At 51.3% G+C, this 63,812-nt stretch overlaps 2 protein-coding genes across 9 annotated transcripts; one reads left to right on the top strand and one right to left on the bottom strand.

The window, feature by feature from the left end:
• Window positions 1-3,081: 3,081 nt before the first annotated feature.
• On the bottom strand, window positions 3,082-43,165 carry PML (promyelocytic leukemia). Of its 5 annotated transcripts, none has more exons than XM_032865026.1 (9): window positions 42,929-43,165; window positions 40,481-40,947; window positions 23,170-23,750; window positions 21,574-21,644; window positions 16,281-16,415; window positions 15,628-15,886; window positions 14,477-14,529; window positions 6,518-6,668; window positions 3,082-5,441 (listed from the first exon to the last, which is right to left on the bottom strand). In XM_032865026.1, exons 1-9 carry the CDS (start codon window positions 43,055-43,057, stop codon window positions 4,654-4,656), a joined length of 2,634 nt encoding a protein of 877 aa, XP_032720917.1. In that variant the 5' UTR covers window positions 43,058-43,165; the 3' UTR covers window positions 3,082-4,653. The 5 variants fall into 5 exon arrangements, with proteins under 5 accessions (XP_032720917.1, XP_032720920.1, XP_032720919.1 ...); XM_032865028.1 differs by having other exon boundaries at window positions 5,326-5,436; window positions 42,929-43,162; XM_032865029.1 differs by lacking the exon at window positions 6,518-6,668 and having other exon boundaries at window positions 5,291-5,441; window positions 42,929-43,162.
• Window positions 43,166-45,110: 1,945 nt separating this feature from the next.
• STOML1 (stomatin like 1) lies at window positions 45,111-54,994 on the top strand. Of its 4 annotated transcripts, none has more exons than XM_032865023.1 (7): window positions 45,111-45,323; window positions 47,006-47,112; window positions 48,216-48,365; window positions 48,675-48,878; window positions 52,782-52,977; window positions 53,364-53,573; window positions 54,079-54,994. In XM_032865023.1, exons 1-7 carry the CDS (start codon window positions 45,191-45,193, stop codon window positions 54,270-54,272), a joined length of 1,194 nt encoding a protein of 397 aa, XP_032720914.1. In that variant the 5' UTR covers window positions 45,111-45,190; the 3' UTR covers window positions 54,273-54,994. The 4 variants fall into 4 exon arrangements, with proteins under 4 accessions (XP_032720914.1, XP_032720913.1, XP_032720915.1 ...); XM_032865022.1 differs by having other exon boundaries at window positions 53,361-53,573; XM_032865024.1 differs by lacking the exon at window positions 45,111-45,323 and adding an exon at window positions 46,769-46,918 and having other exon boundaries at window positions 53,361-53,573.
• The last annotated feature ends 8,818 nt before the right edge of the window (window positions 54,995-63,812 follow it).

Below are 63,812 nucleotides of genomic sequence, written 5' to 3'. Positions count from 1 at the left end.
GCCCCTTCCTTTTGATTCTTAACTCTGTTGCTAAACTTCATCACCAAATGTGCCCCTAAATTTGATATAGCCCCAAATCCTAACCCGAGGCTTTACTCCAGTTGCTGCTTCTTCGTCTTCTTCTTCTTCTTCTTCTTCTTTTTCTTTTAAAGATTTTGTTTATTTATTTGAGAGAGAGCAAGCATGAGGGGAGTAGGGTCAGAGGGAGAAGCAGACTCCACCAAGCAGGGAGCCTGATGCGGGGCTCCATTCCAGGACTCCAGGATCACAACCTGAGCCGAAGGCAGTCCCTTAACCAATTGAGCCACCCAGGCACCCTTTACCCCAACCTCTAACCCCACCCCATCCTTACCCTAGTTCTGACCTGGGCCCTGACCTTAGCTCCAAGCCTCATCCTAATTCCACTTGTAGGTAACCCAGGATTTCCCCACATGAAGCCACAAGTTTTGCTATACCTGTGACCCTCCTCAGTTTGTGGTTACCTAATTTTTTTTAAAGATTTTATTTATTTATTTGACAGACAGAGATCACAAGCAGGCAGAGAGGCAGTCAGAGGGCGGGGGATGGGGGTAGGAGCAGTCTCACCTCTGAGCAGAGATGCAGGGTTTGATCCCAGGCCCTGGTATCATGACCTGAGCTGAAGGCAGAGGCTTTAACCCACTGAGCCACCCAGGCGCACCCCTAATATTTATCCTTAAATTAGACCTTTAAATAATTTCACTTTAGCCTCATTCTGAGCAACTATATTCCAGAGATCACCGTTTTGATAAGCTGGCTATATTTTTTTCTGATAGACGTTAAAATAAACAAAACAGGGTTAATGTTTTTGAACTGCTTCTCCACGCACCATCTACCTGAGGCTACTTCCCATACCACCCGCAGCGTGCGAGGTTCTTGGGAAAAGATGGAGCGCTATGGGAGCCTAAGCCTCATGCACCTCCACACTTCATCTAAGCGGAGCAGCCGCCCTAAGGCCCGGCCACGCGGGGCTGCAGCGCCCCCTGCTGGCCGAGTCTGAGAGCAGCTCCAGCTTGGCTCCCTTCCCTCTGGGGTGGATAGGCACAGGGGCTGGGGATACGTGCGGTGTAGGGTGGGCATAAACCTGAAGTCAGAGGATCCAGGATCAGGGGCTGGGCCTGCTGGGAGCTGTAGGGTGCAGGGTAAACCCTGAGAGAGGGAGAATTATCTGGGTTGCGACTAGCGGTCAGGGCGGGTATGGGTAGGAATAAGGATGAAATGGGGCGCGTGGGGACTGGAGGAGAAGGAAGGATGGGGGAGGGGGTGCCAGGTAGCAGCTGGGTGTTGTACAGGTAGAAGGAAGAGCAAGGTTGGAGTTAAAGCAGATTTCTGAGCAACGTTCCTGGGGCTGTGAGCCCTTGGGCCTCAGAAGGAGGCACCAGAGCAAGCAGGAATGGCCAGGGCTGAGCTGAGCTGTCACTAGAAGGCTCTCTGCTTCAGGTCTGCATGGCTGAAGCCCCCCCATTTGGGTGCGTTGGGGACACAGAACCACCCACTTCTCAGCCACTCCAAGGTCAACTCCCCTGCTCTCTTCCCTGACTCCCTTGGACTCCCACAATTGTCTGCTCTGCTACAGATCTTGCTTTTTATTCCCTGAAGCCAAGCCCATGTATATTTCTTGCCAAAAGCTAAGCTCTATTAATTTCTTGTGACTTATGAAGAAATAAAATTGTCATCTTGGTTGTTTGTGAAATAAGATCCTATATTTGTGTGGTTCTTCACATATTAAAAACCTATTTCCACATTATTTCATTGGTTCATGCAAGAGCCTGTGAGGGAAAAATGATTGACGTGATCCCATTTGACAGAGTCAGAGCCTGTGCATCAGTGAACTTAACACACCAGACCAGTCAGAGGCTGTATCGTGAGGACTGAAACTCAGTGTCCTGACTTTGAGCCCAGCAAGTTCATGGTTAGCTGGTATGGGTGAATCTGGGATAGCATTCTGAGGCACAGAGGACACATTTGGATTTGGCTCTTAGAGACGAAAACTCCCCAAAGAATTTGGGTATCTGCGGCATGTAGGTGGAGTTGGGGTGGTGGCTCCAATCTAACGACATCACCGGGTGCTCACTCAGGCCAGGTGAAGGCCACTTCCCCCACACTGCCTGTGCCATGGGAATCCCCAGGCATACTAACGTGGATTCCATCGGTGACACCCTGGACAGCGGCACATTAATTATAGTTAATTACACATGGCTAATGCCCTGGGCTCCCCTCCCCCTTGCTGGGGGTTTTACTGTCTCTGACTCTGGGGACACACACAGAGATGCAAGATTACCCAGCACGGGGCAGAGGTGAGGTTCTTAGGGACATCCCTCTCTGGCTCCAGACGCCCTCTAGGGGGTGATTCGTGAAACTAGTGCTTCTTTCCCTCCATATGGCTCTCATTTGGGGAGATGATCCTTGACAGGCCCACCCTGGGTCTCCCCCTTTGGAACGGGGGAATTCACATCTGTGAGGCTCTCAGCACTGACCAACTAGGGGCTCTCAGCTCTGCTGAGTCCTGAAAGGATGAGACAAAGGGCAGCTCTCCTATGTCCAGGAGTGTACCCTCTTCCCCAGGCAAGAGGCTGCTCGGTGGCTCCTGGGGTGGGCTGAGCAGCACTGGATTGGAGCATCAGACTTCAAACATTCACATCTTTATTAGAGGCTGTGTAAATGGAGAGAGGGCAGAACAGCCCTTTGTTATAAAACTTGTGGTCAAGAACTCTGCAGGTAGCAAGCACGGTAAGGGCTGAAAGCCAGTGGGTGCTGCCCAGGTCAGGGCAAGGTTGAAGGCTGAGGATCTTAGCAGTGGCCCAGGTGCTGCCTTGCAGGTGCCGAGATGGTCACCACAGCCAGGCTGTGGCCCCACCAGCCTGCTCCCACAGGAGCTTCTGGGCCAGCACTTGCTTGGAACGCGAATCCTAGTTTGTTTGTTTATTTATTTATTTATTTATTTATTTATTTTTAAAGGGTTTATTTATTTATTTGACAGAGATCACAAGTAGGCAGAGAGGCAGGCAGAGAGAGAGGGAGAGGGAAGCAGGCTCCCTGTTGAGCAGAGAGCCCGATGCGGGACTCGATCCAGGACCCTGAGACCATGACCTGAGCCGAAGGCAGCAGCTTAACCCACTGAGCCACCCAGGAGCCCCCGAATCCTAGTTTAAATGCATCAGAGCTCACTGGTCGACCGGCATTCCCACTGTGGTAGCCAGTTCCCATGCAATCCCTTGGGGTATCTCCAGGGCACCTGCTGGATGGGGGCTGAGCTGTGGGCACGCAGACCTCATCCCTGTGAAAGCTCAGGCAATGGATGTTGGAGGCCTGGGCTGTGTCCCAGTGGCAGGAGCCAAGGAAGAGGGGAGAGGGGAGCAGTGTGGGGACAGTGGTTCTGCTGGTTAGAGGGCAGGCCCTGACCTGCCTCTGTTCTGCTCCTGACCTCTGATGTGACCACAGGCTGGGGGCCTTGGCTTAGGAACTGAGAGCTAGGGTTTAAGTTGAGAACCGTCCTGCCCACTGTCTTGGTGGCTGCGGTCCTTGTCTAAAATACCAGAATGGCAGAGCTAGATGGGAGCCCATTTAGCAGGTGGGGGGATGCCGGAGCGCAGAATGGGGTCTTTTCCTAGGTCACCCTCCATTTGCCCAGTCAGGACCAGGACTGGTTCTGCCATTCCAGCCTGCTGCGTATTCGGGCAGCAGTCTATCAGAGCACTGGTTCTAAGTATTAGTGGGCTTCAGAATCATCTGGAAGACATGATAAGACAGCCCGCAGGGCCCACCTCAGAGAAGCTGATTCCAGAGGTCTGGGCTAGAGGCTCTCAGGGGACACCAACGCTGTGCGCCCCTATGTAGCAGGCAGCGCTCGGTTAGAGGACAGTCATCGGTGGGGCTGAGGTGGGCAGTGCAGAGAAAGTGAAAGCCATGCTGAGCGGGGCTGGTGGCTGGAGGACGGAAGAGTGAAACCTGACTGTGAGGAGGTAGGTCTGCGTGGCTAGAAGGAACATGGCAAGCCTGGAAGAGGGACAGGTGTGGGGCAGAAGCTTCTGTCTCTGCAGACATGAGAGGTGAAAATGCATTTGTGTCCCCAAAGAAGTGACCAGAGAGCTGGCCTTCAGATGGGTAAAGGGTGGGAGAACCCAAACTCATGACAGCAGCTTGGTTTGAAAGGCACTTGGGTACCCGTGGGGTGTTTTGGGCAGTATCTATGGGGCCTGTCAGCGGGCCCCCTAGGACAGTGACCAGGGGTCAGGGAGGGGCTGCAGGGACACTCACAGAAGTAGCAGGTTGGGTGGCTGGGGGCTACTCATCCCAGAGGCTGGGCCTTCTTTACTCCCTCGTTTTGGCTCCTGGAGAAGAGGGGCCAGGTCTTGAGGGAACCAACCCACGGTGCTCTCAAGGCCTGAAAGGGGATCTGGTGCTCCCCAGGGGGTTAGGACTTGGGACTTGCTTGGATTCGGAACCTTCTCTGTGGGGTTTTTAGAGAAGGGTAATTTGGTCCCAGAGAACTGATTCCGGAGCAAAGGACAGCTGGGTGCTGGGGAAGAGGACCCACCAATGCACTGATGGGCAGTGGGGCAGGGGGAAGGGGGCTGGTTCAGGGACCCCATGCCCCTCTAACCCCAGAGATCCCAAGCCAGTCTGGGCCTCCTCTCAGCTCTGCTGGCACACACCCCCCGCCAAGCTGCGGCCAGCGACAGGGGCGGTGAGGCCTTCTGCCCGGGCCGGGCCGGGCTCCTTGGACAGCCTTCTGAAGTAGGTGCCCAGGGCCTGCAGGGGGCCGGTGCCCTGGGTGGGGGGCGACGAGGCAGCAGACGGGCTCAGGTAGCAGCTGTACCGGCGCAGGCCCCGCTGGGGGTCACGGCGGTGCGCAGCCAGCAGCTCAGTGAAGCTCACGTTGTGCAGGGCCAGGAGGCGGGCCTGGGCGCGGGACAGGACAGCCCCCTGCACCAGTGGCTGCAGGGACCCGAAGCACTGCAGGCTGCTGAAGCTGTAGACGTGCTGAGCTAGCTGGGGGCTCGGGAAGATGTCAAGGAGCCGGAACAGGTCCCTCAGGGCCAGCACGGCGGCCAGGGCGCTGCGCTCGCTCATGCTTCTTGCCAGGTAGGTCTCAGCCAGGCTCTTGAGCTTGAAGCTGCTGGCCCCGGGCACCAGCTCCTGGAGGAGGGGCCGTGCGGCCAGGAAACCCGAGATAACCTCCTCAAACTCCCATAGCCTGTTCATGTCCTCCAGGACCCGGAAGAGGTTGGGGAGGCCGGGTCCCCACAGCTTGTAGCAGGCCAGGATGGGGCGGTGCAGGGTGCCCAGAAAACCAAGGAAGTGCTGCAGCCCCACCTCCAGGGAGACGGCCTTGGAGTTGGTGCCGAAGAAGGCCTCAGGCCGGATGAGCACGCGGAACTCACTCTCCTGGTTCACTGCTGCCAGCTGGCTAATCTTCTGGGCTGGGCAGGAGAGAAGGGCAGGGTGAGGCCCCAGAGGCATGGGGGACACAGGGCGGGAGCAGGGGGACCTCTGGGGCTGCTGTCCCGCCGCACAGAGACCCCACCGTGGGACCTGCCGGTGGGAACCAGACATCAGCCTCTGAACGGCTCTGCCCTGGCTCTCATGGGGACAAGGGTCAGAAGGGGAGGGCTGGCTGCTCTCCAAACACCCCCCAGCACCTGCTGGGAGACCAGCGGTCCCCTGCCCCTGCCACCTGCCCCAGACATTGCCAAACAGTTTAGCTCCAGGTCCCTCCTGCCTGCCTTCGGTTACCCTCACCCACCAACATCAGGGCCTCTCTTTGTCTCCACTGTATCCTCCGCTCCCTGCCCCAGCCTCCAATCCCATTGGTCACTGAGCCGAGACTCCTGGCCGGTCAGAGCCCCAGGATACACGGCCCACTGGCTCAATCTACTCCATTGAGAACGGCCCCGTGAGGTCTGCCAATGACTTCCCTGTCCTAGGGCAATACGCTACTTCTGCCTGGCTAGGCTGGCCCCACACTGGGGCTGTGCCACAGAGCGGGCTGGCCCCATGGGGTCAGCAAAGGGCACTGCAGGGAAGCACCGTGGGGAGCTGATGGGCTTCCGGGAGAAGGGGTCATCTTTCCCCGTGAGCTTGGCTGTCAGCCTCCCGGTGCGGCCCACCTGTGGACCGGGCTCTGTACTCAGAATTCTGCAGCCATGGCCCAAGGCCTTGCGTGGATTGCTGGCCTCATCATGGTACTTCCCACATGGTGTTGTTTCTGTTTAGAGGGGCGTTGCCAGGGTTCTCTAAGAGAAGCGCTGGTCAGCGAGCTCACGGAGGCACCTGCCTCAGGCTTTCAGGCGTTGGTCGAGACAGAGGTCTTTATTCCATCAGCCAAGTGGGACAGCCAGAGTCCCGGGGAAATGCAGCGCCCTGCCTGCTCTCGGGCCATGGTCACTGGCCAGAGCTCTGGGCTCTCCCGGGCCCAGGACATAGCTCTGCCTGCACTTATCTAGAGGACTTGGAGACTAAGCTAGAAAAGGGTGCGAGGGGCCAATGGAGAACCCACTTTCACTGTCAATCTTGAGGTCAAAGAAAACCAGGGGCCTGTCTTCTGCTCGGGGGTCGGCGAGGCTCTCGTTCAGGACCCTGAGAGAGCTGGAGCCCTCCAGCTGGAGGTCACTGGACCTGCTGCTGCTGTCATCCAGCTCTCGGGAGGACTGCAACACAGAAAAACCAACAGGTTAGGGGGCCGGAGGGCGAGGGCGCATGTTGGCCGCATGAGCACATGCCTGTGAGCAAGTGTGTGTGTGTGTGTGTGTGCGCGCGCGTGCATGTGCACGCGCAGTGTGAGTGTGGGGACATGAGCTAGCTGGTATGGCTGGGGGCATCTGTGCGCACATGGGAACAGCAGGATATTGGGAAGGGGAAGGCATGTGTCTGAGTGTGTGTGCAGGGGGACGTGTGCACATGAACGGATGCGTGTGTGTGTGCGTGTGAGGGCCACGGGTGAACCATGCAGTAGTGAGTAGGAGTGAGAGGTTGAGATCACACAGGCGAGTGTGTGTGTATGCATGTGTGTGTGTGTGAGAGCATGAGTATGGGAAGAAATGCAAATGTCAAATGTGTGTATCACGTGTGAATTTGTGAACCAGCGCTGACAAGTGTGTGGGAACGTGAGCATATGTGAGTGAGTGTGCCCATGGGTGCATGGTGCTGGGCATCGAAGCTCAGAGAAGGGACCGCTGCTGTGGTGGTTGGGGCTGGAGGGGTCTGCTGCTCCCTTCTCTCTGAACACTCAGAAGAAACACCATGAACTTGGGACAGGAGGAAGGGGGCTCGTCTCAAACCTCAGAAGTTTCTCTGGAAGGAGCCAGGAGCCTGGCTCTCATCCCCATGGCCAGCCTGGGCCCTAGCATCCTGCACAAAGTGGGAGAGGAGGGCTGCTCAGCCTCAGGAATGACACGCAGAGCCGGGAAGCGAGAGCCATGGAGAGAGAAGTCTCAGGGCCTGAAGGCCCTTTGTCATTTAGTATCCAGGAGTCAGCTGCTCCGGGAAGTCTCAGGCCCAGGGCTCCTCTAGCCTGAGCACCCAAGGCCCTGTTCTCTCCAGCACCCAGGCCAACAAGGTTCGAAAGGCCTCGGGTGGGAGAAGGGCTCCAAGTCTGTGGGGCTCCCAAGGGGCTGCGGCTGGAGGGTGGGAGAGCCTCTCCCTAAAGTGGACAGCTCATCGCCTGCCGGCTGCCTCACCCAGAAGGTGTCTTTGCCCGCTCAGAACTTCCTGGGAATGCCACTTGGGGATGTTAGCCAGAGCCCAGGAGGAAAGGACACGGCCGATGCCAGGTGTCACAGGGCTGGGGTACTACTGGGACAGAGTCTAGAGCAGACCTCAGGTCCTTCCTACTTCTGGACCACCTCTGGCAGGGTGATGATGTTGGCCTCCTCTGGGGCTACCTGAAGCCTCCAAGAACAAACTCCGGCTTCCGGCTAATGCCCCTGGCTCGGGAGAGAATAAGCACGGGTTTAGGCCCTCTTCCTCTCCAGGTGAAACGTTTTAACAAAACTTCAGCCAAGAGCAAAGTCATTACTAAACACGGGTACGATGTGTGGGATTTTCCTAGGAGTGCCTGATTCTTACTCTTTTTGCTTTTCATAGCCCTACCCCCAGGCTCACCAACTACCTCCCGGTCACTGATTGAAAGAGATCTTTACTATGCATCTGTCTAGAGCCGGGCTTGCTTACAGAAGCCTGGCAGTGAGGGGATTCTACACATAAGGTCCTGATTAAAGTCTTCGTCAAACGCCTGGCACACCCATATCCCTGATTCCACCATGCAGCAAAGGTTTCTTCTGCAAGCCTTGCCTCGCCTCTGAGTCTTCTGACTCCTGGTCCCAGCTCCCTTTCTTCCCTATAAGGAGCCCTCTATAGGTGTCCTCCTCCAAGTTGCTGGCTGGTGAGCCTTGCTCCCCCGAGGGAAAAATCCAGGTGTTTTTTTAATCTTCAGCCTTCCAGACCTTGCTCTTGCCCTTGGGCTGGTGGAAAGAGCTGGACTCCTCTTGCTGTGTCCTCCCCAGTGCTGAAGAGCTGTCTCTTTTCCTGAGTCGTCTCTGCCACCCACCGACATGGCACACCAAGCTTTCTCTTCTTCCTTCCTCTTTTTGCTCCCAACGTAATTGCAAAAGCCTGCACAGTGGCCCTGAGTGCCTCCACCTGTCTCCTTCTTTCTGGAATGACTTCTCAGGTCTTAGAGCCATAGTCACCTTTTCGGATAATCCTCTTCCAAGATTTGAGCTCCCCTGGAGAGCAGCAGAGCTGTCTTTGGGCTAAATCCAACTTCATACCAGAGTTATTTATGATGGCCATTAGAATCTCATTCTTAAGGCCTCCCATTGTCCTGGGGTCATTTTTTCTCTTACAGTGGTGCAATATCTTTCGTCTGGCTCCCTTAAAGAAGGGACGCTCCCCTTCTGCTGAGCCGGTCAACGGCGGGAAGGCTGGAACTTCCAGCCCAGCCTCTTCTTCAAGTTCTTCCTCACCCTTGGGGACTCTTGCCAAGTGCAGCTGGGACACAGGAATGATCTCACCAGAATGCCTTCTACTGAACTCCAGCCGGCCCATTCACTCAAGCCCTTTCCCTGCCTTAAATCCCAGCAACATGGCCAGGAGGTACCGGCGCGCTTGCAAAAGGCGTTTCTAGAAACCCAGGTTTAACAGAAGGACAATCAGCAAGAGAGGCTCTGGTGTAGACGTCCTCCTGCCCCCCTCCTGCTCACTAGGGGAGCACCACTGCTGGGCTTCCGTCCACAGTCCGGGTAACTGAGTTGTGCGGGTGGGGAGCATAGAGGGAGAGAGAGATCATAGTAGCAGAGAGCCAGACACAATCCAGAAGAGGCTTTGTTGGAAAAGGCTTGAGATCTGCCGGGAAGGGAAAAGGAATGGTGGAATGGGAAACGGAGCAGGGAAGATGAGAGCTCACGTGCACAGCCTGGAAAGCGAGAAGGAAGAAGTTCCAAGGAACTAGGGAGTGGGCAAGAGGGGAGCCGAAGAAAAGAGGAAGAGGGCTTGAGGATGCGCTGCTGGGCTGGGAATCAAAGCCCCTTGCAGTGCAAGGACATGCTAGGTTTTATTTCTTCATTATACTCGGTTAATGGACTGTGTTTCTTTGACTGCAGAATGGCGCTCAGACGGAGCCATGGGGAGCCCACGAGGTTTTCAGGATACACCTGGAACTAGGAGACACAAGCAGTCTGGCTCATGAGCTACAGTTCACTGGTCTCCACCACATATCAACTCAGCGTGACAACTGCATTCCAAATCCACACAGCAGGCCTCCCAGCTGCACCAAGCATACCCGCAGGAAACGCCGGCTTGACATTTTCATCACTTTCCACCAGTGTAGGAGGTTTCTCTGGGGAAGACCCCGCGTCCCCCTCTCCCCTGCCGCATCATATCCCAGGATGTACGGGTCACTTCGGTTCAAGGCTAACACATACGTGAATCACAGATGTGCGATCGAATCCCCAATTCTGGGGTTCTCCCCTTTCTGGCCGTGCATTAGTGATCTCGGGTTGCTAGACCAGTTCAGTTACAGTCCATGGGGGTGGGACCCAGGAATCTGTCATTGGTAACAGCCGCTACCACCCCCTAGCCCCCCATTCCTGGCCCAAAGACTCCAGTGTGCACCCAGGGCTCAGAACTACTGCCCTCCTGATTCACTCCACGCCGGGTCAGCAGCCACTCCGACAGGAGCCAGACTCTTAGCTTCCGGCCACCTGAGGTTGTCTAGACTGTACCTGCCATTCATTCTTATCAAGAGTCTCCAAGCTCCTGAGGAACTTTCTCAGCACCCAAGCTTCAGCGACAGGTGGGGTCAGTTTGGCAAGACATGTATATTGCTCTCTCATGCAGACACAAAGCCCTAGCTCTTGCAAAGTGTGGAAGCCCCAAAATATCTCCCATGTAGCTGTGAGCTGGGTCATCCTGTCCGCTAGCCTGTGGCCCCTGCTGCCCTCCCACTCCATCCCCATGGATCGGCTGTCCCCCAAAGGCCTCCCTTCTACTGCTGGGCACCACTGCCACGTCAGTCACGGACCACCCCCTCCTGCTTCCACTTGGTCCTGCTCCTGCTGGACACTGGGGCCAGTCACCTGTCAGAAGAGTGGGTGGGAGCATTCTATTTTTTCCTGCCTCGGACCCTAACCTGGGGATCACGGCAGAGGCACTGTGAACCCCCCTTGTGTTCAGTCGTCTGCCATCAGGCCTGACCTGGCCTCTCCACCACCTCTTCTAGCTCCCAGATGGCTCTTCTAGCACAAGCAGTATCTCCCTGAGCTTTGCCCGCCCAGCTGGGCCTGCATCTAGCTTCGCCCGCTAGATTCCAGCAACTGACACAGCAGCAGCCTGTGGTGGGTGCCCTTAGGCACCTCATACGCTTGAAAATGTGCTGTCCTTGTAGACCAACTTTCCCACGTGGCAGGTGGGATGAAGGCCATAGAGCAGGAGTTCGGGGGTATTCAGGAGCCTGGAGCACCTGGCGAAGGATGCCCTGTTCCCCAACCAACTTGCTGCGGGTACACTAGGAGCACCAGGGACTGGAAGGGGGCACAGGAGGTAGGTGAGCCGTGCACGAAGGGGGCCTCATTGGTTTTCTTTTTAAATATATGGTTTTACAAAGTTTGGGACTCGTGATGGTCAATTTAGAAAACATGCTGTCTAGGGACACCTCGGTAGCTCAGTCGGTTAAGTGTTTGCCTTCGGCTCAGGTCATGATCCCAGGGTCCTGGGATCGAGTCCCACATCAGGTTCCTTGCTCAGCGGGGAGTCTGCTTCTCTCTCTCCTTCTATCTGCTGCTCCCCCTGCTTGTGCTTTCTAACAAAATCTTAAAAAAAAAGAACAAAAAAAGTGCTGTCCCAAGAATACCAACACAGAAGCAGTGGTCCTCGGGCCCTCCCCCCACTCCACAGCTGGTCTCCAAAAGTGAGTGGCTGCTTCTAATTATTTTAACTCTTCACGACCTAAAATGAGCCTCCCCCTCCTTTCTTGAATAACTGCAGACATCAGATAGCGCCTCCCTGCGGACAGCTGAGGCCGGACTGACGCCCGCCCAAGACTGCTGGTTTCGATGCCTGCACCCAACTCTCGCGAAGTCTGGCGAGCACTGGCATTGCCATCCTTTCTCAGAGTTTCCTTCCCAGGCTTCTACCTCTGCCCCGGGTCTGTTCTGTTTTTGTGTGTGTGTGTGTGTGGGGGGGGGTGTTTCCGGGATAGAAAGAAATGCCCAGGGTTCAGAGGAACGTAGACTATGGAAAGGTTAATACTGAAAAACGGACGGGCGCTGAGGAACGATTGAGAGGGGCCTCCGCTCATGTAGCCGGGCTGGCAGTGTGGTGGGCTGAGACGAGCACACGGACGAGTGTGACGGCTCTATGGGGCAACCAAGTGCAGACATTGCAGGGCCACGGGCTATCTGTCCTAGTCTAGCAGCGAGGGTGCCTGGCATCAGCAGCCGCGGGCATGGCCAAGACCACAGGAAAGGACACACTAGGAAGAGAAGAGGGGCTGTCACTGGAAGAACAACATGGAAAAGAACAGAGGCCTGAGAGGAAGGAGGACAAGGAGCAGCCGCCAGAGCTGTGGGAACCGGGGTGGAGAGGGCAGGGGTTCCCGAAGTACCTGAGAGCTCGAGAGACAAGATGCTGTGGTCGGAGTCCCTGTGGGCCAGTTCTGGGTACAGTGAGGTGCAGGGGGTGGCCATGGGGCTGAGGGCTGCAGTGGGTGGGGTGAAGACCCCAGAGAGGCCGGGGTACTGGCTGTTGAAGTCATCCAGAAAGAAGGCTGGCCCTGGCTCAAGAGAGGACCCCTAGGAGGTAAGGGCTGGAGGCTTCCCTATGTGGGGGGAGGCAGGAGGAGGCGTGAAATGATCTGGGGAAAGGGGCGTTCCTCCCTCAAGACCTGGAACCTCAAAGCACAGGGGACCTTTCCAGATGGTGGGACCAACACAGCCCAGGGGGCACAGAAGGTGTTGACCCACCACGCTGAAACTCACAGGGGGTGGGAGAAGGGGGGGGACGTGGTCACCCCACCAAAGAACCAGTTGCAGTGCCAGGAAGACATAAAGCCATCGGCAAGAGAAGAGCTAAGTCCCCCGGGGAATGTGATGGTCATGGAAGAAGGGTTTGCAAGGGCAATCTTTCAACACATATTTATTGAGCAGCTGTATCTGCTGGGTCCTGGGATCGACGCAGTCCCTGCCCTCATGGGTTCAGGTCCTGGCAGAGGCCCCGTGGAAAGCCTTGGGGTGGTGGGATGGACAGTGGGAGGTACAAAGGGCGACAGATGCTTCCTAGTTTTGGGAAAAGAGGTACAGGAATAGGAGGAGCGGTGACCCAAATCTCAGTTGTGCCCCTTCCGGGGAAGAGGGCTGACGTCTCCCTGCTGAGTCCACACAGCCTTTCCTTCCTGGGTCTGCTCCCTGACTACAATACACAGGACGCCTGCAGTGCACAGGGCCTTGGGTGCGTGGGCCGGGCCGGGCTGCGGGGTGGAGCAGGGGCCGCTGTGGCTGCACGGTGCCAGGAGTGACTGCATGGCGGCTGGCAGCTATAGAGGACAGAGTGCTCAGGGCTCTCAGAGGCCTGTCTGAGGGGGGCCGGGCTGGTGGGGGAGCCTCTCCGGAGAGCAAAGGAGTGGGAATGCAATGGCAGAGACCTCCAGTGGAACCCGGGCTACAGGGTTCTCCAGGGGGCTGGGTCAGCATCCCTAGGGGAGATTCCTGCCCTAAGAGTCTGGGGGACTCTGCCTCCCTCCATTCTCCCCGCTGACAGAGGTGTCAAGCTGGGCAGCCACGGAGGAGAGAGGAAGGGCAAAAAAGTTGTTGAGCCACTGGGCGACAGGGGAGCCCCGGAGGGAGCAGCCAACAGAGCGCACTGCTCCTCGAGCCCGGCGACGGCTGCGCTGGCCCATGGCCCTCTGGAGACGGAAGGGACCCTCCTGGGCACTGGCAGGATGGCTGGGAGGCCCCGTGGTGGCAGGGGTGGTGGCCTGGACCTCAGGGGGAGGATAAGTCCACCCGGGTTTACAGTACACTTTGAGGGGCAAGCGGAAGATACGATGAAGACGGGTGGTTCTTTGTGCTCTACGTGGCAGGAAGCTAGTCCCACGGCGGTGGCAGATGGCAGCGTCCTCCTGGTGACTAGCAAGCTGATGGGGAAACTCGGCCTCAGAGACTGCAGCTTGCTCGGCGGGACGGTGGGAAGACCAAGCTGGGGGGCGGCATGCGCCCGGTGGCAGACGGGAGGCCCGGTAGAGGCGGTAAGCTCCTTGTGCCCTTGGCAAGCGGTGGGCTGGCGAGGAATGCGGTACAGCGGTCTCCGTGGGCTCCGTGCACTTTCCAATACAGAACCTCAGACTGAGGGCTGGAAGGGACCTCAGGGGCCACCCAGTCCAACCTTTCACTCTGTTCACATCCCCTCTGCCCCAGCCTCCATTAACCAACCTCAGGGACGGAACAGTCGCAACCCACAAAGGTATATGTTCCAATGGGGGACGGCTTTAACGTTCTTGCTTATGGAGTGCAAACTCGCCTATTTGGGTCCCACACGGTGCTCCCCATGCCCTCATGGCCCTGCACTGACCCTCACTGGCTGCGGGTTAACTGGGGTATGGGCTCTTGGCCACCCTCCTCGTTGAGGACTTAGAGGTTAGAGAACACGGAAGGAAGCTCCAGACAAAGGCATTAGCTAGTCCAGAAGCGAGACAGGGCTCTGAAAGGAAGCACACTAGCAGCGTCTCAGAGGACGGATGGTCAGTGAGGGCTCCTGCCCCCGTAGGGAGGGAAGGAGGGCTGGGGTGGTCCAGGACCGAAGCTGGCATCTGGAGTCTGTCCTCAGGACAGCTCAGGACTCACTGCCTCGCTGGAGGACTCCTCAAGCGCAGGGCAAGTCTGAGAGTCACCTGCTGTGGCTGTGTCCCCTGGGACATAGAATGGGGGGAGGCAGGAGTCCAGGGCCGAACTTCTGGACCACTCACCGAGTTTTCAGCATCTGAGTCTTCCGAGCTGCTGATCACCACGACTCGTTCCTCTGAAACCGGGTAGAGGGGATAGTATTAAGGCCTTGCCAGGAGGCCCAGTGGGTGGGGCCCGGGTGTGCTCCATGGGACTCCCTATGGGCCAGTGGGGGAGGTAGGCCATGTGTTCCCTACAAGGGGGTGGATGGGAACATCTACCAAGCATGCCGGTACAGATATATTCAATCGAAAGGGCTTTCCGTCACTGCCCACTGTGCCCTGTGAGTACTTAACTCAGCTATCGGCCCTGAATTCGGAATCTGCTCCCTGTACAGGCTGCTTGGCAAACAGCCCCTGGTTTAGAACCTCCTGCCCTCCTAAAGAAACACATTAGTTTGTTCCGAGCCTCAGCCTCCTGAGCTGAGGTGTTGGAATTAAAAGATACTTTATTTGGTTAATCAAAATCTTTTGATTACCAATAGCATTGTGAGCAAGGAATATTGGTCAGGGCTCAGTGTGCAAGCAGAATCAGGGCTCAGTCTAGGACCTAGAATGAAAACAAAGGGGGCCTCTGGGTGAAGCAGATCTCGGAAGAACGGTCTTGACCATTCCAGAATTCCATTAGTTAACCTGAGCTCATGCCTGAGGACTCCCTATCTGGCAGTGTCCGTAAGAGACATCCCGGACAAATGAGGTCCTTCATGCAGGTGACCTCTGCAGACAAATTTGGGAAGTGGTAGGTGTGGACTTTCCCCCCAGGTCTCTCTGGGCCCGTGCTAGGGTCCAATACACACTTCCTGGGGAGACCCGCCTTGGGTGGGGGCGCAGTGCTGAGCACTGCAAGGGTATGTTGGGGGAGGGAGCTACAGAGCCCTTCATGCTCCTCACACTGGAATCCCAGCAAGTCACCTGGTGAACTGCACCATTCTCACCCCCCAGGCAAACCGCGCGCTTTCCCTGCCCCACCTGGTGGCAGCTGAGAGCCCGACACACAGGGGATGCAGGGGGTGGGCTGGCGAGGAGTGCGGTACAGCGGTCTCCATGGGCTCCGTGCACCCCGGGCACCGGCACTGGGCTCCCTGGGAGGGGTGAGGATGTAGAAGAAGGTTCCCATCCCGCCCCCGGAGGAGAGCTCGCAGGCCGCAGCCCCTTCTGCCCAGCTATCTCCCTACCTGCCTCAGCGGTGTCCCCGGCTGCATGGTTGTTGTTGGGTAAAAAGCCCTTGCTTCCCGCAGTGGGGCCTTCGGGGCTGGAGGGCCCATCTAGGTGGGGCGGCGAGACTGCCTTGGAGGTGCTGGGCCTGGGCTGCTCCGGGGAGCTCCGGGCCAACCGCGTCTCCCTCTCCTCCTCAGACTCCATCTTGATGGCCTTTCTGGGGCACTCAGTCTGGCAGGACTTCCTCTTCTGGGGCGGGACTGTGCTGCAGACCTCCTATGCAGTGGGGAGTCACAGGGCCAGGTTAGCAGCTTTGAGGGGTGCTGGGGGGTGGGCGGAGATGCAGACCTGGGAGGCAGGGGCCTGTGGCCCTTCCCCTTTGCTCTCCTGCTATGCAGATCGCGTCTCTCTCCACACAGGACGCCCCCTGGGCCACCAGGCACACTGGCTGGCTGCTGAACATGGACTCTGCCTGCCCTGGAGTGGCTCGTGCTTACAGGGGAGCTTCCTGGCAGCGTGGCCCGGACGAGGGAGAGAACTGAGTAACAGAGTAGGTGTTGATTAAGGCCTGGATTCTCAACACCGCCCCCCTCCACACCTGCCACCACCCTGCCTGCCTGGTGGGATCTGGGCCTCCAGGGATGGAGGGGGGCGGTGGAGAGACCCTTACCTCTCTGCAGGAGTCTTTGATGGAGTAGGCGTGAACCGGCACTGGGTGCACCCCGGGCACCGGCTGGACCAAAGTCATAGTCTGGGTCTCTGCCAGCTCTGAGTCCTGTGCCAGAGCCCTCTGCACCTCCTCTGGCTGTGAGGTCCAGAAACAAGAGAGATGTTAATGAGCAGGTGGTGAGCCCTGGGCCAAGAACCTACGCCTGGGATGACCCAATCCCCAGGGCCCCCTGGGGACCAGGAGTCCTCCTCACGCCCTCCATGACTTCCCCTCTTCCTGACCTTGAGGTGCTGGCATTCAGGGTCACTTCAATTCCTGACTTCCTAAGTCCCCTCCCGAGACTGTACGGACCAACAGTGCCTTAAGGCTTACTCAACAACAGCTCCCCACACAGTGCTTGCTCCTGATGGAAACCACTCCTCTATAGGTGCAAAGTTAGAATGGTGAGGAGACCCTTCCAGGGCACTTCCCTGTGACCTGCACTCTGCCCCTGAGCCTTAACGCCACCTGGGTCAGAACAGCAACTATATACCTTGGACCCATCACTGAAAACTCAGGGCTCGGTCCCCCTCTACAGAATGGGAATACCAGTAACCTCTGTCACCGGTAACATCTGCCTCATGGGAACATGCAGATGAACTCTGCTGTGCTTGGAGGAGCAGCTGACACTTAGTGTCACCAATGACACTGATGGTAAAGACTGCTTTCAGAGCTATGCTGTGCCGGGAGCTGTGTGAAGCGTCTCCTACACCCAAGCCGAAAGGAAGGAGGAATGGGGCAGGTCCTTAAACACAGAATTTCCATATGACCCAACAACGCGACTCCTAGGCAGAGGCCCGAAGGGCAGGGAACAGATGTTCCGATGGAAACCTGGCACACCAGAATTCACAGCAGTCAAAAGGTGTCTATCAACCGCTGAGTGGATATACAAACGTGGGACTGCCACTCAGTGGAGCATTATTTGGACGTAAAAAGGAACAAAGCTCTGTATTTGCAACCTGGATGAACCTTGTACGCCACGTGAAATGAAAAGAAGCCAGCCCCAACAGAGGACACGTTGTAGGGGTCCATTCATATGACTATCTGCAAGGGCTGACCGCATAGGGACAGAGAGCAGGTGGGATGCCGGGGTGGAGGTGGGGGAGATGGGGAGCAGCCACAGCATGGGGATGAGGTCCCCTTTCTGGATAATGGGAATATTTGGGAACTAGGTGGGTGGGGAGGTTGTATAAGATTGTAAGCATACTAACTGTCCCTAAACTGTACCCCCTAAGATGGCTCAAATGGGGCATTTTCCTCTATAAATTTAACAGAAAAAAAAATTATAGTTAAAAAAAAGAAATAGGGACCATCCTTGATTATTGCCAATCTATAGAGAAGCATCAGAGGCATGAGAGGTGAAGTGACTTGTTTCCCAAAGTCCTGGACCAGGGTTGGAATCTCATGTTTCTGAAAACAGCTGGAGGGGGGGTGCTTCCCCGAGCCCAGACGCACTGGAGAAAGCAGGCGCCGGGCTGTGGGATGAGGAGGCCAGGGGTATCTTTCCCTCACAGGGACAAGCTCCGTCCCTCCGGCGTGGTAGAAGAGGGGTCAGGCCCACCCACACAGGGGAACCTGTGCTAGGGGCAGGCAGGGGAAGCCCAGCACAATGGGGCCCCCCCTGTACTGGGACGAGAACCCCCTAGGAGGGGCTCCTCTCGGTATTGAGCACTTTGATGTGGGATGTGGGCTTCCACATCATTTGCTATAACGGACTGACTTCCTTTTCCCCTCCTTCCCTCCTGGGTTTCTTTTCTTCGACATCTGTGCAGAAAGGAAGGAAGGTTGTCTCTCTGGTTCTGAGCAGAGTGGAGCTGGGAGGGAGCGGGGAGAACAGTGGAGCTCCTGGGCCTCTAGGAAAGTATACAGTCTCTGCCAAGTGCTCCACGCCAGTGGTTTTCAAACTACAGTCTGTGACCCATTAGCAGATCATGAAAGCAATTCAAGCATGACTCATGTAACAGGTGTAATTTATCCTGCAAAACTTCCATTTCAGCTACAGTTATGCATGTGCATAAAGACTAGATTCAAAATATATTTCTTTACAATGGGTAGTGGTCAAAAATCGAAACCACCACACCCAATGTGGATGGCTATTATTGAAAACTGGGGTTGAGATGTAGAGAAAATGGAGACCACTGTCAGTGGGGCCATAGCATGGCGTAGTCAACTGTGGGAAATTGCAGAGTGACTCCTCAAAACATTAAAAATAGAATTACCATATGATCCAGCAATTCCACTGCTAGATAAATTTTATGTTATGTGTATTTTATCACCATGAAGAAATTTTTTTTTAAGTTGAAAAGGTCCTTTTATGTCTGGATTTACAAGTCCCTGGTAGGTCAAAGACTACCTCAATGTGGGCTATGGACTCCCCACAGGTGGGCCTGGGTTCCTCTCTCTGCCTCTGTCCCACCCATGACACCCCCAGTCCCAGGTTCATGAAGCAGGACACACAGGAGGGCTCACTAAAGACAAAAAATCATGATGACTGACTTACAGTTGTTTTACAGCTTTAAAATATTTTTTTTTTTTTTCATGAAAGCATTTTAACGTCATTATAGAAAGAGCCAGTCCTAGTCAAGCCTACTGCTATTCTTCTCATCGCCTCGGTATGGGCGCATGACCCTAGTGAAAGTAAACCAACCATTTCAAGAGGGATCAAGGTCTGACGCCGAAAGCCCAGCTCCTGCCTCCTAAGGCAGGGGCTTTGGCCCAAGAGTGGCCTTTCTCCCGGCACAGCTGGTGGACCTTTCTCCTGAGACTGCCTAACCACGCCTGCCTCCCAGCCTTGTTGGAGCTGCTCCACTGGTCCCTTGGGCTCACAGTGTGAAACCTGTTCCTCTCCCCCAGCTCCACTGGCCTGCGTGTCCCCTCCTCCAGCCAGCTACCAAAGCGAAAGCAAGATGCTTTGCAAAAAAAGGAGCATTCTTCTCATGCTCCAAGTTCAAACTGCGCAGTAGTGGATAGGATGATGAGAGGTAATGTAAAGACAAAGACCTGGCAAAAAGCTGTTCATTAACCAGCGACTGGCACCTGGAAAGAGAACCGAGCTCCGTGGAGCCGGGGGCGCTTTGCACAATTATTCAGAGGATTTTCTGGGGGACATTATTCATCCTAGCATTGTAATACCAAGCAACCTAAACATGCATTGGCAGGAAACCTGGTAAGTGAAGATGCTACATCCATACAACGGGCCACGGTGCATGTGCAAAAAAGCAGCAGGAATCTCCCTACCTACCATAGTGTAAGAATTCCAGAAGATTCCAGAATATTTCCTTGGGTGAAAAAGCCTGGGCACAACACTCTGAATATAGGGTATTATGCTACCTTTGTCCCCAAAAAGAATGGAAAAATCGATGACCTGTGATCATATTTGCTTGTAATGACATAAAGAAATTCTGGAAGGATATGTAAGAAATAAATAAAGATAGGTATGTGGGCATAAGAAGTGGGAAAATAGGGATGAGGTGGGAGTGAGACATCATGTATCTCTTTCTTTTTCTAAATCCAGATCATGTATGTGCAGGTTCGGGGCAGCAAGGTGCCACATGTAGTGTAGTATGTGGAAATACAGGTTATGCACAATTACAGTCTTTTTCACATTGCCTAAATCGTTGCAATGCTGACTAATGGGAGAGCTCAAATGAGGAATGGGGTAAGGAGAGATGGTAGGTGAGTATCCTTTCCACCTCAAAACAGTGGTTCTCAACTGAGCCACAAATTATTGTCGCCTGGGGATCAAAAAAATATTTTAGGTCTAATTTATATACAGTGAAATGCAGAAACTGGAAGTGTACACATCAATGACATTTTAAAAACTGGAGTACAGTTGACTTCCTTATCACATTCTGTTTTTCCTTCTGACCATGTGATTGTATGACTTATCCAAAAAAACAAAATACAATGTCCTTCTTTATTTGTCAAGCTATGTATATGGGGATGCAATACCCAAAGCAGTTAGGAGTGGGCTTCTAGTCCTAACCCTAGCTTGCCATGTCATGTGGCTCTGAGTTAAGTCACCCTCTCTTTGGGCCTTAACTTCAGCCTGTGCAAAAGAGCTCCCTCCTAGCTCCAAAACTCTCAGAGCCTAAATCCTGCCTCTTCCAGGAAGCCTGTCCAGATTGCTTCTGTCTCCTGCAATCCTCTCCCCTAAAGACCATGTATGGTCAAGCCAGGAAGGCTCACCACCTGACTGCTACCATCAGAAGATCTGCTTTCCATGGAGGGCTGATCAGTCCAGGGCCCACATCCTTGACAGGCAGGCACATACAAACCTGGATGACCACACCGCTTGGTCTAATGAGGAACTCTAGAAGCTTAGCCCGAAGAAGACAAGCACCCAAGAGGGCAAGCCAGAGGAGTGCCACTGCAGTTTCACCCTGGCAAGCAATCTAAGAGCAGTCCAGAGATGGGAGTGGCTGCCTCAAGAATTAGTGAGCTTGGGGCACCTGGGTGGCTCAGTGGGTTAAAGCCTCTGCCTTTGGCTCGGGTCGTGGTCCCAGGGTCCTGGGATCGAGCCCCGCATCAGGCTCTCTGCTCGGCAGGGAGCCTGCTTCTTCCTCTCTCTCTGCCTGCCTCTCTGCCTACTTGTGATCTCTGTCAAATAAATAAATAAAATCTTTAAAAAAAAAAAAAAAAAGAGAAAGAACTAGTGAGCTTCCTGTTCGTGGAGGTGTGTGTGTGTGGACAGCCACAGGTCAAGGGTGCTGCAGAGGGAATGCCATCATTAGAGGGGGCATGGACACCACCCAATCCTGAGAAATTATGGTCTTGCATCTATGCTGGTCCTGAAATCACACCAGTGAAAGCCCAGGTGCTGGGACTGAGGTCTGACTCCAGGCCCTGTTCTCTTCTCCAAGAACCATGTGTGGGGGAAGAGGAGGAAAGGCCCCTATGGTGATTCCAGGAAAAGGCTCACATGTCTGGGATGGGGTACAGTGTAAGGAAGAGGTCATTTACCACATCTGTCAGAGCCACCCACCAGTGACCACCTTCTTGACCTCCTGTCCACCCCTTCCCGAACCCCTCAAGTGCATTTAGGAGCCCAGAACCAGTCAGTTCGCCGTCCCTTCCTATATTCCCTCCCACCAAAAGCTCCAGTCCAGCCACTCACTATTCCTCTTGGGCACTCTCCCTCTTCTACTGCCTGCAGACATAGGGACAACAAGACTCAGTTTTCCTCCTGCCGGAGGGGAACCTGACTGCCCTGCTGGACCCTACCGCCTCCCCTTCACACCTCAACCCATCTCACCAGGTCAATGTCAAGAGAGTCCCTGGGAGGGTTGGCAGCCTCTGGGCTGGCTCGCCGGGGTAGAGTTGCATCTGGAGAACACAGAAAAGGTTACAGGCAGGTCAGGGACATCCCTGGTGAGAGGCATCTTGGATGGGACAGTGACCAAGGAAACATCCCTTCTTGTTTTCCTAGAAACTCATGCTTCAGGGCCTCTCATAGCACTGGGGGAGCTCCACGGAGGGGCAGTCATTTGGAAGGACAGCTCCCTGACTGCAGGGAGCATGAACCCAGCCGGGGCGGGGGGGCAGTAGAGTACAAACCCCAGGGGCACCCTCTGTCCATCTCCTGGCCACCACCAAGGCAAAGTGTGAACAATCCTAAGGTTATCATTGCTCACTGACTTCCCTGCATACAGTGAGAGCTTCACGATACTCTTGTGATCTACAGCCTGATTTCTATTACATCTAATCTAAATTTTTCATGCTTTAGAAAAGAGCTCCTTGCCCCTCCACTGCCTAGTTACAATACGGAAGACAAGCTGTTTAAATCTGTTGGTGTCACTTCCTGTGTCCAGAGTAACATTCACTGCCTAGGCGGAGAACACACAAGTCCATGTGCACTCTAGGATTATACTTTTACAAGACCACTTCCCTCAGCTCTGAGGGTAGCAGTGAGTGAGGGATCTCTGATCACTGGCCCTTGCCCGGAAGCCTTCAGATTCCATTGCTACTCACCCCTTTCCCAGAAAGGGCATCCTCACACCAGTTTGTCTATCTAGAGCTCAGAGTTCAGTTGAGAGGTTTTGTCAAAGAGCTTTTAAAGCTTCTTCACCCTGGAGGCCCTTTTGGGCACCCCTCTCCCTAGTGTCTCTTGAAAGACCCCCCTGACGTTACCAGCTCACACAGAGCTGCTACAACTCCAGCATCTGGCCCGCAGAGCCGAGCACTACCTTGTTCTCCAGCTGTGTGATGTGCTCCCATCTGTGCCCTGGTTGGGCTGGAAAGCTCTCGAGGTCAGCAACTGGTCTGCTGTCTACTTCCCAAGTGCCCAATACCAGGCAGGGCCCACAAAGGTGGGCAGCTGGTCCAGATGACTGGCCATGCTGGAGGCAAAGTATCTTCTCCACTGAGCCAAAGCATGGTTTTAGTAAACATCCGACCACCCCAGGAGGTTTCCTCAACCCCCTTCTGCTCTAACCTCACGTTCCAGTTGACTTCTCTGTTGCTAGACAGAGGGCTTAAGCGAACTTCCTAGAGTGGTTACTCTTTGGGGCTAAAATTCTAGTGGGTCTGGTTCTCTGCTTTGTATTTTCTTAACTTCTCCGAAGGTCACAAGATCACAGCTAATCCAAAGGGTCTTGCAAATTAGTAAAATACATCCCCTCTGGGAGGCTGCAGACTCCATGTCAGGGCCTACTCTCTTCCTTATCCCGCACTCTAGAATCTACAATGTGAGCAAACCCTAGACTTAATAAAACAAAAACCAAAAAAAACCAGTTTCCTTTCCTGTCACATGTAAATGACCTTTTCCTGTCCCTCTCCCCCAGGGAGGAAGAGCAAAGCAGAAGCTCTTAAGTGGTAAAGGGGCTGGTCACGCGGTGGCTCGGGTGCTTACCTGTCCCCTGAGTGATGCAGGAGACGAGTTCCTGAAGGCGCACTTTGAATTCGTCGAAGCTGTCGGTGCGCACAGAGGTCTGCAGGTTCTGGGGCTCCTCCTGGCGCAGGCGGCCGAGCGCTTCCCGCAGGAAGCCATGAAGGTCCAGCACCTCCTGGTCGGAGGCGTAACGTTTCATCCTCTGCACCAGCGAACCTCCCAAACGGATGCGCTGCAGCACAGCTTCCAGGTGGCCCAGCTGGCCCGCGATCTCCTCGTAGCTGCGCTGGTACTGCGCGCTCACCCCCTCCAGCAGCGCTTGCTCCTGGGCCAGCACGTGTGACACTAGCTGGCGCACGCGTGTGTGGATCAGCTCTTCGGTGTCTGCGCGCGCGCGGTCCAGCTGGCTGACAGCCGAGCGCATGCGCGCCTGCGCCTCCCCGAAAGCACGGTCCTGCTCCTGCAGCGCCTGCGCCATGGCGTCCAGCTCCTCCTGCCGCTGCTGGATCTCAGTGCTGATGTCGCACTTGAGCTCGCTGTGGATGTTATCCAGGAGCGCGCACGAGCAGCACAGTGGCTTGGAGCAGCCCCGGCAGTAGATGCTGCGGATACACAAGGCCGGCTTAGTTTTGGGCTCTCCTGTTCTCTCTCCACCCTCCCCCGCCTTAAACTTCTGTAATTAAACACCTCTTCAAAAATTACAAAACTTTAAATCATGGTATGTTTCTAGGTTCGTGGTCTTCCTGATTCAGTGTGTGTGTGTGTGTGTGTGTTGTTTTTAAGATTTATTGATTTGAGAGAGAGAGAGAGAGAGAGCACAAGCAGGAAGGGAGAGGGAGAAGCAAGGCTCCTCGCTGGGCGGGGAGCCCCATGGGGGTTCCATCCCAGGACTCTGGGATTATGACCTGAGCTGAAAGCAGACTTAACCGACTGAACCACCTAGGCGCCCCTCAGTTTGTGGTTGAGCTAGCCTCCAAATTACCAATAAAACATTAGAACATAAAAAAGTTACTAAAGCAACAACAGCTAGCCTTCATCTGTGAAACAAGACACAGACACACAAAATGTTAATCATCTTCTCACACCACTTCTGAATTTCTTTTCCTTTCTTCTAAGGCAACCAGATGAGCATCTGGATGCATCCTTCCACAACTCTTCACAAACCACTTTACGCAAATAGCCAGACAATGCAGCTGCTTGCAGGATTTTAAGGACTCGATACATTTCATCCCATGTAAGGCTCGGTAGAGTTTCCATGGAGAGAATTATCCTTATCCTCATTTCACAAATGAAGAAACCTAGACATTCAGAGGTTAAAAAATTGGCTCAAGGATCTACAAGAATTTTGGTGGGTTGATGCTTGTTCCTCAAAACAAAAACAAGATCATGCTGTGAATGAGATCAGGAGTAATGACTTTGCAATTTCCTTCTCTAATTTAACCTTTTTCAGGACATTCCTGGAGGTGTAATAAATATAGATCTTACTGTATTCTTACATATATTCTCTTTTTTAATAGATTTTATTTATTTACTTGACAGAGAGAGAGAGAGATCACAAGTGGGCAGAGACGCTAGCAGAGGTGGGGCGGGGGAGCAAGCCCCTTCCTGTGGAAAAAGCCTGATGTGGGGCTCAATCCCAGGACCCTGGGATCACCACCTGAGCTGAAGGCAGATGCTTAACCAACTGAGACACCCAGGCGCCCCTATGTATTCTCTTTAGTAGCTCCTTTAAATTCTGTATGTATCACAACTGATCAGTCATTCTCCTGTTAATGGACATTCCAGGGATTTCCTATTTGTTTTTTATTTTATTTTTTATTTTTGAAGATTTTATTTATTTTTGAGAAAGAGTGAGCACGAGCGGGGTGAGGGGCAGAGGGAGAAGCAGACTCTCCACTGAGCAGGGAGGCCAATGCAGGCTCAATTCTCCAACTCCGGACTCGTGACCTGAGGCCAAGGCAGGCTCAATTCTCCAACTCCGGACTCGTGACCTGAGGCCAAGGCAGACACTTAACTGACTGAGCCACCCAGGCACCCCCAATGATCTCCTATTTGCACATTTTTTGTTTCTTTTTGCCAATACGGACAATGCTTTATGTGGCCTAACTCATGGATGCTTGTTTCTATGAAATAGGAATGCTAAATCAAAGAGTGTGCATATTTTTATTTATTTAATAGAGTTTAGCTAACAGATACTTCCATAGCATTTACTATGTGTCAGACACTATTATAAGCATTTGAGAAATATCAACCCTTTTAATTTTCCTAATGCTCCTACAGAGTAGGAATTATTATATACTCATTTTAAGGATGAGGACACTGAACAAGAGGTACAATAACTTGCCCAAGGACACACAATTCATCAGTGATAGAGTCCCGAGGCAAAGTGTGGTAGGCAGAATAATGTACTAATTACCAGAACCTGAGTATGTTACCTTATATAATGATAAGGACTTAGTCCATGTGATTAAGTTAAGGATCCAGGATAGGAAGATTATCCTGGATTATCTGGGTGGACCCAATGTAATCACAAGGGTACTTATAAGGAAAAAGGGGGAGGCAGGCAGGTGTGAGGAAGAAGATGTGATCGCGGAAGCAGAGGTCTCGTGATGCTACCTGCTGGCTTTGAATATGCAAGGGGGCCATGAGCCAAGGAAAGCAGGCAGCACCTAGAAGCTGGAAAAGGCAAGAAAACAGATTGGCCCCAAGAGCCTCCAGAAGGAATGTGGCCCTCGATTTTATCTCCATGAGACCCATTCAGACTTCTGACCTCCAGAGGTATGTAGTAACAAACCTGTAATGTGTGAAGCTCCTATATGTGTGCTAATTTGTTACAGCAGCAATAGGAAACTAATATAAGACCCCAGGCAGTCTGGCTCAAGTCCCTGGTCTGACATACCGCAACACCCCCTCTTCAAATGTTCCCAGGAAAATATTGTTGATCACTTCCTCAGAAAGTTTGCTGTGATTTATTCTCATTAGCAGTGATAGTCAGCCCACTTGAAGCCAGGAGAAAGGATTTTAGCTGGAGCCACTCTGGCCTTAGTTACTGAGATCAGCTTGTCCTGTTGGCCAACCAGACTCCAAAAACTGCCACCAGTAACCAGTCCTCAGCTTTGCTGGCTCCCAGCCTCCCCAGATCAGAAGAAGGCAGGGCCTCGAGCCTGAACCTCTTGATCAAACACAAGACACTTATTCCAGGCCAGCAGAGGTTTCTTGGAGAGCCCTGAGTGTGAGGGAAGCATGCGGGCTGCAGCTAGGTCGGGGGCATTCCAATCTGCCAGCCTGGGGAAATCTAATGTAAGTGACAGATACCCATTACCATGAGGCAGGGCAAGGGACTGGGGTTAAGTGGCAGCTGAAGCAGAGAAAAGAGCCAGGCAAACGTGGATCTGACCTGGGCTCTGTGCCCTTGGCAAGTCACTTAACCTCTCTGCACCTCGGTTTTCTTATCTGTAAAACAGGGATAATCCCCAGCTCATAAGGGAGTGCCACAGACGATCAAATGAGAGAGGTGCTACATAAATGTCCTCAACAAAGGCTGTGATGACTGTAATTGACTGAACTATTAATACTCACCAAGATACTATTAACAAGAAATGCTGAGCGATTATGAAAAGAAATAATTGCAGAGGGCAGCTTGGCAACAGCCATCAAAATCACGAACATATTTATCCTCTGACCCAGCAATCCCTCTCCTAAGCGTCTATTCTGTAGCTCTATCTCTAATTTACAAAGTAGCATCTGTACAATGCAACACAGTATGTAAGAGCAAAGAACAGAAACAAGGGTAGGCAATGAGTTTCATAAATTAGGATTGTATTCCATACAGTGGAATGCTGTGCTGCTGTAAGAAATCCAGGAAGCTCTTTATATGAAAAAATCTCCATGGCAAAATGCAGATAATAATAGGAGCAACAGAAAGATTAAATGAGTATATATATATAGGATTAGACTAGTGACTAGCATATAATGAGTGCTCAATATTTATTATTATTATTATAATGCATATTTTAAATAAAATTGGGGTGCCTGGGTGGCTCAGTCTGTTAAGTCTGCCTTTGGGTCAGGTCACGATCTCAGGGTCCCAGGATTGAGCCCTGAATTGGCGAGAGGGGAGTCTGCAGCTCCCTCTCTCTCTGCCCCTCCCCCTGTTCATGTTCTCTCTCTCTCTTTCTAAGAAATAAATAAATAAGTAATCTTTTAAAAAGAAATAAATAAAATAAATAGGATGCCACCTATTGGGTAAGAATGAAGAAAAGTAAAAATACATTCACATTTGGTTGTATCTGAATAAAAACATCTTAGAAGGACACACAAGTTAATAAAAGTGATATGGATGGGATGGGGGAGAGGTGGAGTGAGACACTTCACTGCAAGCCTTTTAAATTGGTATCATGTTTGGGGCACCTGGCTGACTTGTCCGTTGAGTGTGCGACTCTTGGTCTCAGGGTTGTGAGTTTTGAGCTCTACGTCGGGGGTAGAGATTACACTAAAATATGTTTCTGTTTTAACGAAATCCTGTGATTGCTTTCATTTTAGAACCTTGTGAATGTGTCACCTATTTTTTAAATGAAACAACAGAATACTAATCAACATGGGCAACTATATAGCATGTAGAAATATAGGAAGAACTAAGTAAAATCTGCAGTCACCTTTCTGGCTTTGGACACATGGGAGGGGCTGAGTCTGAAGGTAGCCCCTTCCTTAGAAAGAGTGTTCCAAGCCTGGGAGGGGTACACCTAGGGTAGCCTGTCTGGCGGGAGAGCAAGACCTTCCGGGTTGACCACAGTCTCTGCTGGGCCCTATTCCTGAGCCCATCTGTCCTGAATGGGGTGTCCCTAGGGAAAGTGGCCACCGCTCCCCGACTGGCTGGAAGCATCCCTGTGGGGTGGCTGCCCTACAGCAGGGCCCCTGGGTGTGAAAGCCCCCAGCCTTCTGAGAAGACTGAGGTGTGGACCATAAAGAGGAGTGAGCCATCAAGGGGCTCTCACCTGGGACCAGGACAGAGTTCCTTGGCCTAGGGTTCCTTCGCTCTCCCTCAAGGAACACTCACGGAGCACCAACGGTGTGCCTGGATGTGGAAGGCAGGGGAGGTTGGCATGTGACCACGAGGAGCTCCATGACAAAAGCCCAAACTTACCATAGACATAGAGAAGACTAGCTCTAAAGCAAAATGACAGTTATTTGCTCTCAAAAGAATGAACTAAAAATAGCATAGAATTAACATGAAGTTGCTCCAGAAGGTGGCCAGAATACACCAGAATGAAGAGTAGAAAATTGCTTAATCCTATCCCAGCAGTATGAACAAAGAGAAATATGGAAGAAATTTCTCTTTCACAAACAGCAATTTTTAAGTGCTTAAAAAAAATGTAGACATAATCTAACAAAGAATATACATATGGGAAAAAGGACAAAACTCCTTTTGAGGAGAGAGAAAAGTCTAAAAAACAGAAAGATGTCGGGCGCCTGGGGAGCTCAGTGGGTTAAGCCTCTGTCTTCGGCTCAGGTCATGATCTCAGAGTCCTGGGTTCGAGCCCCGCATTTGGCGGGGGGTCTCTGCTCAGCAGGGATCCTGCTTCCTCTCACCCTCTCGCCTACTTGTGATCTCTCTGTCAAATAAATAAATAAAATCTTTAAAACAACAACAACAAAAACAAAAACAGAGAGATGTACCCAAGGTCCCAATTGGAGAGGCTGAATATTAAGATTAACAATTCTTCTCAAGTTAATAAAGGTTTAAGGCAATTTGAATCAAATTACAGATGAGAATTTGAAACTTCACCAACTGATTCTAAATTTCACAAGATGGGAAAATAGGATAGAATAGTTATGAAAATTTGGGGAAATCAGCGTCAAGAAGGGGAATTTTCTCTGCCAGATAACACAAGACAGAATGACTGTTTTTAAAAGAGAATGTGTGGGGAACCTGGGTGGCTCAGTTGGTTAAACATCCAACTCTTGGTTTTAGCTCAGGTCATGACCTCAGGGTCGTGAGATCGAGCCCCATGGCGGGCTCTGTACTGGGCATGGAGCCTGCTTAAGATTCTCTCTCTCCCTCTGCTCCTCCCTCCAAACCACATGCTCTCTCTCTCTCTCTCTCAAATAAATACATAAAACTTAAAAAAAAAAAAGTATATGTCATGCTAGCCTCAGGAAAGATAAAGCTCAGCAGAACAGACCACATAAAATCTGGCATCGACAAGACTGTGACAGTTTATGGAACAAAGAAAGCATCCACACTAATGCACATTAAACAATTTGATTCAACAACCGGCATGGAGAAAACTGGCCACCAGGGGGCAAAAGGCAAGTTAGAGCTTGCTTCACACATCACACTACAACACATTTCTGATGGGTCACGGAGTTAAATGTGAACCGTGACACCAGGGATACGATAGTTGACTATTTACTTATGATGGTGAAGACCTTATAACCACTGAAGAAATGGGAGAAATCCCACAATCAACAGATGCAACTACTGAAAATTCAAAACTACGTATTTTCTGGAAAGACATTCACAGCTTCCTACCATGAGAAAAGCAAGTTACGGAATGCTACGTGCTGTTCGTTTCGTTTTAGATGATTATAGAGATCGCAAGAAGGAGAGGAAAGAGTGTATATCGGTGGGAGTTAGTGACTTCTTTCTCTTTCTCCCTCCCCACCTTTTCATCCATTTAGATCTCCCCAAAATTTCCATAATCGCTTTGAAGTGAAGGAGTTCAGACTTTAAATGGGAGGCAATGGAGACCTCAAAAAAACGTTCCATCTAGGAATTACAAAGTTCTTCTTCTTCCTCCCTGAGACGGATTGTCTTGCTTATCCGTTTATGATCATTTGGTGAATTGACTATGCTGTTGGTATTTTAATAAAAGCCTCAACATGTTTCCTGGGTTCTCAGTCTCCCCATAAACTGCTGTGCCAAAGGCCATGTGACAGGAGGAAGGGTATGGTTCTGGAAGTGGACAGCCATGGGCCCGAATCTGAGCCATTCCATTCTTAGTGACAAGGCCTTGAGTAAATGACTTTCTCTCTCTAGAGTCTGAACTTCCCCATCTATAAAATGGGGATAGATAAGGACACCTCTCATGGACTGTTGCAAGGACAAAGATGGGCTTGTGTATGTGAACTCACCTGAATAGTGGCCAGGTCCACATTGGATATTCTGGAACCATGAAAGAAGGGGAGGCATGAACTACCCCCGTACACATGACAGGCATAGCCCTTCTATGGATGTGTGAAGCTCTTAACCCCGAACAGTAAGGAAACATCGCACCGAGTGTGGTCTCTGGGCTGTCCCCTTCCCACTGTGGTCAGACCACCCCAGTGCAGCCACACCTCCCACCAGAGACCAGAGTGGCATGCCACTTCTGCTGTTCTAGGAAACAGGGTAGCTCAGAAATGCAGGAGGCAAAAATCCTATGAACATGGAAGCTGTAGAGGAGAGCTGGCTCCAGAGCAGGACTCCAGGCCGGGGCCCGGCTTTGCAGAATGGCAACCAAAAAACTCTCTCCTCAACCACCCTCCCTCCACAAGAGTGGTGGGGAGCTTTCCCTTGGGTGGTGTTAGCAAAAGGAGCAGCCTCCTTTGCAGACTCAAATGATCAGCTGGAGGGCAAGTAAAGGGACCTATCAGTTATTTACACAGGAGTAGGAACTCATTTAATCAGACGGGTTTCCTGTACTCAGCCGGGAGAGGAGCTGGGTAATTGCAGAATCTGGGATACTGACAGTGAAAGCATTATTCCTGGTCACCTCCCCTCCTCCAACCCTTCACTGGTTGAGAAGGTGGTGGCAGAGATGGGAGAACCTGAGGGCTCAGAGAGGAAGATGCTAGAAAAGAAGGAGCAAGGAAAAGAGAGAGGAGAAAGCCTTGTCTGTTTTCCACTATGGTCTTACACCAACCCCACACCCAAGAATGACGAAGAGGAAGTTTGTGCTTTTTTGTTCCCCACTGGTTTCTAGGCCATCCCTGCTCCCAAGTCAGAGGGCTGGCATATCCATGGTGGACAGCGTTCTGAGAGGCCACATCACTGCCCTACTTATATCCAGAGAATGGCACTGCCACTGAAAGGCCACTCAAGCCAAAGACCAAGGGGACTGTCCCCGCCCCCTCCCCACTTTAACAGCTCATCATTAATTCTTATTGATTCCTTTCATTTACCTAAAAAAAAAATAAATAAATAAATAAATAATTAAGCACCAACTGTATGCAGGCTTGGTGCTAGGATATAAAGGTAGAATCCTGGTTCCTAAATTTGTCTCATCAGTTCCCATTGTTCTTGCCTCAGTTGCAACTTATCTACTTCGGCGCTGTCCTCTAAGGCCTCTGTGCCTCTGGTCTCTCCAATCAACCTTTCCCAGTGCCACCAACACGGTATTTCTACAATGTGAGGACCATCACACACTCAGAAGTACAGTCAAGACAATATCAAGCACAAGACATTTTTAAAGCATCTTATGAGTTATGTGTTAATAAAGGAGATTCAATTTTTGGAACACTGTGAGATAACTTGGGGGAATTCACTGAGTTTTATAACAACACACTACAATTATACAGTATTGAATACTAGTGAACTTTGATGAAATAGGAATTTACGTGCCCAGAAATGTTGCAAGACAACAAGACAAGTACACAGACGAGTACAGTGGTCATCAAACTATTTAAATCTGATCTAATCTGGGGTGCCCAGGTGGCTCAGTCAATTGGGCACCCGATGTTTGGTTTCCGCTCAGATCAATGTCTCAGGATAGTGAGGTCTAGCCCTGCCATTGGGCTCTGTGCTCAGTGGGGAGTCTGCTTCTTCCGCTCGTTCTTCCACTCATCCTTCTGCCCCTCCCCCTGCACGCACACACTCTCTCATGAGTGCTCTCTCTCCCTCTCTCACAAATAAGTAAATACGTCTTTCTATCTGATCTAGTTTCAGTAAAGGAGATGGCAAAAGAGATGGAAACAGCTAAAACAATCGATTAATTAAAGCCATGAATGAGAAAAACATTATTTGATGATTAAGTTAACACTAACTTAACACCTGTTATTAGTTAGATGGCATATGGTATAAAAAGGCAGCTCTTCTACGGAGCCACACCGATCTTGAAATTCTTCTTCAACTCTAACAGCTTTGGCAGAACAAATCCAAACGGCAAAAGAAGCCAAAGCAGGAATTTGTTACAAAATTCAAAGACCAGAGTTAATCATTAAATGTTAATAGAATCTGGTAAAATAGAAAACAGACAGTAACTCCTTACATAGAGGAAACAATTTTGATAGTCTCAAGTACTTTTATCACAATGCGTACAAAATGATTTTATGTAACTCTGAATGTATACTGTGGTTCTAATCGTCATTACTCATTCAATGATCATGAAATACATCAGTTTCCCCCAAGCTGTAGTAATACTGTTAAGATTATGAATTGGGAAAACCTGGAAATAATAAATTAATGATTGTAATACCATAATGGTGATAGAGGTAAATGAGGAGGAAAAGGAAGAGGAAAAAAGAGGAGTAAGAAAATTTCACTGACATAAAGAGACTTTAGTTATTATTATTATTATTATTTTAGTCTCTAAGATTTTGTTTATTTATTTATTTGAGAGAGAGGGAGAGAGAGAGAGAGAGAGAGGGAGTGAAAGCAAGATGCACAAGCAGAGGGAAAGAATCCCAGGCAGATTCCATGCTGATTTGGAGCCTGACGTGGGGCTTGATCTCTCCACCCCAATATCATGACTTGAACTGTAATGAAGAGTCAGATGTTTAACTGACTGAGCCACCTAGGCCCTCTGAAATAAATAGAATTTTTAGATTGAAGGAGCCTGCCAGGTTTCAGAATAATCTGATACAAAGTGCTCAACACCAAGACAGTTTGGTTAAATTAATAAACTTCAAGAAAACATATCTTTAGGTATCAAGACAGAAAATGCAAATAAATTTGGCTCAGTCCTTTCCTCATGAACATGGAATGCTGGAAGACAATGCAGCAGTCTATAAAATTCTACAGGCAACGGCGTGTAGATTACATTATACCCAGCGAAGGTATCACTCAAGCTGAACAGCAACTGACAGATATTTTCTAGGAATTTGGACTGCTTACTGACAACATCCATCCAACTAAGAGCTTAATCAAAGTAAAGAATTTGCAAGAAGGAATGCCAGAGTAAAACGGCCAGGGCCGTGCCTGAGAGCCATCTTAACACAGCATCAAGACAGGTAGATGGCAGTGGTCCATCCTGATCTTTCTCAGCAGAGACTCTATTATAAAAACAAGCTACAATGACTCCAACCTCTTAATGTATTAGCAACATATATATAGTTTTTGCTTACTGTTAGATATTTTAGGAAACATTTTAGGATGAAGAAGTAGTTCTTTGAAGTTTAGTAAGTCCAGTTTTACTTCCATATCTTTTGCTTGTGTTAAAGTCAAGGGAATTTAAATTTATTATTGCTTAAACAGCATGCTTCCTTTTAATAATCCACTTCCGATGGAAAAAACACGCTGAGTTTAAAAAGCAACTTGCCGGGGCGCCTGGGTGGCTCAGTGGGTTAAGCCTCTGCCTTCAGCTCAGGTCATGATCTCAGGGCCCTGGGATCGAGCCCCGCATCGGGCTCTCTGCTCAGCAGGGAGGCTGCTCCCCCCCCCCGCCCCCCTCTGCCTGCCTCTCTGCCTATTTGTGATCGCTGTCTGTCAAATAAGTAAGTAAAATCTTAAAAAAAAAAATTAGCAACTTGCAGAATCCCTTTTTGTACCTCAGCCTGGTTTTGAGTTTGCAGACGGCCTGAATGCAGAGGCCAGCAGTGCCAGGAAAGGCACATACAGTCTCAGTCAGGAAGCCCTGCACCTGTTCGGGCCTTAGCTCAGACAACATCTCCTATTCGGCTGGGCTCCCATTAGTGCACCGGCCTCTCGCCTCATTTATACAATGGGAACAGTTCTCTGTTCCTCAATAATCTTTCAAGAAGGTATGAGAATGAAGTCGACAACCCAGGGAAACCAGCTCAAAAGACAGGAAAGTACTGTTGTATTAACAATTTATGTATTAACTCCAACCAGAAGAGCCCATTCTCTGCCCATAGAGGAAAAGGGAAAGCTTTCTGTTGGAAGGGGACTGCCCAAGTGCCAAGGGGTTAGGGAGCTTCCCTTGAGGCTGGCTTCCAGCCTGTCCAGCTGCACAGACAGCTAGCTGATCCAATCAGAAACACACTCAGACTAGGCTTAGAATTCGGGAAGAGATTTTTGCTCTTTCCCAGTGGATTTAAGGATGAGGACACGTACAAGGGCCTCTGGAACTGCTGTGTTCATCTGGCAAGCAGTAGGGAGAAAGCCTTCTGTGAATGGAGCTGACTGGGAGGAAAGCCATGTCCCAAGAAACACAGAGAAAATAGGTCCTGGTGACACAATCTGAATACCTAATCAAGTCGGGTCAGAAGGCAGCCACAACCTTATTCACCTCTTACAGAAGCCATTCATTCATTTTAGCTTAAGCCACCAGATAAAAATTTGTTACCGATTTACAGATTTGTTTCAGCTGTAACTCATACAGAAGACCCTCCTCGAGGTACAGCTCACATGTCCCTGTAGCCACACATTCAACCAAAGCTACTTTAGAGCTCCACCCCCCATCCCACCTGCCTCCATGAAATGAAAAGCAGTTGCTCTCGGCGATGGAAACAAGTCCCCTGGGTGAGTTCACAGGAAAGCTTGGAAATGGAGTACTTGACTGTGCCCTAACTCCTGGCAGCAACCTTCTTCCTGTCCACGTGGTGCTCCTGGGCCAGCTCTCGATCCCAGTAAGATCATCATTCCCCAAGAAGATGCAATTTACTGATAACTTCTACAGAGGGTACCAGGAAGGCCCCAGGCAAGGCCGGGACTAGGAGGCCAGCCAGACACCTGCAGTTCAGACTTGCAGGAGGCACTTGCTTGGTTCATGAGGTCAAGGGGGCTCCTTAGAGGTGATGCCTGCGGCACCTGGCCTTCCTCCCCTGAGCCCTGACCCTCAGTGGGCCCATCAGGATGTCTTTTCCATTCCCTTCTCAGTTAGCAGCCCTTCCTTGCCATCAGCTCTGCCTCTGCACGCTGTCTGCCTCGGCCCTGAACTTCCTCTTGGCCTGTCCAGCCTGCCTCTCCCTGACCTGTTGTGAATCATGCCAACTTCCGGTCTTGGGAACTCTATCCCCAGTTTATGATCTCATCACACCTTTCAAACTGGATTAATAGGTCTTTTGGTTTTTTTCACTCAACTAATTCAAATGCTTTCTGGCTATGAGCTTTGATGGCCTTGGACTCCTTCCCCTACCCCATCCAGCCAAGCTTTGGGATCTGAAACCCAGATATGGGTCTCAGTTCCTACTGCTGGCCTAGACCCATCATACTCTTGGGTTGAAGGCACTCCCTAGCACTCCCAAATACACATGATGGAAAGGCTGGCAGTCACCTTGACCTCCAGGTCAGGCAGGCCCTGGGAGTGTGAGACTTGGACCTTTTCCCCAGCCTTCCATCTCTCCATTCTTGCAGGCCTCACCCCTACCTGGACCATGGCCTCCATCTCCTAGTGAGGCTCCTTTTTCTCTGGTGCAGATTTGCTTCAGTCTCTGCTGGTCAATCTCCTCAAATTCTTTGTGGAATGGGGTGATATATAAAAAAGCATGTAGCCAAACAAACAAATACGGCCCTCCAGGTCTCCCAAATTTACCCACTTTACAGAACTGTGGTACAGAGAGAGAATCTGATCCTCCCACCCTCTGCCTTAACATCCATCAGTGGCTTCCAACAGATCCCCCCCACCCCCGACCAAGAATCCCCTTCAAAGTATGTTCTATAAGCCATTCACTGGTAAAACAAGGACTGCATGAAAAAGGAGCGAGCGGAGAATATTCTATGCCCCAGAAATGACAGGACAGAGTCCTAACTCCAAGCCCCCCATGTCTGACTCCAGCTCCCCCTTCTGGCCCCTGCCTTCAGGCATACCCTTTACTTACAATTCCTGAAATGCAGCAGACTCCCTCGTGCCTCTCTGCCTTTGTACCTGCTGCCTGGCCCATACCACCATGCCTTGATGCCATTTGTCGTTTTTTATGTATCAGGCTAAATGTGACAGCCTCTTGGAAGGAAGCTGCCTTCCCCAGCCAATGCCTTTTCTAAGATGACTCACTTTTGTGCCTGTGCGCCTCCTCCCTTCTGCCCTCAACAACGGACAGAGCATAGACACCAAGGTCAGCCCTGTGCCGAGCAGGGACAGAGTTACAGGACAGTGTGAAAATTATGCAAGCCCAGAGTGAGAAGGTTTCCTGTTGGCACTTGACAGCCCTGATGGTTAGTTGTAGATCTGGTTCTTCTACCAGACTGTGACCTCACAGAGTGCCAGGCCTCTATCTGTTCACAGTTATACCCCAGTGCCTAGCGGATGGCCGGCCACATAGAGGAAGTAGGCTGAAAAAATGTACTGATTAATGCTAGTGGCCCCAGGGCAAACACTCCCAGGCTGAGTTCTAAGTCTAAAGTCACCTCTGGAGCTGCTCCCCAGCCCGAGTCCTAAATCAGCTCTGCATCAAGAGATGGAGTGCTTATTACTGTACTGTGACCTGAAGAAAGCTGTGGGTTATTTATGGCACTGAAGTTTCAGGCAGAAAACAGAAGTTGAGGGTTTCCAGTAACCACTGGCTAACTGTGAAACAATGTGAATTGTGAGTGTCTGTGTATGATGTTCAAAAAATATATATCTTTTTTTACTTAGCGAGAGAGCGAGAGGGGGTGTGCAAGGGAGGAGGTGGGGCAGAGGCAGAGGGAAAAGGAGAAAGAAAATGCCAGGCAGACTCTACCTTGAGCGCAGAGCCCTGTGTGGGGCTCGAGCCCACAACCCCAAGATCACGACATGAGCCAAAACCAACAGTCAGACGTTCAACAAGTGAGCCACTCAGAAGCCCCTCTGTATATGATTTTTAGGCATTATGGTCAGGTTTTTGAAGTCATCCACATTGCTCAGGGGACTGGAATCCTGCCCTCTTGGCTGGACCAGCCTTGCCCGTTGTACCTAGAGAAAAACCCACTCCACCCCCTACATTGGACCACTCATAAGCCACTAAGAAATAAGAAATAAGAAAGGGGGAAAAAGAAAAGAAAAGAAAAGAAAAGAAAAGAAAAGAAAAGAAAAGAAAAGAAAAGAAAAAAGGGAACATCATTACAGTTGTAAAGGAAATTTTTAAGAATGCAAGATGAACTGGAAAATTTTCCAGAAAATCTAACCCAAGACCCATAACAGACCAATACTAGGGAGAAAATCTACTCTTCAAAAAAAACACGAGTTTCAGATAGTTTTTTAAGAAACTTCTACAAACCCAAACTACATATGTTCTTCAGTTGTTCTAGAACAGAGCAGAGAAATTATAGGAACTTAATGTTGACTTAGAACTTAATATGTGCCAGGCACTGTGCTAAGCAATTTGTGTGTGTGTGTGTGTGTGTGTGTGTGTGTGTGTGTACCACGTTCAAAAAAGCTTACAAATTCACTAAAAGAGATTAGTAGAAAATAAGTCAAAAACCTTGAAAGAAAGTGTATGTATTCATAAAAATTGATCACACTTATAAATACAGACAATAGCCTAAATAAAACAGTATTGAATGGAATTGAGCTATGAATTAAAATAATAGTATATCAGGACCAAATAGGCTTTTTCCTCCAGGGAATTAAAAAAAAAGGCTCAACACAAATATTGTTATATAATTCATCACACTGAAAGGTCAAGGGACACTTTCATAGAATCCCAAAGAACACCCATTCCTGAGTTAAAAATAAAACAAAATAGTAGCCACAAAAAAACTGTTAAGCAAGAAGTGGGAGGCAACTTTCTGAACGTATTTTGTAAAGTTACCTAAAGGAAGCCAGCAATAAAGAGCACAGTATACAAGAAAAACTCTCACGAAAGATAGGAATAAGATAAAGTAGTCTTTTCTTTTCTTTTTAAGTTGCCTTTTCTAACCACTTCCTCTCGCTCTTCAATGTTATTCTGAGGGTTCTAGCTAACAAAGCTACAAGGAGGTAATATGTATAAATACTGGAGAGAAAAAAGTTTTTATTATTTGCCAATGACATGATTTGTTTACCTAGAAAATCCAAAAGAATCAATTGGAGAAACTTACAAGAATAAAAGAGCTCAATCAGATGGCTGATATAAAAAATTATGAGGCTTAGAGGATGTTAATGATAACCAGCAAGAAATGGTAATGGAAAATATTTTATTCACGGGGTCGTTAAATATTATAAATTTAACTATAATTTAAAAGTCCAAGAGGTATGGCCATAAAACTATAAAACTCCAAAGATATAACCAGAGATGACGACAACTCTCCCCAGATTTCATAGTTTCAGTCAAAATCCCAATGAATATGTAAGTTCTTTTTTTTTTTTTTTTTTAAGATTTTACTTATTTATTTGACAGAGAAAGAGAGAGCGATCACAAGTAGGCAGAGAGGCAGGCAGAGAGAGAGGGGGAAGCAGGCTCCCTGCTGAACAGAGAGCCCAAGGCAGGGCTCGATGCCAGGACTCTGGGATCATGACCTGAGCCAAAGGCAGAGGCTCAACCCACTGAGCCACCTAGGCACCCCGAATATGTAAGTTCTGAAACTGCATCAACTCTAAGAACATAAGAAAAGCAAAAGCACTCCTGAAGAAGAATGGGAATTTGGCCCAGGCAATTCCCTATGGCAGTAAGAATTAGCATAGCAATAGTCAGATCATCAGCACAAAACAGGTATTTACAAACATAGTGATTACTTGGGCATTTAGTATAGGATGGAATGGGCATTTGAGATGAAGGCAAGAGTGGATTATCCAATAAAAGTTGAGAGGAACCAGCTTTCCATTTGGAGAGAAAAGCAAAGTGAGGACTCCTACTTTATACCACCAAGAAAAAGAAATTCCATTCGAATTAAAGGTTCAATTATAAACATAAAACCATGGGACTGTTAAAATAGAATATAAGAAAATATTTTTAACATTGGCCTGGGGGAAAAAATATCTTTCCTAGCACGATCAAAGCAGGACACCATGCAGGAAGACATGAGGAATTGGATGCTATAAAATGAAAAATTTAAACACAATGCCTCATAGGAAATGAAATGACCAAGGTCAACAGGGGAAAACTTTTGGACTGTTAGTGGCTCTGAAATTAGAGACTAATTTCTTGAAGAAAAAAAACCAAACAGGCAAAGGACCTAAATAGGCAATTCACAAATGAAGGAAAAAAACAATGGCCAAGAAACATAGCCACAGCCACTAAAGCTTAACAACAAACAAGAAAAATCTAAATTCTAATGTCTCTCTGTCCAGGAATCTGCACGAGAGGCATTCTGGGAGAGCAGGTGGTACAAGTCCAAGCAGAGCCAGAAGCAAGCCACAATCAGTTTTAGGAGGAATGCAGTTCTGAGTGTGTACCCAGTGGGCAAAGAATGTGTTAGCTATGCAGATCCTCTAAGGAGCGCTGCTAAGAATCTTACAGGAGCAATCTCCTTTACAGCAGGAAGAGTTCATGTAGGTATGCTACCTTTCTGGCTAAAAAGGGGAAATTAGGATTTATAAGACAATATACCCCTACCTGTGCATATATTCATAAAGAAACTCTGGAAACGTTCAAAACTGGTAACAATGGTGAACTGTGGGTAGAGAAGTGGGAGGAATTCAGCAGATGGGGACAGAGTGACATGGAAACTTTGGCCCCTCTCTTTATAAATTGTGTAATTTTTTAAATCATACAAATGTAGTCTCAAAAATGCTGAATTAAAAATCCTGTACTGTTCAATAAAAATAATTTTAAGTGGATCCAATAGTTTGTTTGTTTTTTTCCATATAGACATTCCAAGATGGCAGGTGTTATGGTTTTGACTTTTCAGACAGAAACTAAACTACCTGCATCTCATTGAGAGTCTAACCATAGACCCACACTCCCTGGCGGTGACATGGAAAATTCCACTGTAAGACTTTCTAAAGGGCAGTTTAGTAACATGTATCAAAGTGTAAAATTTTCATACCCCTGCACTGCAATAGCATTTCCAAAATTTACCCTGTAGAAATGACTGGGTAAGTGTAAGTAAAGATGATTCTGCGGCGTTATTTATTACAGGGGAAACAGTTAATGATTACTAGCCATTTGCATGGGATAACATAAACTGTGGGCATGGCTCCAGATGCTGTCGGTCTGCAGACCACACTCTTGAGTTGCAAAACCCTGGGAGCTCCTTATCTCACATTTCCAGCCGTATGACCCTTTGGATCTCTGCTCCCCGCACCATCTACCCTGCTCTAGGAGGTGCCACCCCACCCTGGGCCAGCGGGCTCACCTCGTCAACATAGGGGGGCAGTGGATGGGGTTGGAGCAGAAGATGTTGTTGGACCTGCGCATGCCATCGAGGAACTCCCGCACCGACTGGCCGCGGAGCTCCGCCAGAGGCCGGACCTCGTGCTTGACGAACCACTCGTGCGCCTCGAAGCACTTGGCACAGAGGAGCTTCTCACACTCGAAACACCAGAAGTCCGCGGATTCTTTGCAGCGGTTGCAAACGGCCTGCACATCCACGATCTGCCTGTACACCGACAGGCGCCGCTGTAGACTCTCGAAGAAGACGTTATCCAGCACCAGCGAGTCAGCGCCTAAGGGCCTGGGCAGCTGGCAGATCGGGCACTTCAAGTCTGGCGCCTCCAGGCACCCGGAGCACAGCGTGTGCAGACAAGGCAGCAGCTTGGGGCACTTGGCTTCTACCTGGCACGCCTGGCAGCGCAGGAATTGGAATTCCTCTTCCAGGGCTTGCTGGGGGACCAGAGAGGTTGGGGTGAGCCTGAAATCCAGGAGTCCCCACCCACCAGACCGGCTCCTGAGGCTGGAGGCTGGGAGTGGGACTCCATATTCCATTCCCGGCAGTCATTGGATGATACAAAACCCAGGCTTCCCAGGACCACACTCCCCTACTTAGTCAGTTCTTCCTGCTCTCACTCCCCAACGGACTGAGCATCTACTTCCCATAAGACACAGTACTGGCCCTGAGCTCCACGGATGGATAAATCCCTGCCTTCCTGGGACTCCGTGTAGAAAGGAGATCCTTTAAGTGTATCTCATATAGCATCATATAAAGTACGTCCCGTGGTTTGGTGGCTCCTCAGAGAGTTAAACAGAGGACTACCATATAATCCAGCAATTTCATTCCTAGATACATTTCCCCAAATAGCTGAAAACAAGTACCCAAACAGATACTTGCACACCCACGTTCATAGCACCGTTAGGCACAAGAGCCAAAAGGTAGAAACAACCCAAGTGTCCATCAAGGGATGACTGGATAAACACAAGGGGTCTACACGTGCAATGGACTATCATTCAGCTTTAAAAAAAGGAAGGTGGGGGGTGCTGGCTGGCTCAGTTGGTGGAGTATGTGACTCCTGATCTCCAGCTTGTGAGTTCAAGCCCCACCTTGGGTGTGTAGAGATTACTTAAAAATAAAATCTTTTTCCGATAAATAAATAAAATGAAAAGGAAGGGCCTTCTCATTCATGCTATGAGAACCTTGAAGACATTATGCTAAGCAAAATAAGCCAAACACAAAAGGACAAATATTGCACAGTCCACTTATATTAAATATCTAGACTAGGCAAATCCACAGCAACAGAAAGTAGTTTGGAGGTTACAAGGACTTGGGACAAGGGAGTAATAATGAGCTACCACCTAAGGAGTACAGTTTCTGTTGAGGGTGATGAAAAACTTCTGGAAACAGATGGTGGTGGGTTACCCAACACTGTGAGATACATGTAATGCCACTGAGATGTACGCTTAAAAACAGTTAAGTTCTCCCAGAGCCTGGCTGGCTCCGTCGGTGGAGCAGGCAACGCTTGATCTCAGGGTTGTAAGTTTGAGCCCCACATGGGGAGAGGAGATTCCTTACAAAAAAAAAAAAATCTTTAAAAACATGGTAAGTTTTACGTTATGGATATTTTATAGCAAAAATAAAAAGTGCTTACTATACAGTACCTGGCCCATGAGGAGTGTTCATAAGTAATACTACTCCTAGTTCTAATAATGCAAATTATAAAAATCACTGCAACCTGGTGCTTTCACGAAGGGGAGCCCAAAGGGCCTGGGAAAACATAGAGCAACGGATGTAAGTAGCTCCTCTCGGGGAGGAAGGCAGCTGGGGAATTTGTCGGAGAGAAGGCTGAGGCAAGTTTCCGCAAGGACCTTGTAAGCCCCTTGCGGGGGTGGACTGAGCATGCAGCGTGCTCCAAGAAAAGGATCCTGGAGATACCCTAGCGGTGAAACCACCACAGGAGCTCTGAGGCCTTAGCCAGGGCACGTCTCTCATCTGGGCCAGTTTTCCACTTTCTGACCTGGGAACTTGGGTTTGGGTTTTCCACACCTGGGACATGCCCCCGGCTCCAGGCCTGCGCAATAGGGCTCCTCCCGCCATTCTCCCTAATCCGTGCACCTTCTCCCGAGGCAGAGGCTTAGGGGGCGGGCCGCCAGAGTGGGCAGACAAGTCCAGTCCCAAGTGTCAGGGACCCTCAGCGTCTTGCCCCCTGTTCGTGGCGAATCCCAGCCGAGAGAGGCTCCCCTAACTCATCCTGCTGCCCCTTTCTACTCTCACGTACCCTTACCCCAGCCAAGAGGGTCACGACCCAATACCTGGTTTTCTCTGTGTCACTCTTTAAGGTACTTGGTCAAGTTGCCCTCTCCCTTCCCACCTCTACCCGCACCGTAGCGAATCAACAAAGCCTAAACCCCATCTCCCCAAACCCAGTAGTACCTCCGCGGGGCTGGGGCTGGGCTGATGGCCTTCGGGGACGGACTCCGGGGGAGGCATTGTGGGCGTGTGGGGCAGTGCGGGGTCTTGCTGGGGACCCGGAGATCTGGCGGGTGCAGGCTCCTGCTGCATGGATCACAGCACAGTTTCGATTCTCGGTTTTGAGCTTGAGGGGCGGGAAGGGAAGCGGAACGAGAGGCGGGCGCCAGACGCGGTAGTCTCCTTAGCGGGTCCGAAAGGGGCGGTGCCCGGTTAGGGCCCGCCTCCCGAGAGGAAGTGAGACAGAGCGAGGGGCGGTTCTAGGGGCGGAGAGGCCGGCGGTGGGTTTGGAGGACACGCCCAGAGCCGGAGGGAGGATTGGGAGCAGATGAGAGGCTCAGCTGACCCGGGGGTAAAGGGACCGTGGCAGAGCAGAGCAGAAAGGAGGCGGCGGCCGCACTAGGCTTTGGGCCCCGTAACGGAGATGAGCCGCAGGTGGCTCTACTTTGGAGGAACTCCTGGTCTAATGGAAGAGCAACAGTTACCCAAACAGAGGTTTTCACACAATAGAGGGACTAGCTGGAAAGGAGATCCTCAGCTGGGACTTGAAGGAACTTGGGGTGGGGCGGGGAGAGCTTGGAACAGCACGTGCAAAGGCCTGGAGGTTTGAAACAGGAGAGTCTGTTTAAAAACTAGTTTTCGTTATTTTCAGATTTAAGAGAGGACCCATGAGCGGGGACAGGGCTAAGAAATTGGACCAGGTCTGTGGGTGACAGTGAGTTTAGAACCCAGAAACATGACCCAACATGCATGTTGGGACGGTAATTCTGACAACCTAGGACCGTGGCCTGGTCTAGGACAATGGTTGTGAGATGCAGAGGAGGGATCTGAGTCAGAGACGCTGGGAGGACATTGAGTGGGGCTGAGGGGAATAGGACGGTGCCTTGGGTGACAGCTAGAGAGGTTGGTGAGTCTGAGGCAGAGGAGCAGGAAGGGAAGGGGGAGAGCTGGTGAGCAGATATGAAGACAGTGAGGAGAGAGCAGATTAGCTCTTGACCAAAGGAGAAGCATGCCAGCTCCCAGCTGGTGAGGGGAGAAATCACCTCTAGGCAGCTTCACTGGGCCAAAGGCTCTGGCTTCAAAAATCAAACCATCCCAACCACTGTGCTAACTTCTGGTACAATTCTGTGCTCAGTTCCAGCTTGCAGCCGACTAGGAATGGTGATGGAACCCTGCTCCTGTAAAGCTGATCTTCTGGCCTGTGTGGGGAAAGGGAATGGGAGGGAGAGCCAACTTCTCAGGACCCTGTGAGGCCTCAGGGGCCTTACCCTACCCTCCAGCCTCAGGGCTTTAGAATCGGGCCATTGAACTAGGGAAAGCCGAAGATGGTGAGCAGCAGCTGCAGAAGGGACCTGGAAGGGTCCCTGTTGGGTCCCTGCTGGGTCTGAGGAGGCAGGGCTGGCATGTGACTGAGACAAGGAAAGCTTTATTGATTTCTTATTAATCACTTTCAAAGAGAGCAACATTTAAAACTCCATGTGGAAAATCATTGCTTCTCAGAGTAAATTTGCCATTTGCATTTAGATTTTCTCAAGCCATGGAGAGGCAAGTTACCTCTAGGTCAGGTTACCTCTGGACCAAGGGGTGTGCTGTTTCTGGACTTCTGTGATACTCTGGAGGGCCTGCTCTGGGATGCTCTGTGCTGTCCCCTCCTTCCTCACTCTGCTGTGCTCCCTGAGGTCTGCACATGAAATTTCTCTTTTTGTGCCAAAGTTCAGGCCCTCCCGCCCCACCTCGACCACAGTGAGGCTGGCTACGAGCTCATTCAACAAATAAGTGTTGAGATCCATTCTGTGCCAGGCTTGCTGGGCTGTGGGGACGCAAGGAGGAATAATTTGCGGGCTGTGCCCAGGAGAAACCCTGATTCTAGATAAGACATCCCACACACTCCCACCCCAGTATGTGACTTTGGAGCGGGAATGCTGAGAAGGCTGGTAGCATTTCCTCGATTCTGGAGGAAATTCGGCTCTGAAATCCCACTCGCAAAGCTCACCTTGCCTTCCAGCTCCTTTTCCAAGGCCAGGCGGGAGCACGACTCCGGCGGGCTCGGTCCTCCTGGCGCAGGGGGCGCTGTGGGACAGCGGGAGCCGCCCCGGCTAGCCACCGCCTCCTGAGCCCGTGGCCAGTGAGACCGGAAGCAGCGGCCGGCAGGGGCGGGAGGGATAGCGGCCGGCTTCTCTGGACTGGCACCGCGCGGGGGCGCGGGGCGTGCCCCTGTCAAGAGCCATGCTCGGCAGGTCCGGGTACCGGGCGCTGCCCCTGGGGGACTTTGATCGTTTCCAGCAGTCGAGCTTCGGCTTCCTGGGCTCGCAGAAGGGCTGCTTGTCCCCGGAGCGGGGCGGCGTGGGGCCGGGGGCCGGTGAGTGGCCGCCCAGCACAGCGGACCCGGGGCGGGGACCGGCTGGTACCCTCAGGAGTCAGCCGGTCTGGCGCCCTCGCGCCCTAAGAGGAGGCACCGAGAGTGGCTACGGCGTGGAGAAGGGGCTGGACCAGGCATTGGGATGCTAGCGCTCACCCGCCCTCCCTAGGGCTACTGGGCTGCTGGCCCGGAGCTCTCTCATCTTCTAACAGGCCTCATCCCTTCATTTATCCTCTCGGCTCTTATCAGCCCTTTAAGCCTGGGAAGGGATTTCAAATTCTCATTTTGAAGATGTATTTATTTATTTGAGAGAGAGAGGGCGGGCGGGCGGGCGGGCGAAGGGACAGGGAGAGGGAGAGAATCTCAAGCAGAGGGGACCAGATCTCAGGAACAGATCATGACCTGAGCAGAAACCTACAGTCGGCATATTCACCGACTGGGCCATGCAGGAGACCCCTCAAATTCCCATTTTGACCAGAAAGACCCCGGAGTCTAGGCATGGGAGGTCACCAGAGCTCTAAGGGTGCTTGGCGGCAGAGAAATGGCAAAATCTTGATTCCAGGGGGTACTTCTAGATGCCTGGAGTTTAAGCATCTGCCTATTTCCTGGTGGATATGGGCAGGCCCTTGGCTGACACAACAGGTCAGCTCTTGCTCCAGAGCCTTGAGGGATTCCCTTGGCCCCAGGGCCAGATTCCACATGACTCAGTCTGACAGGCAAACCCTGGAGGATTTGGTCTCTCCTGACCTTCCTGTAATGACAGCTGACCCTCTCCAAGGCTTCCTTTCCTGCAGGGGCCACAGGGGTCAGAGCTAGACAGGAAAGCATCCTGGGGTTTGGAGAGCCCAGAGGGCATAGCGTTCCTGGAAGGACTGAGCAAAAGCTCTTGTCTGCTTCCTGCCCAGGCCTTGGGAGGAGAAAGATACCAGAGGATAACCGTGCTAGATTCTGGGGCTCTCAGCTCCATTTTCATCATGGGCTCCTGGTTCTACAAGGGGCCAGGCCCTCTGATCTCAGATAAGCCTCATCTCCCTAGTTCCCACCTCCTACCCGAAGCCACTTCAAGTATTTGATAGTCCTTAGGGCATTAAAAGGGGGCGTGAGTTGTGAGCTAGAGAAGAACATCTTCACTCTCACCTGTGGTTCCCGTTGAGCCATTAATGCTTTATCCTAAGCATTAGGATAGCCTAAGGCCTTATCTTCAAGAGGATGAATGGATGGTGGTGGAAGAGGTGGCTGATGGTGGAAGAGGAATGAGTTCTACCACCAGCGTTCAGTTCAGTCCAGCACAGTGTTTACAGATGCCTGGGTGCTCCTGGCTCTGTGCCAGGTATGGGAGGCACTATCTATCAGACAAGAGAATTGATCCAGATCCCTGGTGAGGAGAGCATCACATGGATTGGCTTCTCAAATCAAAAGGCTGTTGCCTAGCAGAGACAAGGCCTTGTGGAGGTGGAACTCGAGGCAGATTAGTTTTGATGTGTGGGAGGAGGGAACGTTCTTCACTAGCATCTGGCTAGAGACAGAAATGAGGCAAGGAGGCAACTGAGAGCTCCGAGAAGGGACTAACTGCTGAAGGGGGAGGTGGGCAAAAGGTGCACTTGACCAACTTCACTCAGCCTGCTGCTGTCCTGCCAGCACTGGTTGGTGTTCCCTGACTGCCTCTGCTCTCTTGTCCCCAGACGCGCCCCAGAGCTGGCCCTCCTACCTCTGTCATGGCCTCATCAGTTTCCTGGGGTTCTTGCTGCTGATGATCACTTTCCCCATTTCCGGCTGGTTCGCCTTGAAGGTAAGGCTGGCTGGGTCAGACTCCGGGGGATTGGGCCCCACTCTCCATCCTCTGTCCCCTTCCCCTGAATATTACATTATCACATCCCAGTGAAATGGGCTGGTCCGGGATTCTTCATTTGTATCTTTCAGATGAGGAAATAGGCTCAGGCTTGCCCAAAGTCATACTGGGAGCCAGTGAGTGGCAAACAAGCCTTCCCAAATGCCCAAGTTCTGGGGTCTGGACGCTGGCTTTAAGGTGCACACAGTCTTTGCCACATCTTCCTTTCTGTGGGTTAGGCTGAAATTTGAACTGAAAACTACTCCACTTGGCCCAGTAGGTAATGAGTAATAGGAATTCAGGCCTGTTTTTTTTTTTTTTTTTTTAAAGATTTTTATTTATTTATTTGAGAGAGAGACAGTGAGAGAGAGCATGAGTGAGGAGAAGGTCAGAGAGAGAAGCAGACTCACCGCGGAGCCGGGAGCCCGATGCGGGACTCGATCCCGGGACTCCAGGATCATGACCTGAGCCGAAGGCAGTCGTCCAACCAACTGAGCCACCCAGGCGTCCCTCAGGCCTGGTTTTTAACAAGGGCTTGTGCAGAGGGGAAAGCTGGAGCTGTACTTAAAGATCATATCTGAGAGCTGCAGTGAAGGTGGAAGCCCAGGCAGGCTGTGCCCTTTCTGTGGCCCTAGGAAACAGTCAACTTTTCTAGAAAGCCTTCGGGTTTGGTGTGGTCTGGAAGGAAGTCTTTAGAAGGTGCTAAATCCTAGTCCTAAATCTGCCACTGAAACAAACACCGTATGACCCTGGGCAAGTCACTTTGCCTCTCTGGACCTTCATTTCTCAATTTGGACCTATTTACTTCTAAAGTTGACAAAGCCCTTTGTTTGGGGTTGGAGTCATTCAGAACTTCAAATCTTGCCTGTTTCACTCGGGGGCCCTGTGATTTTTGAGCAAATCATTTAACCGCTCAGAGTCTTGGTTTTCTCTTCCAAAAAGATCTAAGGATATCTGACATCGACCAAGGCAAAGGAGAGAAGAGGGGAGGGGGGCACCTGGGCAGACGCCGTTGTGAGCCTAGGCCCAGGACTTTCACCCCTCTCTCTCACCCTCGTGAACAGATTGTGCCCACCTATGAGCGGGTGATCGTGTTTCGACTGGGCCGGATCCGCACCCCTCAGGGGCCCGGCATGGTTCTGCTCTTGCCCTTCATTGACTCCTTCCAGCGGGTGGATTTGAGGACACGTGCTTTCAATGTCCCTCCCTGCAAGGTGAGGATCTTCACGGCTCCCTCAGACAGTGGGAGTGGGGGCTTGTGCAGCATGACTGTGGGAGCCAGTTCCATGGTGTATGAGTAGCCGTCAGGGTCAGGGTGGCGAAAGAAACCAGAAAAGCTGAGGATGGAGGTTGGGAGGACATCCTTGCTCAATGTACCTACTGACGTGCACTTGGGGACGTGATTTTCCCTTTGAGGAGCTAGGTACCAGGAGGGCAGGTCAAGCTGGGTGGTCTTGGTGGGCCAGAGCTCCCTGCAGCACCAGCCCCTTGAGTATCTCCTCTTTCACGACCTCCCCCAACAGCTGGCCTCTAAGGATGGGGCTGTGCTGTCTGTGGGGGCTGATGTCCAGTTCCGCATCTGGGATCCGGTACTGTCTGTGATGACTGTGAAGGACCTGAACATGGCCACGCGCATGACGGCCCAGAACGCTATGACCAAGGCCCTGCTCAAGAGGCCCCTGCGGGAGATCCAGACGGAGAAGCTCCAGATCAGCGCCCAGCTCCTGGTAGGCGGCTGTTCACACGGTAGAGGTCAGTGGTGAGCTCCTGGGCCTGGCTTTACCTGCCAGGGCACTTTGAGCAAAGCACCAAATTGCTCTGGGCCTCAGTTTACCATATATTCCAACCTTGGAAGAGCCAGCGGTCTGGGTGGGACCGAGGAACAGAAGACGGGTGCAGAGCATAGTGGTCTTGGGCAAGCTTGTCTTGGAGAGGCACCGGGGCCCTGAGAGGGGCATGGCCTAATCCAGATTCTGGGGCCTTCCCTAACTGCTGGGGTTCTACCCTTCACCACTCTGCAGGCGTTGCCATGACAACACTGGGCCTCGGAGGTGGGCAGTGGGGGTGAAAGGAGTGGGGCCCTCCCAGCACAGTCACCTGGGGAATTCCAGGCTCCACAGGGCAGCATGTGCGCTTGGGGGCTTTGTGTTCCTTGCTCAGAACAGAGCAAAGAGACGCACGGGCGTTTGGACCTTTTTCTTGTCTCTCCACGTGTGAGTCATTATCTACACCAGAATTTCCCTCTCATCCCTTCTGTGACAGGATGGGGTGGAAATGTGGCATGTGTCACACATGGTGGCATATCCCCTGCTCCCCAGGCTCACCTTGGGCTTTCTCCTGTATCCTGGTGGACCCTGAGTGAGGTTTCCCCTTAGTCCCCTTGGCTGTGTTTTCCCCTGGGGATCTGGGGTTTGAGGACCGGAGTGGGGGGGCAGTAATGCCAGTCCTGGAGATCCCAGTCCCTTCTGGAAGTGAACCAGCCCCATGAGGGAAGCTCCCAAGGAGATGCTGCTGTGCTGGGGACGGCGGCTGTCACGTGCAGAGTGTCTTAGGGTCTATGAGTCCTTTCGCTGCCCACGTGTATCTGCTCCACATTCTGCTACCAGAGGGCTGATGTTGTGGTTTTATTTTGGTGGGAGGAAACTAAGGGCTCAGAGTTATTGGTTGCCCCCCAAGAACCATAGTCAAGGGCAGAGCCGGCCCAGAGCCAGATCACTGGCTATCCCACCCCCCACCCTCAATCCAGTGCTCCGTCTTCTACAGTTGATAACAAATTGATAACAGCTTTTATTTATGAAACCACATTCCATTTTAGCGTATTTTTCAGAGGAGAAAGCTGATCTCGGCCTTATTGCTGTCAGGGGCGGGTGGGGAACGAAACCAGAACACCAGGCGTATTGTGCAACAAAGCCGAGAGAGGCAGTTTGGGGGAAGTCAGTCCCGCACCAGGATGTTAGTCATTTAGGGCCTGGTTCCCAGACTGGGCTGGCGCCTGGTAGAGTGGGGTCAGTGCCTGTGGTTACAACGAAGTCTCAGGAGCACTAGCTTGCCTCCCAGAAGCGCTGGGTCAGGCATACATTTCTCCTTCTCAGTCCCCTTTCTGCCTCCTCCCTGGAGGGACTCACACTCTCCAGTCTCCCTTGCTGGTCCCTGGTGAGCTGCTCACTCCTCCCCCAGGCCGGTTGCTTGCTTCCATTCACTGCCGCCACACACTACATTCCCCTGCTGCAACCTGGCCTCTTCCTCCTTAGGGGGCAGACCCCCAGGACAGGAACCCTTTCGCTCCTCCGGCATCAGCCCTTCAACCTCCGGGTCTGTGCTGTCCCTCTGCTCACCGCAAGCCAAGAGGTGCTTCTTCCTCCGAGGCTCCTCCCTGCGTGGGCAGAGCTCTGGGCTCAGGGCTCAGCTTCTGCTTCTGTTAGTCCTCCCTCCGCTCCTTTCTGCGTGGGTGTGGGTACAGACTCTGTCGGCACCCCAGCACCTGACAGCTCTCCCCTACCTCCCTCCCCTCTTCCCCCTGCTCGCCCCATCCTCAGTCTAGGCTTCCTCTAGACTCCTAAGACAGCAGCGTGACCTCCTTCCTGCTAGCTCCCAGCACTTCTCGGTCCCATGCTTGCTTCACGTGGGGGGAGCCTCTGACTCTGTGCACCCTCCTTTCTCTCTCTCTCTCTCTCGGATCCTCTGCTCTCTTGGCTTCCATTATTCCACTTCTGCTTTTCCTCCTTCCAGCTCACTCCTGCTTACTACTTGCTCTCCTGCCCTTCAGTTTCCAAGGTTCTGCCAATGGCCTCTTCTTCTTGCCTAGGACCTCCTGGGAGGGCTCATCCAGCCGGGCGTCGTGCTGCTTCTGGACACTGATTATGTACAACCCTCTGCTCCAGCTCCCCTCCTGTGCCCTGGACCCCGTTTATCCAACCGCCTGGTGGACAGTTGCTGTTGCATAGACATTTCAAGCTGAATATGTTAAAAAAAAAAAAAAAAAAAGTCCTCTTCCCTCCCCTAGCCATCGCTGAGCATGTGTCTGCCTGTGTGCTCGCTCTAGGTGAGCACCACGCTCGCACAGGAGCCCACACCAGAGAGCCGGCCCCTCTCCGCCCTCCGGCACTCACAGGCAGGTGGCCACCACGCCTCCTGCTTGTTTCCCCGGTGTCTTGCTGTAGCTGCATCTAGTTGACAGAGTTGTGCTCTGTCCTCTGCGTGTCTCAGCTTCATGGCCACCTCTCCGTCTAACACCAGAGCCGCCTCATTTCTGCCTGCACTTTGAAACAGTGGCCCACGTGGTCTCCACGTCCCCACCCTCAGCCCCCTTCAATCCGGTGTCCACAGAGCAGCCAAGAGGAGCTTCCAACGAGCAGGTCTGCGGTCACCCCCTGCCGAACTCCTCTCGAGGCTCCTTGTGTATCAGAATAAAGCCAAGCAAGCAGGGCCTCCCACCTCAGAGCCCTCCGCTTGTTCCAGTCTCCCAAGCCACACTTGAGGGTCTAGCTAAATGGAACGGTGGTTACTCACACTTCCCCAGACGTTCCAGGTTCTTCTGTCCAGGCTTTTATACATGTTGTTCCCATTGCCTGAAAGAGTCCTTCTTGTGGGGTTCCCGGACCCAACTCCAGTGTGGGGAAGGGGGTTTCCACACACATAGCACCAAGCAATTTTCAGACACCGGTAGGGTATCCCTAGAATTCAACTCACTTTGAACACTGTCTACCAAGAGATAGCTTCAAATCCCGTGGGTTAAAGGCTCAGTCCCACAAGACTGCCCCCCATCCCTTACTAAAGATGCCAGTCACAAGCCCCAGGCTCTTACCTGTGCTTCTCACTGACTGGCTCCAGTTGGGGGTTCCAGCCGCCTCCCTGGGTCCTTTTGCTAGAGCAGCTCTCAGAACTCCGGGAAGCACGTTTACCAGTTTATTAAAGAATGTGATAAAAGCTATGGATCAACAACCAAACGAAGAGAGACACAGGGCGAGGTCTGGGGAAGGGGTATGGAACATTCCTGCCCTCCCCAGGCATCCCACTCTCTGGCGTTCACCATCCTGGAAGCTCTGGAACCCAGTCCTTCTGGGAATTCTCTGGAGGCTTCTTTGCGTACTGAGGACCAAGTCATTGGTCATCGCTCAGGGTGGGACTGAAGGTTCCAACTCTCCAATCACATAGTTGGTCCTCCTGGAAGCCAGCCCCCGCCCTTGAGTGGGTCCAAAAGTCACCCTTCTTACCTTCGTAGAAGACCCCTTTATCACTCTTCTCATAGGCAATTCCAAGGATCATAGGAGCTGAGTCAGGAACAAAGACAAATACGTAGAAGTATATTTTAATCAGTTGAATGATCAAAGGGAAACACGTATTTCTTTTAGGTCACATCACAGTCTTCCTTCTTGCTGTACTCCTTGGCTGGGGTGACCCCGCTCCACCCAGCATCACTGCCCATTCCCTGGGCCTCCAGGGGGTCAGGCCTGGTCCTAGTTACTCACACCAGTTGCCAGCTCCTGGGTTGTATGTACTTGCCCTCTGCCTGTGTTCCTCAGGAGGGAGCCTGGCCCGGAACAGGAGGCATGGTGCCTCCAGCCTAAAGAAGGTGCTCCCAGAATGGCTTGTCGGCTTAATTCCATTTCTCCACCTACACTCTTTTCCAGCTGGAAATCAACGATGTGACCAGGGCCTGGGGGCTGGAGGTGGATCGGGTAGAACTGGCAGTGGAGGCCGTGCTCCAGCCACCCCAGGACAGCCCAGTGGGGCCCAATTTGGATAGCACTCTCCAGCAGCTGGCCCTCCACTTCCTGGGAGGAGGCCTGTCCTCTGTGGCAGGAGGCTTGTCAGCCCCAGGGCCAGGTGAGGAGCTCCAGAAAGAAGGGGAGGTGCTTCTGGGGCGCTCAGCTCAGTGTCCTGCACAGGCTCAGGGCCCGTTCCCTTAGCTGAGCACGTTTGTGCATTGCTCACCTGCCCAGCTGCTCAGGCTGTCCCTACTGCTTGAGCCGATGGGAGCTAAGGCAGTGAAGAGAGCTGAGTGGGTGGAGGCCTTCGGGAGCCTCTGTGGGAGGAGGGGACAGCACCCAGGAGTGAAAGCTGAGGGGCTGCTTCTTAGCCGAGGAGGAAGTCAAACTGGGGCTTGAAGGGCCTATGAGAGGGAGCTGCCATGAGAAGTGCAGAGGACCTTGGGAGCACACTGACTTTTTCTCTCTGCTTCCTTCCCCAACCCTGTTGGCCACCCCCAGCAGACAGCTTGGAGATGGTGAGTGAAGTCGAGCAGCCTGCCCCTCCTGTTGGTGCTGGGCCAGGCCCAAAGCAGCCCGTGGCGGAGGGACTGCTGACTGCTCTGCAGCCCTTCCTGTCGGAGGCCCTGGTCAGCCAAGTTGGTGCCTGCTACCAGTTCAATGTCGTCCTGCCCAGTGGTGCCCAGAACATCTACTTCCTCGACCTCACTACAGGTGCCACTGCCTTACCTGCCCTCGCTTGCCTTCCCAGCCAGGTTGCTTGTAGCTGCCCCCTCCCCATGGTCCTTTTTTAAATTTAAACTTAAAGACCTTCTGTTCCTGGCACAGTTTAGAGGGACCCCATAGCAGTCGGGGGCTCAGACAGCACAATCTGGGCGTTTGTCTCCCTGCCTGTCTCTGTGAGAAGGACGACTTTGACGGTTGCAGCCCGCGCCCCATACACAGTACAGGCCGACTGCGTGCTGAGCACGTGCAATGCGTGAGCTCCCTACAACTCACCTCGAGCCTCTATTCGGGGATGATCGTCCCCCCCGTTTCACCAATTTGGAAACTGAGGCCCTGAGTGCTTCTACAGCCAATAAGACTTGAACTCAGGGAATTAGAACCTGAACACCTGACTATTACTTTCTACTCCTCCCAGTGGGCCATGCTAACCAGACCTTCCCCCTGCTGCACAGCCATCCCCCCACCAGTGCTCAATTTTTCTTTCCCTCCACAGGGCACGGGAGGGTAGGACATGGAGTGCCTGACGGCATCCCTGATGTGGTGGTGGAGATGACCGAGGCGGACCTGCGGGCCCTTCTGTGCAGGGAGCTGCGGCCCCTGGGGGCCTACATGAGTGGGCGGCTAAAGGTGAAGGGTGACCTGGCCATGGCCATGAAGCTGGAGGCTGTCCTCAGGGCCCTGAAGTAGCGGCTTTGGCTGACTGTCCGTAGCCCAGCTCAGAGTCTGGCGTCAAGCCAGGGAGGCATCTTAGAGGAGAAGGCGGCACTGGTGCCACACCTTGGATTGTTGAGGCCCTCCTCAGCCAGGAGCCAAGGGATGGAGGCTGGGCCGACACCAGAGCTGGGAGAGACTGTGTCAGGCCACCTTGTCCTCCTTACCTAGAGTGCTTCTCTGGACAAGCCTTTGCCCATCCTGGTCCCCGGCTGAATGCCCAGCCCCGAGCCGGGTACACAGTGTGATAACAAGAGCCAAGCTGGCCCGCTCTGCTGGCAACCTGACTGGAGGGGCGGGGCCCGCAGACATAGCCTGGCTGCATGGATTCGGGCTGGTGTGAGGGAGCCAAGCATGTGGCTCAGTTCCCAGCTCCAGGGTGGGGATCAGTGAGGTTGAGCGGTGGAGAAGGAGGGCAGCCACCAAGAAGAGTCACTTCAGGGCAGGGATTTGGGGATTGAGCTGGGCCTGCCTTCCCGGTTGTTCTCTAGGCCCAGGCCAGTGGGCAGTGGGGATGGAAAAGCGTGGGGCCTTCTCCACGTCTGGCCCTGCTCCTGAAGATGTCTTGACTCGTCCCCCAGCTCCGTCTTGCATGCCTGACGGGCTGGAGCCCAGGGCAGCATGTAGGAGAGCCCTGCTGTTCTGTGCTTTTTACCAGAGGTTGGCAAACCACCAATAAATGTGCTGTTTACAATGTATTGAAGAGAGGTGGGGGCACGGGGTGGGTTGGGGAGTCCCTGAGGCCATGCCCCTACTGCCACCCGGGCAAGGACCAGGGCTGGGAGGCTGACACACCCTTAATATATGCGCGTGAATCACCCACAGTTCCCCTCCTGCCAAGGGTTTCAGAGACCCTGGGGCAGGTATGGGCTCTTCTGTTCCTCTTTGGGGTAGATGTTGGCTAGGAAAGAGGGGATATGGGTGTGTCAGGGCTGGTCCTGCAAACACCCTCCCGAGGGGCAGGGTGGGGGGGTGAGTCTGATCACATTCAGGAGAGGAGTCAGAGCTGCTGTCAGCTCCCTGGCCTCTCCACCCCCACCCCCCGGGGTCCCTGTTTCTCCACCAGCAGAAGGGAAGGAAACAGAAGGAAGTGGGCCTAGAGGTCAGGCCAGGTCTTTAGCCCTGCGAGCCTGGCCCAGCTTTCTGCTGCTGTGCTCCAGCCCAAACCCCAGGGACCCCAGGGAAGGGGCCTTTTACGTCGTCAGCCCTAAGAAATGAATCTCACTTCCCGGAAAGGCTTGTGAAAAAAGAAACTCTGAGAAATCGGGACCTCCCCTTTGTGAAACAGTCCCGGGTTTGTTCCCCTCGGGGCCTCTCTAGCTCCCCTGGCACAGTTTAGTTTTCCCCTTTGTTTCTGCGAGTGCCTGCATTTTCCCTCCTTTGGGAAATCCTCTTAGCGTGGACTAGGTGGCCTTGGGGTTCAGGTTTCAGCTCCCAGACTCTCCCCATGGAGGTTCAGAGGCCAGCCAGCTGCCCCTGCTCTGCCCTCAGCTGTAGACTGCCTTCCCTGCAGTCCTTCCCGCCCCCACCAGCCACCCTCCCCCCACCCTCCAGGCCTAGTGGGGCATGGTCCTCCGCCCTCCATGGGGCCCCCCTCCGTGTTGGGGCTGTCACGTCCATTCCCCGCTATGTGTATCACCATTCCTTGCATCGGTACCTGCCCTCCCTGCTGGACTGTGAGCTTCATGCATGAGCTGCTCATCAGTCCCTCCCCCCCCACGGCAGCTGCACCCAGTGTACCGGGAGTTTATGGGAAAGCCCCACGTCTTCCTCATGAACGCTTAGGAGAAACTGAAACTCAGATTGTCTTTGTGGGTGTGGGAGGGTCAACTTAACATTTACAGGAAACTGAATCTCCCGGATGTCTACATAGGAGGGGTGTAAGGCCTGCCGCTCCTTCCCTGTGTTGAGGGGCTCTCATTCCTTGGTGGGGCCGGTGCTTCAGGAAAGGGAGCCCACAGGTTCAAGGGCCCCTGGGCTTTGAGGACAGAGCAGGCCTTGCAGTCTGCTGGGGAAGGCAAGGGACACTTGGTGGGGGGGTAGTGTGTGAGGAGGGAGGGAGAGGGTGTCAGAGGAGGCTTCTCAGAGGAGGTGATGCCCTTGCAGCCACAGGGCAGGGTGAGGAGAGAAGCAAAGAGATGGGACAAAGCATGCCACAGAGGGGACAGCCCCTGCGAGGACACACCCGGAAGAGGCAGCTGAGCTCCTCTGATTTCAGGAACTGGAACCTGAAGTATGGTGGGAGTGGGGGGGGAGGGGCTGTGCGTGGATTTGGGGAGCAGGGGATAGAAACAGTAACGCTCTACCTTGTACCTGCACTGAAATAGACTTGCTTAGTGTGGTTACCACAAGGTAACCTTGTGGATAACGATAAGTAAAATGCTCACATTGACATGTGTAATGTATTATTTTGATAGTATTTAAAAAAATAAGTAAATTTTGAATAGCTGGTACAGTCACGTCATTCTAATTTTTTTAGATTAAAAAGGCATACCGTGAAAATCGTCCCTCATACTCCTGACTTCATCCACATATTTCCCACACCTTCTTCCAAACAGGTATCTGCTGATGTTAGGTTGTTGGTTATTCTTCCAGAAGTTTTTTTTTTTTTTTCCATGCATATATATACAAGAAAATCCAAATATATATTCTCTGGATTTTTTAAAAATGCAAATACATTGCAAATATAATGTTGCTTTATTCACTTAACATTACAACCTTGAGGATCTTTCCATAATAGCACACACAGACTTTCCCCACTGAGTTTTGTAGTTACATAGGGTTCCATTGTTTGGATGCATCATAATTTAACCTGTCTGCATTGATGGACATTTAGGTTATTTTGGGGATTTTGCTATTTTAAACAACACTGCAGTAATGACCTTTAATGTAGGATAAAATTCCAGAAGGGAAATAGGTTCAAGCATCTGTAATTAAACAAGTATTGTCCAAATGCCCTCTTTAAGGGCTTATTCCAATTTACACTCCCGTGATTAGTGATTCAGTGTGCGTTTCCTCACAGCCATGCCAGCACAGGGTGTTATTAAACTTTTGGATTTTTTGATAATCTCATAAGTGAAAAACTGCATCTCAGTGGAGGGTTTTTATTATAATGGTCCAGTTGTTCGTCACTCTTTAACTTGGATTTTCAAAAGCACAGGGTTTTTGCTGTCTTCCTCCAGCATTTACTTTTTTTTTTGTAAAGTATGCTACAATGAGATGCACCTGTTCTAAATGTAGTGCTTGATATGTTTTGACAAATGTGAACACCATGTAACCATCAGCCAACACAATCAAGATGCAGAACATTTCTATCAACTCACTCCAGTTCTTTCCCCAGTCCCTGCCCCCTCCCCGAGCCCTAGGGCACCAACGATCGGCTCTTCCATTGCTGTGGATTAGTATTATTTTTTTTTTAAAGATTTTATTTACTTATTTGACAGAGACAGAGACAGCAAGAGAGGGAACACAAGCAGGGGGAGTGGGAGAGGGAGAAGCAGGCCTCCCTCTGAGCAGAGAACCCCATGCAAGGCTTGATCCCAGGACCCTGAGATCATGACCTAAGCCCAAGGCAGAGGCTTAACCCACTGAGCCCCAGTCAGTCTTTTTCATGTCAGCCGTTGTAATGGGTGTGATTGATGGTGTCAGGCCTCTTTATATGCTGACTGGGCATGTGTCTTTTGTCATTATCTTTATTGGCATCCCATTATTGTGTGAAGAAATGCATGAAAAATCACAATCGTGATATTCAGTCTACAGATCCATGACCGTGGCCTGTTTTTAAGTCTTTTGTGTTCTTCAGAAGTTTTATAATAGGGGCGCCTGGGTGGCTCAGTGGGTTAAAGCCTCTGCCTTCACTGGGGTCATGATCCCAGGGACCCGGGATCAAGCCCCACATCAAGCCCCACATCGGGCTCTCTGCTCAGCAGGGAGCCTGCTTCCTGCCTCTCTGCCTACTTGTGATCTCTATCTGTCAAATAAATAAAATATTTTTTTTAAAGTTTTATAATGTTTTTCATATTGTTTTTAAACATTTCTTATTTATTCCGAAGTACCTTATCTTTTCTGACACTACTATAAATAAGATCTTTCCTTCCATTATAATATCGATGATGATGCAATTTATAGCTCTGTGGGAATTTCGCCCTTCACTAACTTACTGTATTTCTCTTCAGAGAATTTCACCTTCAGTACACAGTTGTCTGCAAATGTGAAACTTCATCTCCTCCTATCAAGGTTTTAAGATGCTTTCTCTTGTCTAATTGCTTTGGCTGGCATGAAAGTGGGCACTTGAGGGACATGAGAGTTAAGATCCAGTAGGAAGAGAGAAAGAGGTAGGGGTGGAGGGCGGGGGGGGGAGGAGAGGAGATAATGGGACCTGAGCCTGATGGAGGGTTTAATTGTGGACAAACGGAGTGATCCCTTACCCCAGAGAAAGATAGAGAAAATAAGGATGGAGTAAATACCTGGGCGAAGGTGAAAAACCATACTATAGTCCAACGCACCCAGGGCCCCAACACATGGGTAGCAAGTGGTTGGTGGGAAGATCTCAGTCATTGGGTCACTCACTCAAGGCCCTGGCTTAGCCTCTGGTGGAGCCCCCAAAACCTTGAAAAGAGAGTAATGAGGAGGTGGCCTTTGGGAGATTTGTGTATGGAAGGGATAGGAACTGAGAGGAGAACACTTCTGGCTCTTTCTGGTGAGTGGCTTTTGGAACGAAGAGAGGGGAAGGGAGGGAAGGGGGGAAGGGAGGAGAGGAGGAGGAGGCAGTGGATAAAAGGGCTCACCTACCACAGCCCTTCTCTGCTGGGAGCTTCTGCTCCTACACTGGGACTCTGACTTGCCTTCACTGACCTTTCACTGATTCTCCTAGAGCCTGGCAAAGTGTCTGCCATGTAATAGTCACCAGCAGCTGTTTTTGTTTGTTTGTTTGTTTGTTTGTTTGTTTTTGTTTTTTAAATATTATTTATTTGAGAAAAGGAGAGAGAGAGAGAGAGAAAACACAAGGTGGGGGAGGGGCAGAGAGAGGGAGACAGGAACCCCAAGAGACAAACACAGCTGGGAGACTGGGACAGAGAGGGAGCAGGAGTCAAACCACAGTGGTGAAAACAGGTCATGTGGCTCACCCCGGAGGGGCCAGAATCACCCCGGAGAAGAAGCCTAGGGAGTGGCCCCGGGGGGCCTCCTAGCTCTGGCTCCTTGAAGGCCGCCCACAGAACCTCAAGCTTGAGCTTGTGGCACCACCTGGTGGCGATATGGGGGGTTGCTGCTGCCCCCATTCCAGAAGCCATCCAGGGATCCTTATAAGACAATGGAACAACCTAAGTGGTGAGCAAGCCAAGAGGGGACAAGTGCCGGGGCAATGTGTACCTTGCTTGACTGCGCACGCACACGGACACCCACACACCCACTCACCAGCCTGTGTGTGCTCAGGCCCAGGGTGAGCTTGTTGGTGATAGTGGGTAAAGGGGGGGTTGGAAATAGGAAGGCAGGAGGACTTGGCCAGGAGAAACTGGGGAGGTTGACTAGCCTGACTAGGAAACTGCAGAGCACAGAGTTAAATCCATAAAATGGGGCTAATTGTATCAAAGGCCATTTTAAGACGTCCCTAGGATGAAGTACTGTTACTTTTGGAAGTTCCTCCCCAAATCAATTATTAAAATCCCAGAATTGCTGCATTAAATATAACACATCACTGTAAAATAATATGAAGTGATTTTTGTAAGTCTGCCTTGGAAATTATTTGGCTAAGAGTAATTTGTTCACAGTATAATTATCCGCGAGTTCTCAGTGCTCTCCAGTATTCGTTCGCATTCTTGAAGTGCTCACAGAGTTTTTAAGAAAATCTAATCCACGGGGTGTCTGGGTGGCTCAGTGGGTTAAAACCTCTGCCTTCAGCTCAGGTCATGGTCCCAGGGTCCTGGGATGGAGCCCCGCATTGGGCTCTCTGCTCAGCAGGGAGCCTGCTTCCTCCTCTCTCTCTCTGCCTAGTTGTAATCTCTGTCAAATAAATAAATAAAATATTTTTAAAAATCTAATCCACAAATTATTTCCAAATGTAATGAAATTCTTATGAACACAACATTTAATAATTAAAGAAGTTGACACAGAATTAATGACATAAATTAACAACTGATGACATTTTGTAGACATTTCATTAAAAATTTATTAATTTGGGTTATTGTATAGTTTTTGCATTTTGGAACCAGACCTCTTCTTGGACTTTAAACTTTCACGTAGGTCTCTGAGGAGCTTGGGGACTCAGTACTGCTTTCCCAGGACTACCTTACTTGGACAGGAAGTGACTCTGATGACATCACCTCCATAGGAAAGCTATAAAGAATAAAAGTGGGACAATATATTAATGCACTTTGCACAGTGCTCAGTAAACTCCAAGCGCCTGGTAAAAAGTAGTAGATGTTATTAAATATATCTGCACACATACTCACGTATGAGTTCACTCGTTTTTTGTTTTGTTTTGTTTTGTTTTTTAATTATACTAGGCACTCGCTCTGGGCTGGGCAAGGCAATGTTCTAGGTGCTGGGATAGAAGTCAAGATACCAACCCAAACTTTCATCCTCGTGAAATTTCCACTCTAGCTGGGATATAAACAATGAGCATGAAAAATAAGAATGTCATACAGATGTGAGAAGACCAAAAGTGCCTTGGGAGAGGGCCTGGCACAACATAAGAATGTCATACAGATGGGAGAAGACCAAAGGTGCCTTGGGAGAGGTGATCAGTGGGGCTGGAGTGGAGAGTACAGGAGAGAAGGAGGCTAGAAGGGGAAAATGCGGCCAGGTCAAGTAGGGCCTTAGAGACCATTGTGAGGACTCCGTGCAATGGGGACCCGCTGGAGAATTCTAGCAGAGGAATATGGGAGACTGAATATATGAGACAACAATGGCCAGGCTACATATAAAAATAGAACTCTGACACGCACCTGCAGCGACCTGCACAGGAAACCACCCCCTTTTCTACAATCATCAGAGCAGGACGCCAGCCCACTGTGCGTCAGGTTTGTGGGAAGCCACACCCCTATCTCTAGTGACGATCCAGGAAGCCAAACAACAGTCTCTGTGACAATTGGCCCCCCAAAGGGTCAGTAACCGACAGGTTCCCCACTTTTGGTCCCTCGTCCCAACTTAGAATCAACCAGGAAAAAGCCAACCTATCATATGGGATATCTCACTTCTAGTCAGCCCACCTCTAGTGGCACCCCTGTGCCAACAGCTTCCCTTCGGGGCACACATGATGCCTCCCCATTTTGGGCCATAAAGCCTTCTGACACCTCTGCCTGCTTCTGAGTCTCTTCCAAAACACAAGAGACCAGGGCTGAACTCCCTTCCAAAATAAGCATTCAATAAATAAGTTTTGCTTTTCTCACCTGGCTGGTCTTCATTTATTTCTCCTTCCATTTTAGAAGCTGCTCTTTTTTTGAGAAGAGACTGTTGCGATAATCCATGTAAGAGATGACCTACATCGGTTTGGACCTACGTCGTAACAGGGCAGGTGACTGGAAGGGGGAATTGGATTCTGGATATATGCATTTAAAATTTTTTTATTTTGAAATAGTTCTAGATTCACAGGATGGTGCAAAGAAACACACAAAGAAGTCCCGTGCATCTCTCCCCCAGCTCCCCTCCCCATCTCCCAAAACCATAACCCAGCAGCAACATCAAGGAATTGGCGTTGGCATCCTCTAGTTTACTCAGATGTCACTGGTTATATGGATGTGTATAGCCCTACACAGTTTTTGTCACATGTGAGCCCGGAGTCACCATCACAACAATCAAGATGCTTCAGTGTACCATGGCCACGAGACCTCTTGTGTCACCCCTTTTTAGCCACATCCCTCCCCTCCTGTTCATAACCTCCAGCAGCCACCAATCTGTAGCTCTGTGATTAAGGTCCCCACAATGGTTACAAATATGGGACCGTGCCATATGGGTTCTGAGACCGGCTCTTCCACGCCGCATCATTGCCTGAAGGTTCATCCAAGTCGTTGCTTGCATCACTGACTCATTCCCCTTTGTTGCTGAGTCGTGCTCCACGGTACAGATGTGCTGTCCTATGTTGAGCCACTCATCTTTTGAGGGACATCTGGGTGGGTTCCAGGCTGGGGTTTTACAAACAAAGCTACTTAGGAACAAGTTTCTTGCAGACAAGTCCCTCCGTGAAAACAAGTCTTTATTCCTCTGGGTTAAATGCAGTTGCTGGGTCCTTGGTAAGTTCATTTTTAATTTGGAAAGGAAGTGGTTTTATTCTGAAGACAGAGCCACAGGGGCATCCAACAGATTAGATGTGGGTGTGAGAGAAAAGACAGGAGTTGGGGAAGGTTTAGAAGGAACAGATACACTTAGAGCAGTGCTGGGACATGGTGTTGGCTTATGTCGGCTAGAGAGCAGCTACGCAATTGACAGCAAACAACAGCACGACATCTGGCGAAATGAGAAAACTCGTGAGACACCACACGAGATGGGCACCAGGGAGTCCGTCAGAGGGCAGCTGGTATGTGGAAAGCCCTTTGATTATCTGCTTGTATCAAAAGTGAAAGAGGGGAATTCCGCTTTCTCTCGTGATGCAGAAAGGCGCACGAGAATGTCACTCCCATTCTAAAAAGAAAAAGCCAGATAATCTACAAACTGCAAGTTTTAAAACTCACCAGGCTGAGGTTGTTGTGAGCAACCAAGAGAACTGAATTCCCGAGAGTGCCACGTGCCTCTTAGGAAAGACAGGACAGTTTGCTTTGGGAGCTCATGTAGCGGGGCCAGAGGGAGTTGTCCCCCTTTCCCAGGAGGAAGACTGGAGGCAGAGCAGGAGGAGCAGGAGAGGGGAGACCCCTCCCCCCACACACATACATGAGCAGGAGGTCATTAGCTGCTGCTGGAGGGCAGTCCCTGTGGCCTCACCTGTTTCTCAAGGAGGTTCTCTCAACCCCCTTCGGTGGGGCGGGGGAGGGTGGGGCGCAGCCAACTTTGGTCGCAGGGCTGCTGGAGAAGGGGCAGAAACTCCTCCGCTTTGGGGGAAGAATAAACGTCAGACACCGCCTCTTCCCCTTGTGGGAGGTGCAGAACTACCACCAAGGTCGGGTTTTGTCAAAAACCCACTAAAAGACACAAGGCGAGGGTCAGGAGCACTGCCAGGGCGCACCTTCTGAGTCGCAAGGTGCACAAGTTCTGCGAGGCTGGGCCCCGGGGAACGGAGAAACAGTAACAGCAGTCTACCACTAGGGGGAGAGCAAGAGCACACAGAGGGAGGACTAAGGTCGCGCAGGCAGTCAGGGACCTCTGAAGGCTGAGGCTGGAACAGCAACAGCGGGACCCCCCTCCCAATCCCCCCCGCCCCCGCCGTGAACCCCAGGCTGCCTACAAGAAACCCACTTTAAATATAAAGACCTCTGTAGGTTAAAACTAAAAGAATGAAAAATAGACACGCCACGCAAACACCAATCCAAAGAAAGATCAAGTGCCTAGACAAACACGAAGGAGACTTCGGGACAGAGTCAAGTTCAT

Source organism: Lontra canadensis, unplaced genomic scaffold (genome assembly GCF_010015895.1).
Source record: "Lontra canadensis isolate GAN:19392208 unplaced genomic scaffold, GSC_riverotter_1.0 scaffold28, whole genome shotgun sequence".
In the NCBI taxonomy this organism is placed as follows: domain Eukaryota; kingdom Metazoa; phylum Chordata; class Mammalia; order Carnivora; family Mustelidae; genus Lontra; species Lontra canadensis.
The sequence above is the reverse complement of the archived record's forward strand: the minus strand, read 5'-3'. Positions and strand labels throughout refer to the sequence as shown.

What these genes read in the sequence shown, in the direction of transcription:
- PML (XM_032865026.1), bottom strand. Translation starts at nt 43,057, where the DNA reads ATGCAGCAGGAGCCTGCACCCGCCAGATCTCCGGGTCCCCAGCAAGAC. An exon ending in CTGCATCACTCAGGGGACAG is followed by an intron (nt 21,645 to 23,169) that starts GTAAGCACCCGA and finishes TGTGTTCTCCAG; the next exon opens with ATGCAACTCTACCCCGGCGA. An exon ending in ACTCAGATGCTGAAAACTCG is followed by an intron (nt 6,669 to 14,476) that starts GTGAGTGGTCCA and finishes TCTGTGTTGCAG; the next exon opens with TCCTCCCGAGAGCTGGATGA.
- STOML1 (XM_032865022.1), top strand. Translation starts at nt 45,191, where the DNA reads ATGCTCGGCAGGTCCGGGTACCGGGCGCTGCCCCTGGGGGACTTTGAT. An exon ending in CGGCGTGGGGCCGGGGGCCG is followed by an intron (nt 45,324 to 47,005) that starts GTGAGTGGCCGC and finishes TCTTGTCCCCAG; the next exon opens with ACGCGCCCCAGAGCTGGCCC. An exon ending in CTTGTCAGCCCCAGGGCCAG is followed by an intron (nt 52,978 to 53,360) that starts GTGAGGAGCTCC and finishes GGCCACCCCCAG; the next exon opens with CAGACAGCTTGGAGATGGTG.